Below are 72,089 nucleotides of genomic sequence, written 5' to 3' on the forward strand. Positions count from 1 at the left end.
CTTTCATCAGCAGAGACCTGCTGTCACTTCCACTATTTCCCTCAGGGCATGTCCACAGCTTCACTGGTCCTATTCAGAATGAAGACGACGGCTAACACCTGCTGGCCCCTGAAGCAGTGATAGGTTCTTCCTTGAAAGGAAGCATATCCCCTTCATGGGTTACAACTAGTTCATAACCTAAGTAATTCTATAGATGTAGAAGGGATACTTTCATTGGTTCTGCTATCACAGACTTGTCTCCAAAAGAACATGCCACCAGTTACTCCATTTTCACCCATTTAATGATATACTTAACAGGCTTCCTTCTTTAGTGCAGTTTTAGGTTTACAGAAAAATTCACAGAAATTGGAGTTCCCATATATTCCCTATGCCCTGCACACAGCTGCTCCTGCTGTCAGCATGTTACATTAGTGGATGCACTCATTCTTTTTGACATCCTTCATTCCTCCTACCCTAAAATTTAACATGCCTGATATTCACGTCTCTTGTGGCATTTACATGCGATTTACATCACTTCTCACGTTTATGTGAGGTTTACAGCACGTGCATGTTGTCTGTTTAAGCGTGGATTGGGGGCAAGTTTTCTGTGTAAAAATACGATCATTAGTGAGCCTTATGCTGCTGGGGTTTTGGGTTGTCAGGTCCTGTTGACCATTGCTTCAGTTATTGGGATCATTGTCTACAGACTCTCAGTGTTCATTGTATTTTCAGCAGAACTTCCCAAGAACCTGAATGGAAGAGACCCAATCCAGAAGTACCTGACTGTGCAGGTGGGCCACGCCCATCACTGCTTCCCTCATCAGCGTTATCATCATTGTGACCCTGAACGCCATATATGAGAAAGTGGCAATCATGGTGACTGACTCTGGTAAGCTCCTCCTGTAGCTGAGGTCATTTCTACACCAGTTTTAGAACCAGGTCAAAACAGAGACTTTATCTTTTAGGCACTTCAATTCCAGTACATTACAGTCTTTAGAAAACTTCAAGTGTAAACGTATTTTCTCTAGCCTATATGAGAAGTGAATTAGCTGCAGCTTTGCATTAGTAAAAGGGACAAAGAAGGCTTTAGAATGTCCAAGCTCTGTGTAAATATGTCAGTGCTTAATAATAATTTCAATTACAATAGATCATGTACCCTATTGTTGAAAGTAAATAGTCTCTGTATTGCAAATAAGTGGAAGAGGGTCGTGGTTCCAGTGGCAGATTTGCTTGTGCGTTACAGAGAGGACAAGTAATCACACTGTTATGTGTCCTCCCCCCATGCTGTTCCTGTTAGTGTAGCTCCATTCTCATCAGCTGTGGCTTCTATAACAAATGTTTCTTCTCTCTGGCTTGTATCCCAGCCAGCGGCTTAGCGGCCCAAGTTAAGTGCTTCCCACACGCTGCATGTGGCTGGGTCGTTCTCCCAGTTGTCTGCTCAGTGGTCATCTTCTGAAAACACTAAGACCAATTCAAATTCTGAACTAGGAGGATGTTTTATGTTCCCCAAATGCTTCTAGCAAGTTGCCCCGTGTTTTGTTTGTTTTCTTCAATAGTCCTACCTTCCTGCCGTTCATGGAGACAAGAGAATTTCATTTAGCAGGATGTTGAGAAGTAGCTTTCTTTCAACTTACACCTGACAGAGGACAGTTCTTGCCCATTGGATACTGTTGTGCTTATAAATTTTAAGGAACGGGTGATTTTTTTTTTTTTTGCCTTGTGTGATATTGCATTCATAGTGGGAGAAACTCTTACAACAGTGTGTACAGTTGGAATTAACATAGTAGCTATGTTAAGGAATTCAAAACAGCTTATATGAAAAAGTGTGAATTGTGTATATATATATATACATATTTAGCATGTTAACTTATGTGTCCGTGGCTTTGATTAGGGTCTCAAAGCCGTTCACAGTTTTACAGACTTAACTTTTTTTTATTTTCACTGCAGAGATCCCAAGGACCAGACTGAATGTGGGAACAACCTAGCCATGAAGGTGTTCTTCTTCCAGTTTGTCAACTACTACTCCTCGTGTTTCTACATCACATTCTTTAAGGGCAGATTTGTGACTTATCCTGGAGATCTGGTGTATTGGCTGTGAAAATACAGAAATGAAGACGTGTGAATACAGCTTTGTGTTCTGACAGTCTAAACTGTTTCAGGTTTTCTCTTAGTTGCCCAATGAAGAGTGTCTTTACTCTCTGTTCCTTAGATTTTTTTAGGCATAAAATAATGACTTTATTTCATGTTAGAGCTATCTAAAATTTAAATGAGATTTTCTTTCTAATATTCCAGTGTGACCCAGGTGGCAGTCTCCTTGAACTGATGACGCAGCTGACAATAATCATGGGAGGACAGTCCATCTGGAATAACATACAAGAGGTGTTATTTCCGTGAGTACTAAATCATGTGATCTTGGGGTGAGAACGACCCACCCATCCAAGTCATTTTCCTGCATGCCCATTTCTAAAACAGGGGAGACTCTCTGCTTATTAAAACTCTCCAGATAAGATGATACAGCCAACAGTGTAAACATACCTCCTGTTTAATAATTATGTTTAAATACCTTCCTTTTTATGTTTAAATTAAATCCTCAAGTGCTATAGTTTCTGCTTATTAGCCCATCACTGGGGACTGACTGATCAGAGCCCTTTGAGAGATGGCCCTTTTTGGGGCCGTGAACTAAGTTTTCCCACAACTTCCCACAACTTTCTCCTCCTTTTATACATGCATTTAAGAATCCATAACAAGAATTTGTTGAGTGCCTAGTATGTGCTAGTCACTGTATTAAATTTTGTACATATATGTGTGTGCGCATGTGTGTGTGTGTGTGTGTGTGTACAATTTAATCACCCAAACAATCCTTATACTTATCTTCCTTTTGCAAATGATGATCCTGTGGCTTAAAGAGGGTAAATGATTTGCCCAAGCTCACATTGCCAATAAGAGACCTCTGTGGGACTCAGATGTAAGACCCTATCTCACGGAATCCATGTTCTTCTAAGAACAGAGACTCTCTTGGGGTCCTAAGGCATAGGGTTACATAATGTTTTAAGAGACACTTGTCTAAAATAATAACTACAGAGGTTTTGACTTACTGTTCTCTTCCTAAAAATGAGAAAAGCAGATGTTAGCAAAGGTCACACTGTCCTTTGGATTTTCACATAAGCCCAATCCCACATCAAAGTGGACAGTCCAGTGTTATCTGCAATTTCTGAATATTTCAAGGAGCTTACTGTATTCGTTTTCTGTTGCTGTTGTAACAAGTATCCCCAAACGTCAGGGTAGTAGGAAGAAAAAAGAAAAAGTCTCCACTAAACAACACAAATTTAACCTTGTATGGTTCTTGAATGCAGAAGCCTGCTGAAGTCAAAGTATTGGCAGGGCTGTTTCTGAAGGCCTCAGGGGAACCTGTATCTTTGACTTTTCTGGCTTCCAGAGGCTACCTGCATATCTTGGCCTGTGACCTCTTTTCTCTCTCTAAAGGTCAGTGTGGTTGTGTGTCTCTGACTCTGATTCTGTGGTCACATCTCCTCTCCTCTCTCTCCTCTACTGCCTCCCTCTTCCTCCTTTTAACGACCCTGGTGATTACACTGGGTCCACCTCTATAATCCAGCTCATCTCTCTTAGAGTCAGCTGGGTGGCAACCTTAACTGCTTCTGCAACAATAGCCCCCATTTGCCAGGGAACCTGACCTCTTCATATATTCTGGGGATTAGGATATAGACATCTTGGGGGGGGGGATCATTTTTCTGCCCACCACACTAACGTTTTTAAGATAATTTCTGGTTTTGAGCTTCTGTCCTCATGAAACTGTTGATCTCTCTTCTGTCTTGCCTTCCACACCAGCATTCTGCTCCTGGCCAACCTAACTGCAGAGCTCACCCCTCTCTGTGGTGTCCCCCAAAACCAATTACACAAGCAGGTCTTACTGTTGTTTGGAGCATGGAGGAGAAACTCAAACAACATGAATTTTGAAATAAGAAACCTCCATCATTTTAAAATCTTCCATGCCACTATAAAAAATTTTTATTTTTTTAACTTTGTTTTTTAATTTTTAAACTATTTTAAACTTTGTTACTTTTTTAAACTTTACTTTTTTTCTTATCATCCTTCATTGTAGGCTCCAGAAACCTGCTATTCTGCCCACCGCATTCAAGTACCCTTTCATTGTTTCTCCTCCCTTCCCTAATCTTCCTTCTCTCTCCCTTATTACCAACTTTCTGTCCATTCTCTTTATAGGGCAGTTAAATTATTTTTTCTTTCTTTCTGTTTTTGCCGAGTGAACACCTTTGGGTGTCAGTGTGTCCTTCCACATTTCTTCAAAAGGGCTTCTTCTTTCAGCTTCAGTATGGATTACTGGGGTCTGTCTCTAAACAAAGGCATTTCCCTTGTCCCCCAGCTCACCATGCCCCTCAAAAAAAACAAGATTCTGATCTTCGCTGTGAAGTGAATCCTTTTTTTTCCCTACTATGTAGTAGACAACTCTTACCCTGAGCTCACAGTCAGATTTTTCCAGAGGAGTAAAAGTAGCTCATGTGCAAATAATACTATTATTCTCTGTGAAAAGAAATAGATCAGATAGAGGAAATACTTAACTCAGATTACTCAAAAGCATTTCCTGAAGGAAATAGGTTAATTATTTGACACTAAATTTTGTTGAATTTGGTTATCAGTGAGCTATTTTTACCAATCAAGGAGAAGGATTTATTTTCTAAATTGGTACTGAGCAATTCATGTGAAATGAAACTTGCTCACATGAAATAGTTTAAAGTAAAGGATGCATTATAGTATCTGTGGTCTGTTTATACCTTCGCTTAAGTAAGCACATTGCTGTAGGTTCCAGTGAGCTGAACTTTGCCTCCATGTATTTCTACTCTGAGCTGAAATATTTATGGAAAATGTTTTGAATTATGTTTCCCTTGTTTGAAAACCAGGAATGCTGAATGGTAGCCAAGTTCGAGGGTGACTTGCGTTTTCTTCACTGCCTCTTCCCTTTGTATAAGGTGCCAGTTTCCTTCTTAATTTTTCATAGAAAATCCTAACATACCAGAGATCTGTCAATTACTCTTGCTGCCCCAAAACTATACCCATCCTCAAAAATACATAGGAAGGGAAAAGAAAACTTATCAAAGATAGCGACTATTTTCATGCTATTTAAATATGTCTAAAGGAACATAATGGAATGAATTTCACCATAACTCACCTGCCTCCACACCCCAAATTCCATGTGGATTTCTTGGTAGGATTCTGGGAGCAAATGAAGAAGGACAGTGATGCCGTGATCCAGGCGCCCTCTGGGGTGTCCCCAGCACTTGGATCGGCAGCTGGTATAAAGTAGGTCTCAGTCCTAGCCAGCTGAGTGGGTGAGTGACTCACAGGCATCGAATGCGTGATATCAGTGAATTAACAGCATTCTTTGTAGGACTAAGAGCATAAGCTGAGAGCCCTGTGGCCTTCCGAGCCTCACATACTATTTTGATATTGGGGTCATTTCTGGGAATGTTATTCTGTACTTGAAACAAAGCTAGTACAATTCAAGGCTTAAGCAACTTTCCCTAGGGAAATTTTATGATAAAATATTTAGAAAAATAGTTAAATGCCAAAAATGACATAGCATTGTCCTTTGGTGTTTAGATAATGTATGGCTGAAATTTTCTTACTTTATATGTTTTCTGCATTTTCCACCGTGTGTATGCACTACTATATAGTAAGAAAATGCAAATGTTTAAAAGAGAAAATCTCTCTTTTCCAGATATGATTTGTTTAGAGGATGTGTCAGATACGTATAATAAGAGAATCTTAAATACATGTGTCCATAATTCTCTCTTTAATTTCAGGAACAGGAAACTCAGGAATGAAATAGATTAAGAGTATCAAAGATACTTGTATTCAAGATTAGCAAGTGGGAGTGTCCTCAACCCAAACGGTGATAATCTATAATGCAGGGATTAAATGTGATAATGAGGGTACAAAGACAACATGAAGTAGAAAATGCCACGTGGCAAGCACTGAGTAAAGGGAAATTTACCGTGATTATGCCAACATGTGTGGTCAATTCCCAAGCAAATGATTGTGTAACCCCTGCTAGAGGGAGAAAGCTTCCAGCCTTGGCTGGAGAGGGGGGCGGATCCAGTGTCTGTATTTTTTAAAATGTCTACAGGTGCTTCTCATGTGCAAATTGATATCCCTGCACAAGAAACATATCCCAACAGAAAACCCAAAAGACCGAGGACAATGATGGGTTGCCGACAGCCCAAGCTTTTCTGCCACAGAAGAGTGGCTCCACTCAGGAGGACTGAGCAAGAGGCTCAGAGCCTTAGCTAAGGACAAGCCAGCCGGGACTTCTAATACGACCTAGTGCCATTGACGGGGGAGGGCAGTTCAGCACAAGAAGGGAACGCCAGTTGAGTTAACATGAAGTTTCATCCTGTATCCAAACCGTGATGGATTTGGGTCTGGAGGGTGAAAGCCCTGCTTCCCTGGGGCATGGACCGGATTCCACAGGAGGCTGAGACAGGAAGTATGAGGCAGAGAAAAATTCCCCCAGGAGACTCCCGAGTCTGGGTGCCAGGGAGGGTGATGGACGAGTGTGGTCCCAGCTCCACCCGCACCGCAGGGCTCCGAGGGGCTGTGGAGCTGCGCGCTCCCGGCCGGACCTCAGACCTGACTGCAGCGCTCCGGGCTGCGGCCTGGGGAGCGGCGTCAGGAGCAGGCTGTCCCCGTCATTCTCGTAGGTGCTGCAGTGTCTCCCACCCCTGTGGCCACAGCGTTCCCAAGCCAAGGTTCTTAATGACTTCAACCCTATTTACAGGTGACCACAGCCGGTTAGCCTGTGCTGCTCAAAAGGAAGGTCCCACATGGGGTTTTGATGTGTTGGGGGGTTGCTAATACCTGGCCTTCTTTGAATAGTTTCATCCTGACAGCAGCCTAGGCAGTGGAAGTTTCATCTCCCAAATTTATTTCAACGTTTTTTGTTGAAAGTATAGTTGGTTTACAATATTGTGTTAATTCTTGGTGTACAGCATAATGATTCAGTTATACATTCATATATATATATATTCCTTGTCATATTCTTTTTCACTATAGGCTATTAAAAGTTACTGAATGTAGTTCCCTGTGCTATACAGTAGGACCTTGTTGTTTGACGCAAAAATTAGTAAACAAAGTATTTGCAGACTAAACCTAGCCATGTATGACAGAGTTGAGTTTATCTCAGAATTTAAATGTGGTTTTGATCTCCAGGATCTCTTTATCAACTTATCATAAGTAAAGAGCCTGTGGACCACTTCTCAGAAAAATGTTTTAAAATCATAAGATTTAGAGAATAAAGAAGAAAGATAATTATACTGAAAAGCAGATATCAAAATATAGAAATGGGCATTTGTGATACAGTAATATCTGAATTATTGGAAGGACGTGTTGAATAAGAGGATCCAGTGGTGGGTCTACTAACTGCAACATTCTGCCACAGCAGTGAGTGTAAATCATCTGAGATCCGCAAAAATTGCATTTTGAATGTAAATAAAGTTAAATAACAAATAAGCCATGAAGTGTGGATTCAGATTCAGGGGTATCTCGAGTCCATATCCCCACCACTTCCCAGATCTCCCTCCTCTTCCCCTAATGTCATTGAAAGAAAGAATTGGGGAAAGTATGTGAAGCGAAGGGCATGTTCTATTGCAAAGAAATCTTGTAGCAAAGCTGGGAGCATGGCCAGGGAAAGGTTAATGCTGAGATCAGAGGCAGTGGGAAAGCTAGAAGGGGCAGCTCTTTACAAGTCACATCATATAATCTGTGTGTGTCCACGTGTGTGTGCATACAGATGTGTGGGCCTGTATGATGTATACACCTGCATTTCGTGTGAAGCCGCCTCACTGTCCAAATTTGAAATCCATCCAAACGTGCAGTGCAGTCAGCCGAAGCTTTGCCAGATGCTAAGTTGTTTGTTGTTGCTCTGTGTCTTCTGCTGAACTCCACGAGAAAGCCACGCGCCAGCTGTTGCTTTCAGGGACAACAGCTCTGTAGGCTACAGGTCCATGCCATGTTTCACTGCCGACTCCGATTTCCTTTCAGGACAAATTGCCATTTGAAAAAGGGGGAAGCATTCAGTTGACCCACAAGTCTCTGAGTAAGGATAAAAGGTAACCTTAGAGACAGCTCTGTGGGACAGCATCCAGGAGGGGTCAGAGCACTGGGCTGCGAGTCGAGGCTGTGTTTCTTTCAAGCTCTGCACTGACTTTGAAGCGGCATGTCACTTCTTTGGCCCTTGATTTGTTCAGCTTAAATTAGGGTCTTGGACCTGTTCGATCCAACATTAGAGTATCACTTTTCTGCTTGGTGACCCTCAAAGGCTTCACAATTCCTTCAGAGGGAAAAATGCCCACATCCTCACTGCAGTCTTTTAGGCTCCACCCCCAAAACCACCACTTATTTCCTATTCACTCTGGCCCACACCAGCCTCCATGCTGTCTGTCCAGCGTGAGGGACCTCTAGGCCTGTGATCACTGTTCCCTCTGCCCCTCCTCTGCCTGGCCCTTCCCTCCATCTTTGCCTTATTCAAAGGTCACTACCCCATCCCCACTCCTCCCTACCACACATTCTTCGTCCTCCTTTATTTTCCCCACAGCATTTATCACCAGCTCACATATCCTGTATTTCTTTCTTTTACTTATTTTCTCTGACGATTTTCAGACTGGAAAGGCCACGGTGGATAATAGCAGAGAAATGGGTGGGGAAAAAGGCAAATGAGGGAAGGTATCTTCTAAAAGCTAAAATGCCCACCTGGAAAGGAGGTAGGAGATAAAGTAGTAGTCGTTAAAATTTTGATAAAGCCAAGGTAAGTAGTCAGGCTTGGTTTCCACAATATTTGGGGATAGGGAGGCAGCAATAAAAAGAAATTTATCCTGAAAACAAGAAATTAATTTCTTGGGAAGATGATGTGTTCAGCTTGAGATATCAGTAATACTTTTATGACCTTAGTCTGATAATACCCTGCCTTATAATTTGATCTGTTTGGCAGCTGGGTCATGAATCTAATGGTGCCACAGTTTCAGGAGCAGAACAGACCACCCCACGATGGGAACGGGACAACCATCTGTATCCCATGGGCAAAGTGGTTTTATTTTATGAATTCCTTGAAATGAGCAAGTCATCAGTGGAGATTTCAGTGCTGTCGGTTATACTAGTGTATGTTTTGGGTCTCAGAAGCATCGGTTACCGAGCCAAACAATGACCTAGCATACCGAAACAGAGCCCGCTTTTCTCCAATAGATGCAATTATGCAGTCAGGATTGCAAATACGGTGCCTGTGTGTATCTTTGTCAATATTTATGTTGTACAAAGCTGAAGATTTACTGTCAAGAAATGAAATGGAATACTCATTCAGGTACGTCTCCACCATTGATTCTCAGATCCTTCTGGTCATGTCTTCTAAGGATGAACTCAGAACCGTTACTAGATGTGACTCAGCTCGGGCTGTAGCCCGTGTGGCACAGCTGTTGGCTGATATCCTTCTAAACAGAGTCATGTGAGCCCGCCAGCCTGTGCAGAAAGCCCGCAAGAGCATCCTGCCTCATGGTAGCAAGGGTCACAGGGTCACCCCTTCCACATCTCACACCTGCCTTTGACATTGTTCCTATTTCTTCCGGCCGATGGTTTCTGCCTGGTTCCTTGAGTGAACTCATGGCACATCACTGGCTTGAATTCAGGATGAATTTGCTAATCTGGAGTGTCGGTTGAGCACAGATCCCCTCCTTCTCCAATGTCTTTGTCCATTTATGTATATTCGCTTGGGCTCTGTTTCTCTTTGGTTGAACTTGGTTTTGAGCTCTCAGTTGCCTTTAAATGGTTGCATCTCAAAATAGATTTCCATAGGAAACATCATCTTTTCTCTTATGCATGGTGCACTTTTATCTACTAGAAGGCTGATGATGTGCACGTTTTGTATCTGAGCCCTTTCAGCTCACCACTGCCTTGAATTACTTTTTTTTTTTTTAAGTTTAGGAGACAGGAAAGGAGTTTGGTCAATAGGCTTTGCATTTTACATGCGGGTTCATGTCTGCAAAGGCACCCCTTTGTGCTTCTTGTTTATAAGTCTACAGATAGAGGGAGTTTTCGTTTTCCTAAATTACATTCTATACATAAAATAATTGCTTTAAAAATATACATTATACATGGAAACGCATCTGGTTCCCTCGGAGAGTGAAAGGTCATCTTGTGGCATCTTCAGTCAGCTATGCTTTGTGGCCTGGTGTCTGATTTGAGTTTCACCTTTGCTTTTGTTGTGTTTCATTACCAGGTTCCATTAAGGGTGCAGCTGCAGTCCCTGGCATAGAAGTTATGTTTGTTTATTCTGCTTATTTTCAAAAGGACTACAAGCCAATTTCCTGTTATTCCAAATTGAATCATAATTGTAAATATGTCTTATTGGGGCTATTATCAGCATTAATAATAACAACAACATTCTTAGTGCAGCAGATCATTTGGTATTTTAACACATACAATAAAAGCCTTGGAAAAAAGTGAGTGTTCTAGTTAAGCCAAATAAAGGTCATTGAAAGGAAAAGTTGTACGCTTTTGGGAGAAATTGATAGGACATTTAGAACTTTATAGTCTCATTAAAATACCAATTAAATAATTTAGCCTCCCCCTACCCTACAGAACAGGATGGAGAAACAGCTATTCTAGAGAGATTCTTCAGATATATTCGTTTTCCTATTCTCTAAATAATCCCTAATGAATTAGAAAATTCAATCAATTTCTGAGAGTAGGCAGTCTGTTATTCTGTATTCAATGCTGGATTGAAATTTATTTTGTGTTCTTTTCGTTCATAGGAGATAGAATTTCCAAGTGCTTTTTGAATTATTTTGGTTCCTCTAAAATAAAATGCCTTTGGTGCTGATCTCCTGACCTCAGTTTCCTCTTCCCAGTTTTCCCCATGATCATTAATGACACCCCACCTGCCCTTTTAGTTATGCCTCTTAGCTACTGAAGGGGAACAGCTTCTGACAGATGACCCTGGAGCCCTCCACCCATGCTTTGGTAGGCCTCACACCCAGCCACCAATCCTAGTCTCCTTCGCCTGAAGTAGCTTTCTCTGCTTTTCTGCCTGGAAGGACTCTTGCCAAGCCTTGGCAGGGACCCCGCCACTTTTTAGAGATTATCTGCTCTCCTTTCTAGGCATGAATTGCACTTGATTCTTGTCTTGATGGTGCATGATCATGTCCGTGTCCATCGTGCTCCCCAGCTGGACTGATCCTGTCGGAGGCAGTAGTCAGGCTTTTCACCTTCCTGTCCATGTCTGGAGCACCACAGCCTGGACCCTGGTTCTCATACATGTTTAAGTGACTTTAGCTTGGAGTTTCAATGCACTCACATAAAACTGTTAGATGAGTTGGCGGTAATATTGCCCCCAAGATCCCCACAAGGTTCTATATGGCACATGTTTTTTTTCTGAGTGAAATTTCTCTTTTATTTGTTTTAGTGAATTCCCCACTGTCCTTTGAGATTATTAGAGTAACCCTGAGTTGTTAACCACAATAGCTCTCCTCACACCAGCGAATGATCCTGCTGTCTGAGAACTCAGACATGGGACATAAGAGAAATGATCTATCAGTCTTAAAATCTGGAAGCCATAAGATACCGATTTGTACTTAGAGCACCCACAGCACAAACACCAGTCTCTCAAGAACTTGGCACTGCCTTCCCAGAGGGCGGGTGCCGTAAGTGAAGTGCAGTGATTGATGAAGTGAGAGCTCTTCGTCTCTGGTACTGCCTTTTCCACCCTTGATGTGTTAACTTGATCTTCCCTTCATATATTATGTTCTCCATTTAATTTACTGCAGTTAATATCAGTTGTTTTTCAACATCTCCTTGCACCCGCCCCCTCCATTCCCTCTCTCTCCAGTGCTATCCCACCCACGCCTCTCCTGCGCTCTCCAGGACCAGGTCTGTCTGCCCCCACGCCCTCACCTCTGTTCTGTCTGCCCGCCACCTGCACTGACATTTCCTTAACTCCGCAGAATGAACTTTCCAAAATGGCAGCTGAGTAACTCGGGGGGATTGTAGACCTCTCATCTCTTTACTGATTCATTCGTTTATCCACCCAACAAACACTGAGCACCTGCTGTGCCAAACACTGTATCAACTGCTGGGGAGACCAAGACAGGTAAGACTTGGTGTCTGCACTCCGCAGGCCAGGTGAGGCATGGCGAGTAGTTGATGGATTGCAAAGCAGGTGAACACACATTGGACTTCCTAGAGCTGGAAATATTTGAACTGAATCTTGAAAGGTGAAAGGAAGTTAGCTCTCTAATATGTGGTAGAGGGAGTGGACAATTCATGCAGAGAGGTAGAGACATATAAGAGTACACGGCATGAAGCAGCTTGGCCAGGCTGAAGAACGACAAGTAGGGCTAGAACAAAGGATCCATAGGTGGGAATATCAGGTGCACAAGGCCTCTGTCATGATGGGCCTTGTGTGCTTAGACTTGAATGTATCCTTAAAGAAACAGGGATATATTGGAATATTTGTAAGCAAGAGAATTGCATGTTTATGTTGAAGAAGATCTGGTTATTCTGGCAGCAGAATGGAAGATACTATTTTTGGGGGGAGGCCCATATTTTGGGGTGAAAGGATGTTTTGGGGACCACCGCAGGTAGCCCAGACAACAAGTGGCACACACCTGCAGAGAGGCCCTGGGCAGAGGGAGAGAGACGTGGGTGGCAGAAGTGGTGACTGTTGCAGAGGGGACTGCAGGGCCGGGGCAGCGGGCCACAGAGCTGCTGAGGTGACTTTCCAGTGACCCATCCAGAAAGCGGATCTGCAGGGGGAGTGTAAGGGGAGGAGATGGTTTCGAGGAGATGGTTCTGTGTGTGGCATTTTGAGTGCAAATTGTCTATGGGACATCTGAGGGTTGATTGCATTGTTAAGCTGGATTTACCAGTCAGGAACTCAGAGGAGCTGTGGTTGAGGCCGTGGGCGTGATTCAGTCCTGCCAGGTGGAGGATTGAAGACGAGGCCTGGGAAAAAGGGCCATGTACATGGCACATGGGAGAAGAGAAATCCACCAAGAGAAAGAATAGCAGAGCAGTTGGGAGAAAACTAGTTGAGGCAACATAGAGAAGGCTGTAACCTGGCTTAAGAGGGATTTGAACACTTACTAAAAGGAGCATAGTGAGAAAGGGGGGTGTGCGGGGCAAAAAAGCAAGAGCTAAAGCCCACCTTTAATTGCCAAGACTGGGGAAAAGGAGGAGGAGGGCTATAATTAGGTAGCCTTTAAAAAACAGATCTGTGTGTATCTGTGTGCATATGTGCACACATATTTTATGCCTGGGCTTTTTAAATTTATTTAAGTAAAACAAAAATTAAGGGGGGAAAACATTCCACTGAGAGGAAAATATTTGTCCACGGCAAAAGCTACCTGGTAATCAAATAAACAGGAGCTGAAAATGCCCACTGGTTTGAAACACGCAGCCACCGGCAGTGCAACTGCTGTCTCAGTGCCGCGGTGAGGGCCGTGGTGGATGCAGGGCTCTGAGCCCTGGAGGAGTCTTCAGCGCAGGTACTTCTCCTAGAAACTGGACTTTAAAGGGAAGAAGAAAGTGTAGAAAGTATAAGAGAGCAATACAAGGCCGTGAGAGAGGCTTGGGCGAGGGTTAGTTTTGTTTTACAGTGGGCGATTCTGGCCTTGCTGAGTTGCTAGGCCTTTACTGTTGTTGGTCTTTGTTCCAAAAGCTTTTTATAAAGTTCTCGCTTGAATATCTGAACAGATTAAATCATGTTGGGTTATTTCTGGTGTTTTCTTCTTTAATTAAAAAATTATCTGGAATTTATTTTAATGTCGAAAGTGAGGACACTGTGCCAGGTTTTCCAATGATTTAGCTAATTACTCCAGTACTTGAATCCACTGATTTGAAGTGTCAGGTTTCTAATATTACTAAAATCTCATAAATATCCACGTCTATTCTTGAAATGTATTCTTTTTCATTCATAGTCTTAGTGCACTATTTCTATACTGTTTCCGTGTTGATAGATTAATACCTCCTAGAGTTGGTGCTATTTTATCCTTTTCCAGAATGTCCCTAATACTACAAATTCAACAATCCCTCCTCATTAATTTATTTGTAGATTTGTGTATACTTCTGGAAGAACTTTAGGATCACCCTTCAGATTTTTTTCTTAAATCCATTTGGGATTATTAACTATATTTGCATTCAGATTCTAAATTTATTTTGGAGAAAAAATGTTCTAAGTCCCCCAAATTTGAGTCTGCCCACTGAAGAGGATGGTGCATTCTACTGTTCATTCAATCATTTTTTTTCTTTTTTTAAATCATTTATCAGAATCTTCTTAATATTTTTCATTAATTTATTTCTGAATAGTCTGTGCCTTCTTTGTCATTATAAATGATACCTTTTCTGGGTTTTGATCTGGGTTGATTGCTAATAAACTCTTAATTTCTGGCTTCTCTTGAATAAGAAGGAGATCTGACACTGTGAGGCCCTATTTCCAATATGGTGATGGTGAGCATTGCATTTCCTTAGGATGTCCACTTGCCAATTTGCCAGTGGCTGCACCCACTCCACACATTTCTGCTACTTACCTGCCCCCGTAGGCAGATGAGCTCATGTAGGGTTAGGTGGGTTATGGACACAGATACTGACATCACTGCTGCCACACTGCTGACCCTGTGGCATCACTAACTCTGGTTCTTGCTCTCTGACCTCCCTGAATATGATAGCTCCTTTTGGGCTGTGGACCTACTGCATCTTTCCAGCACTGTCGGCTTTTCTGCAACACACCCCTGCCTCTCTGGTCAGAAGCAAATGTCAGCTCCTCCTACCCATCCACCCCATACACGGTCTTGCCGTTCCTGGCCAGAGTGGTCCCTACCCCTTGACTGAGCAGTAACACTAAGGGGGCTATAAACTTGCTTCTCATCCACTGTCTTAGTTACATACCTGTGCTAGTTTACTTTAAAGGTCTGCCAGTTAGGAGGGGAGGGTCTAAAAGTCTTTTAGATCTCTGACCTTATGATTTCTAACCGCTCCCCCACCCTATGGAACAGCTTACCACAGATCTCTGCTGCCCCGTCTGTAGCAATGCCCTGTAAATTACAGACAAAGAGAAAAGAACTTCTAAGCCACCACCATAACTTTCACTTCCTGTGAACACACAGACCATAGAAATATCAAGATAAAAATTCCTGAAGAAGGATATTTTGCTTAGGAAGTCACTTTAATTGCATACTTTTCTGTGACTTGTAGTAACTTCATAGACCCTCTGAATGTGCTGCTCTCATCTTCCCAGACTCAAGGGAGCTTGCTCACTTGCCTATATTCAGTGTATTTCCTCCAACAGTCTCTATGCATAGCTTTCCCAAGGGTACATTCCTTATTTCTATTTAAATTGTTAGATACATCCACAATATTCTTTTTTAATCATCAATTACAAATCATCTTCCAAGATTGTATTATTTCAACACTGAGAGTGAATAATATGCCTCAAGATTCCCAAGTTTATTACCAGCAAATAACTATGGTTGGTTGAAGGTTTTTAAGCATGTTACTCCTACTAAGGGTATATACGTGAAAGAAACAGGTTGTAATTAGTCTTATTCCCAGGGATTTTATATTTGCCTTTTGTTTGGATTCTTTCACTGTTGAACATTATTATTACCATGAATGTCTATTCTCTTTGGGAATTAGTTCATCATTTGCCCCTCTCTCTTTACAGCAGTAAAGGAATTGATGTTGTCCTTCCATCCATCCACCACTCTATGTTGTGTGTCCATTCCTTCAACAGGTATTCAGTTTGGGTTCACCACCTTATCTGTGGCCTCTTTCCAGTGGACCCTCTGTTGGCACTGGAGAACAATATATTGGAAATCAGAGTGGGTACGTGGAAACTTGACTACCCAGTATAGACGCATGGTGCCAGAAAAAGCCCAGGACATTGCAGCGTGGCAGCCCACCATGCAAGGAACAGCAATTCTGGCTGTGGTGGACCAATGTGAATAAAAAGGCTCAATGGGGTGAAGACTTAGAAAAGTCCAAAACTGCATTGGCGTTGCTTCCTATGGAATCCAGTTTTGGGTATTGTTTAATATGAGAGGGAGATGCTAACACTATCATCGTTATAAACAACATAGCTTTTGTAACTGTAATTGTTATTATTTTTAATATATATTTTTATAATTATTATTTGTGACTTACAAGAGCTCTTACAGGGGCAGTTGTTAAGAAGCATGGCTGTTATACTCTTGCTGAAGTGTTAATTCAGTACAACTGTGGTAATAACATTAATAAGTACTCACTCTTTTGATCCTCACATGACTCTAAAGGTCACCCAGCAGTGCTTGTATAATGGAGATAGAAATCTATCCATTTAAGCGTTTGTAGAATATAAAATAAGAGCAGTCATTCCACCGCATTTGACCATATATTCCAGACTATCAGTTTAAAGTAGGAACTACCTGATGAGGCCATATAAACCCTTTGTGCCTCCCCAATCATTCATTACCTTCCTGGTCCCCTGGGGCAGAGGTTCTTCCAGAAGGTGGCCCCATTTCTCCTCCCCACCAGACTCTTGGCCTTTGCTACCCATTGTTGGTCATTAGCTAAGCATCCTCATGTCCTGCATGTGTCTGAGCTGTGAGGGAACAGAACTCAGCTGTTTACAAACTGTATTGACGATGACCAGTCTGAACAGCCTCTCTCCTTCCCTGCCCACAGCCCCACAGGGCAACAGGGGGCTCACAACCACAGTGATTCCCATGCCAGCCCATCAGGGCACCTTCTTCCCTAGAAATATTCTTACAACCAGGGCTGTTTCCTCCCTTACTTCACTGCCAGTTTCACTCCCAGGTTACAGTCCCCAACAAAAGGCTATCCCAGTTTGAATTTCTTAATCAAGTCACATTGACCTGAGTACCTGGCATTTTCCTATGAGCACTCATAGAAACAGAACAGGGCCTGGCAGTGGCTGTGGGCCAGGTTCCTGGGTGAGGGGACTTGCTGGGCCCTTCAGGTTCTGTAGCCTGGCCTGAGCTCAGCTCCCAGCATGGCGTCTTCCCATCTGCATGATTTCGGGCCAGGCTTCAACAGTTCAGAGCTTCATTCTTTAATCTGCAAACATAAAAATTCCCTGCTGCATATTTTAAGACTGTTATATACCACAAAGGGTTCTTAGGGAATTCAGTGAGTCAATGCATGGAAGTCACACAACCAGGTCCTCAGGGAATGTTAGTTATCTTCATTATGCACCATCGATAAAATTGGCTCACAGACTTGGCCAGGTATCAAAGCTACAGGCACAAGAATTTGACAATGTGTCACTGGATCATAGTCACAATTTTACACAGTAAAATAAGCTACGTGGGACCACCCAGCTGTCAGCCCACCCGACTCCCCACCCCAAGAACCCTCAGTTTATCTGATTTGCTTGCTACCCCTACTTTTTGGAGAAACTTGGCAAATCACACACAGTCAATGACTGCTAGTTTATGTCCATTCCCATTCACTCAAATTGCCCCATTTTCAGTATCCACTGTGCTGCAAAACATAGACTAATATTCAGAAATATGAGAGCAAGGCCTTTCCCGTTCCACAGTCAGAGAAGTACGAATCTGTCATGTTTAATATGCCATGTGACACTAAGCAAGGCGGGAAAACAGGCTCCTGTGCTTTAAGAAAGTTTTTAACAATGACGTTTGAAACTAAAAGTGTTTTTGTTTGACCTTCAGCTAACCAGAAAATTCAATTGACTCCTATTCCCCATTACTCAGGTGTCCTGGTTTGATTGTATTAGGCACTTTTCCTCATCTCCCCAGCATGACTTGGCTCCATCAGCACAGATGGAGTGTCTCCAAGGCTGCTCTGTGTGCATGGGTGTGTGCGTTCACACATGTGCACCCACTGATTGCTGCCACTGATTCATATCCAGGAGTTGTTCTGTCTTATAACTCAAGCATTGCTTTATTATATCCTAGAAAACTGCTTTTAGATCATTGATTGAACTATAGACCATCCTCTTGCCCACATTAGGAAGTGACGTCTTCCAAGACACAGGTCCTGTGTGCTTGTATATATGTATAAGTAAGAATTAAATATGCATGTGATCCCCTCACATATTTAATTTGAGCCTTCCCAATTGAATGTGCACAGTAAAGGCTAACTTCCCATAACAGGAGAACTTTTAGGAAGAAAGAAGAAGGAATTAGCCACCAGGGAGAAGACAGGACATCAAGCAGGAGTTTGGCATAAAATCATTTATTCTAAAGCTGCTCTGGCTCAATAAATAAGTGGAATTGACATTGTTGTATCATGCCAGAGCATCTGCTATTGTAGACCGATTTTAATTTACTTTGATATAAGTGGAAAATTGTGTTGGAACAACATGGGAAATGAAGAACACTGCATCTATCTGTACTCCTGAAGTGTGTCTCAGAGCTGCTCAGTTTTGAGGAAAATTATCTTGTCTGGAGACAATAGAATTATTTTCATTGTTGGAATTTTTGTAGCTTCCAGAAGCACATCTGCAGGTGATTATGTAAAAGCCTAGAGTTGACTTAAATAGCAGGAAATTTTAGCCTATTGAAATCAGGAGAAGTGAAATATTTTTGCCTACCACCACCACCACCACCACCACCACCACCACCAGGCAAGCACGTGTACACCCAGAGAGATTTCACATCAGAGGGAATGACAAAGCTGGTTCTGTTACCGAGGCCAAACTTGTTCTGCTCACTGCAAAACAGTGATAAACAAATAAATCAGGAGACAAGGTTTTGGGGCAAGGAATAGTAACTTTATTCAGAAAGCTGGCAGACCAAGAAGATGGGGGACTAATTTCCTGGAAAATCATCTTGCCCAAGTCAGAATTCAGGCTCCTTTTAAGCTAAAAAGGAGACGGGGTGTGGTTGGTTGTGAAAACTTCTTGCTGCAGGCGTACTTTGTTCTTGCAGCCATCCACATGGGTCAGGCTATGGTGTCCCTGTATACCTCCAACAAAACAAAGGCTATTCTCTATTTTGCAACTTGCCATCTCTGCATAACTGCAGAAGTGCTAACATCCTTAAAGGTCAGAGCCCCGAGAATAGGCTTTCCTGTATGTTTTAGGCTAAAGGCAACGTTGTTTTACAAAAGGTGCAGAGCCAGCAAGATTAAGCCTGGAAAACAGGGCACAGGGCTTCAGACTGAAGGAACAGATCCAATGTGGCGTCAGATTTGTTCTCTATTACAGTTCGAGTTAGGGGAAATTTTGCAGTAGAAAATCCCCTCAGTTGTTTTCCTTTCTTTGCCTGAGATCTTGTTTGTTGGCTTGTGGTCTCATGGTGTCTAAACCGTATGTTCAGGTGAATACTATTAAAATCATATGCTGTGGAAAACGTATCTGTTCTGCTTCAAAAAATGACTGAAACATTTAGCTTTGTTTATTCCCATAGAATTTGGATTGAAACAATTCTCGACTTCTTCCTTCAAATCAGTTTTTTACTGGAGGGTTTAAACCCCAAACTAAAGAATTTTGGAGAAGATTCATGTAATTCATAAGAGCTTTACATCCGAATTTAAGACTGACCCATATTTATACTTTTAATCAATGAACACAATAAACTTTGTTAGTCGATCATTTATGGCGTTTTTAACTTTGTCCATGTAATCTTTTGGAAGTTGAGAGGCTTAGACAACTGATCTAACAAAACAGGTATCATTGCTTGACTCTGTGAATGAAAGAATCCCAGTATAGTTTCCCACAAATATATTTTATTAAAAATAATAAAGAATTCTTGCTCTCTAATAAAGCAACAGACAGAAGCACATACTGAGTGTTTAAAATAAATCAGACTATGGGTTAACTTATCTAAATAAGTCAAGATAGTATAGGGCAAAAAGTATGAACTTGAAGGAAAATACATATTGTGTAATTAATATCCTATTTTTAAGAAGTATACGATAAAAGAAAACCCAAATATTTAATCATTTATCTACAAAGGAGTTATATAAAGCCAAATTATTTTCATAAGTGTTACATAAACAAAATGGCTATCTAAATCTACATTATTAAAGATTAAATTATACCAAATAGATCTCCAAGATTGATTGACTTTCATGATATTTATAATTTTTAAAAATATAACTTACATATAACATATCCAAGCAGCTCTTCAGTTATCCACAGTACCCTAGTCTACATTATTCTTACTGTACTTAAAACAAGTAATAGGCAAGGTTCAGGTCCTTGCTTTTGAACTGCCACTGGAATTCTGGATATTCCCTTAGGTTAAAGACCAAAAGCAAAGTAACAATTCTACTTTAAAGCAGTTGCTCAAAGACTTTAAGACATTCATTATCTATATGCAGTTACAGGAAAGAATTAAGATTTCTGAACCTTAAAAAAAAGAAATCTACTGCTGAAAATGAAATTCTGTCATGTCTGCTGACCACAACTATAAAGGCTCTAAATTAGTGCTCCCTTTAATGTTTTCCTACCAGCATAGGCCATGATCATCGCTTTCACATTCCATTTATGCTAGATGAACGAACGCCTCTCCACATGCTCAATTCTGACAATTTAATGTGTGAAAGCCATCAATCACCTAGCTTGTTGGGAACACAAAGTTTCTTTTCAGTGGGAAAATACACGACATATATATATATATGGGGAGGAACTAGCTCCAACACGGTTTTACAGAGAAAACTACATGAACTTCAAACTGGCACTAAGAAACATACTGAGAAATCATATTAAGTGTTTCTATGGCTCCTCAATCCCTTTATGGTACATTAATGAACGCGTCTCCACATGCTCAATTCTGAGAGATGAATGTGCGTGTAATCGGTCAATGACATATCTAGTTGGGAACACACAGTTTCTTAAGAGTGTGGAAATAAACTACATATATATATATATTATATATATATATATGGATAGGTAGTAGCTCCAACACGGTTTTACACTGAAAACTGCATGAATTTCCAACCGGCACCAGGAAACATACTTAGAAATCACCGTAAGTGTTTCTAATGTGACAAAATCAATTTATGCTACATGAACGAACCCCTCTACACATGTTCAATTCTGAGAGTTGAATGTGTGTGAAAGCCATCAATCAAATAGTTTCTTGGGAACACACAGTTTCTTTTCAATTGGAAACTACAGTACATCTATATGGCAAGATAAAAGCACAAACCTGGTTTTACAGTGAAATCTGCATGAATTTCAAACCGGAACTAGGAAAAATAATGAGAAACTAGAGAAAGTGTATCTATTACAACCCATTGCCGTCATTCTAGATGAACGAAAGCCTCTCTCCATGCTCAGTTCAGAGATGAATGTGTGCAAAACCAATCTATTCATAAGCTTGTAGGGAACACAAAGATTCTTTTGAGGGGGAAATACACTACATAAATATATATGGGGAGGTAATATTTCCAAGTCGACTTTACAGTGAAAACTGCATGAAATTCAAACCGACACTAGGAAAGAAATTGAGAAACCAGAGTAAAAGTTTCCCCTGCAACAAGTTCCCTTTGTGTTAGATGAACAAAAGTCTCTCCACATGCTCAGGTCTGAGAGATAAGTGTGTGTGAAAGCAGTCCTTAAATTAGCTTCTTGGGAACACAAAGTAACTTTTCAGTGGCAAACTACAATCCATACATATATATGGGGAGGCACTACCTACAAATCGGTTTTACAGTGAAAACTGCAGGGAATTCAAACCGGCACTAGGAAACAGACTGAGAAACCAGAGTAAAAGTTTCTCCTGCAACCCGTTACATTTGTGCTAGTTGAATGAACGTCTATCCTCATGATCAGATCTGAGAGAAAAGTGTGTGTGAAAGACGCTTTCAACTAGCTTGTTGGGAACACAAAGTTTCTTTTCAGTTGCAATCAACACTCCATAAATATATGGGGAGGTACTAGCTCAAAAACAGCAGGAACTTCAAACCGGCATTAGGAAAAAGGCTGAGAAAGCAGAGTAAATCTTCTCCAGCAACCCGTTCTTTTTGTGCTAGATGAATGAACGTCTCTCAACATGCTCAGTTCTGAGAGATAAGTGTGTGTGAAGCAGTCCTTCAACTAGCTTGTTGGGAGCACAAAGTTCCTTTTCAGTTGAAAACTACACTCCATACATATATATGAGTAGGTAGAAGCTCCAACTCAGTTTTACACTGAAAACTGCAGGAAATTCAAACTGGCACTAACAAAAAGTTTGAGAAACGACTGTAAAAGTTTTTTTTTACAACTAGTTCTTTTTGTGCTAGTTGAACGAACGTCATTCCACATTCTCAGTTCTGAGAGAAAATTGTGTATGAAAGCCATCATTCACCAAACTTTTTGGGAACAAATAGAAACTTTTCAGGTTCAAACTGCAATCCATAAATATATATGGGGAGGTAGAAGCTCCAAATAGATTTAACAGTGAAAAATGCAGGAACTTCAAACCGGCACTAGGAAACAGGATGAAAACCAGAGTAAAATTTTTTACTGTAACCGATTCCTTTTGTGCTTGATAAACGAACGTCTCTCCACATGCTCAGTACTGAGAGATAAGAGTGTGTGAAAGCAGTCCTTCACCTAGCTTGTTCAGAATACAAAGTTTCTTTTCAGTTACAAACTATATTCCATACATATATATTGGGAGTTACAAGATCCAAATCGTTTTCCAGTGATAATTGCAGGAACTTCCAACTGGTACAAAGAAACAGGTTGAGAAAACAGAGTAAAAGTTTCTCCTGCAAAACGTTCACATTTTGCTAGATGAACGAACGACACTCCACATGCTCAGTTCTGAGAGATTAGTGTATTTGAATGCCGTCCTTCACAAAGGTTGTTGGGAACACAAAGTTCATTTTCAGTTGCAAACTACACTCCATATATTTATATGGGGAGGTGCTAGCTCCAACACGGTTTTCCAGTGAAACCTGAATGTAATTCAAACCGGCACTAGGAAACAGACTGAGAATGCAGAGTAATACTTTCCCCTGCATCAAGATCCTATTCTCCTAGATGAACGATCTTCTCTCCACATACTCAGTTCGGAGAGATAACTGTTATTGAAAGCCTTCTTCAATAAGTTTTTGGGAACACAATGTTCCTTTTCAGTTGCAATCTACACTCCATACATATATGGGGAGATAGTAGCTGCAACACAGTTTAACAGTGAAAATTGCAGGAACTTCAAACCGACACTAGGAAACAGGCACAGAAATCAGAGTAAAATATTCTCCTGCAACCCGTCCTTTTGTGCTATATAACGCACGTCTCTTCACGTGCACAGTTCTGAGAAATAAGAGTGTGTGAAAGCCATTCTTCAAATAGCTTGTTAGGAACACAAAGTTTCTTTTCACTTGTAAACTACACTTCATACATATATATGGGGAGGTATAAGCAAGAATACGGTTATACAGGGAAGACTTCAATAACTTCAACCGACACTAGGAAACATACTGAGAATGCAGAGTATAAGTATACCCTGCAGCCCGTTCCATTTGTGGTACATGAATGAAAGTCTCTCAACTTGCTCAGTTCGGAGAGAAAATTTTCTTTGAAAGCTGTCATTAATCTAGCTTCTTGGGAACACATAGTTTCTTTTCAGTTGCTAACTACATTCCATACATATATATATGGGGATGTACTACCTCCAACTCGGTTTACAGTGAATACTGAAGGAACTCCAAACCCGAAATTGGAAACAGGATAGGAAATCCGAATAAATGTTTCTCCTGCAAACCGTTCCTTTAGTGCTAGATGAACGAACGTCTCATCATTAGCTCAGTTCTGAGATATACATGTGTGTTAAAGCCATTCTTCACCTAGCATGTTTGGAACACAAAGAATCTTTTCAGTTGCAAACTACAATTAGTACATATATAAGGATAGGTACTAGCACCAACTCTCTTGTATAGTGAAATCTACAGGAACTTCAAACCGGCACTAGGAAACATACTGAGAATCAAGAGTAAAATTTTCTCCTGCAACCCGTTCACTTTGGCTAGGAGAACGTAGTTCTCTCCACATGCTCAGTTCTGAGGGATAGGTGTGTGTGAAAGCCGTTCTTCAACTAGCTAGTCTGGAACGCAAAGTAATTTTTAATGGCAAACTTCCCTCCATACATATATATGGGGTGGTACTAGCTCCAACTCGGTTTAACAATGAAAACTGCAGGAACTTCAAACAGGAACTAGGAAACAGGCATAGAAAGCAGAGTAAAATTTTCTCCTGCAACCCGTTCCCTTTGGGCTAGATGAACGAAATTCTCTCCACATTCTCAGTTCTGAGAGATAATTATGTGCTAAAGCCGTACTTCACCTAGCTTCTTGGGAACACAATGTTTCTTTTCAGGTGCAAATTACATTCCATACATATATATGGGGAGGTTCTAGCTACACCTCTGTTTTACAGTGAAAATTTCAGGAACTTCAAACCCGAACATGGAAACAGGCTGAGAAACCAGAATTATGGTTACCCTGCAACCCATTCTTTTGTGCTAGATGAACGAAAGTCCATTTGCTCAGTTATGAGAGATAAGTGTGTGTTAAAGGCATTCTTCACCTAGAATGTTGGGATCACAAAGATTCTTTTCAGTTGCAATCTACATTCCTTACATATATATGGTTAGGTACTAGCTCCAACTCTCTTTTATAGTGAAAACTACAGGATATTCAAAACGGCACTGTGAAACACCCTGAGAAACAAGAGTAAAATATGCCCATCAACCCATTCCCCTTGTGCAAGTTGAACGTACTTCTCTACACATGCTCATTTCTGAGGGATAGGTGTGTGTGAAAGCCGTTCTTCAACTAGCTTGTTTGGAACGCAAAGTAATTTTTAATGGCAAACTACCCTCCATACATATATATGGGGTGGTACAAGCTCCAACTCGGTTTTACATTTGAAACTGCAGGAACATCAAACAGGCACTAGGAAACAGGCTGTGAAACGAGTGTAATAGTTTCTCTTGCAACCCTTTCCAATTGTGCTAGTTGAAAGAACGTCACTGCACATGCTGAGTTCTGAGAGATAAGTGTATGTGAAAGCCGTCCTTCTCCTAGCTTGTTGGGAACACAAAGTTACTTTCCTGTTGCAAACAACACTCCATACATATATGGGGAGATAATAGCTCCAACTTGGTTTTCCATTCAAAACTACAGGAAATTCAAACTGGCAATAGAAAACAGGCTGAGAAACCAGAGTAACATATTCTCCTGCACACAAATCCTTTTGTGCTAGAGGAATGAACTTGTCTCCAGATGCTCAGTTCTCATAGATATATGTGTGTGAATTCCGTTGTTCAACTAGATTGTTGTGAAAAAAAGTTCCTTTTCAGCTGCAATCTACACTCCATTCATATAAGGGGAGGTACTAGCTCCAACTCTGTTTAACAGTGAAAACAGCAGGAACTTCAAACCGGCCCTCAGAAACAGCATAGAAACCAGAGTAAAATTTTCTCCTGCAACCCGTTCCTTTTGTGCTATATGAACGCAAGTCTCTCCACGTGCACAGTTCTGAGAGATAAGAGTGTGTGAAAGCCGTCCTTCAAATAGCTTGTTAGGAACACAAATTTTCTTTTACGTTGTAATCTACACTCCATACATATATAAGTGGTGGTACATGTTAGAACATTGTTTTACAGAGAAGACTTCAGGAACTTCAACAGACACTAGGAAAAATACTGGGAATGCAGAGTAAAACTTTCTCCTGCAGAACGTTCCTTTTGTGCTAGATGAACGAACGACTCTCCAAATGCTCAGTTCTGAGAGAATAATGTGTCTGAAAGCCGTCCTTTACCTAGCTTGTTCGGAATACAAAGTTTCTTTTCAGTTGAAACTATATTCCATACAAATATATTGGGAGTTACAAGCTCCAAATCAGTTATAAAGTGAAAATTGAAGGAACTTCCAACCGGTACAAAGAAACAGTGTGGGAAATCAGAGTAAACATTTCTCCTGCAAAACGTTCACATTTTGCTAGATGAATGAACGACACTACACATGCTCAGTTCTGAGAGATTATATGTTTCAAAGCCGTCCTTCACCAAGCTTGTTGGGAACACAAAGTTCATTTTCAGTTGCAAACTACACTCCATACATTTTTATAGGGAGGTACAAGCTACAGCACGGGTTTCCAGTGAAAACTGCAGGATATTCAAACTGGCACTAGGAAATAGGCTGAGAAACCACAGTAATATATTCACCTGCACACAGTTCCATTTGTGATAGATGAATGAACGTCTCTCCACATGCTAAATTCTGAGAGATAGTTGTGTGTGAATGTCGTCCTTCACATAGCTTGTTGGGAACACAAAGATTCTTTCCTGTTGCAATCTACACTCCATACATATATGGGGAGTTAATAGCTCCAACTCGGTTTTCCATCGAAATCTACAGGAAATTCAAACTGGCAATAGAAAACAGGCTGAGAAACCAGAGTAACATATTCTCCTGCACACAGTTCCTTTTGTGGTTGAGGAACGAACGTGTCTCCAGATGCTCAGTTCTCATAGATATATGTGTGTGAAATCCGTCGTACAACTAGCTTGCTGTGAAAAAAGTTCCATTTCAGTTGCAATCTACACTCCATACTTATATGGGGTGGTACTAGCTCCAACTTGGTTTAAGAATGAAAACTGCAGGAAATACAAACAGGAACTAGTAAACAGGCTTAGAAACAATTGTAAACTTTTCTCTTGCAACTTGTTCCCTTTTTGTGTAGATGAACGAAATTCTCTCCACATGCTCAGTTCTGAGAGATAATTATTTGTTAAAGCTGTACTTCACCTAGCGTCTTGGGAACACAAAGTTTCTTTACAGTTGCAATCTACATTCCATACATATAAGGGGTGTAGTAGCTCCAACTCAGTTTAACAGTGAAAACTGCAGGAACTTGAAACCGGCACTAGGAAACAGACTGAGAAACCAGAGTAAAATTTTCTCCAGCAACCCGTTCCATTTGTGCTATATGAAAGCACGTCTCTCCACATGCTTAGTTCTGAGAGATAAGATTGTGTGAAAGCCTTCCTTCAAATAGCTTGTTAGGAACACAAATTTTCTTTTCCGTTGTAAACTACAATCCATACATATATATGGGGTGGTAAAACTAGAACACGGTTTTACAGAGAAGGCTTCAGGAACTTCAACAGTCACTAGGAAACATACTGGGAATGCAGAGTAAAATTTTCTCCTGCAGAACGTGCCTTTTGTGCTAGATGAACGAACGATTCTTCAAATGCTCAGTTCTGAGAGAATATTGTGTCTGAAAGCCGAACTTTACCTAGCTTGTTCGGAACACAAATTTTCTTTTCATTTGCAAACTATATTCCATACATATATATTGGGAGTTACATGCTCCAAATTGTTTTTTCAGTGATAATTGCAGGAACTTCCATCCGGTAGAAAGGAACATGGTTAGAAATCAGAGAAAAAGTTTCTCCTGCAAAACGTTCACATTTTGCTAGATGAACGAACGACACTCCACATGCTCAGTTCTGAGAGATTAGTGTGTTTATATGCCGTCCTTCACCAAGGTTGTTGGGAAAACAAAGTTCATTTTCAGTTGCAAACTACACTCCATACATTTATATGGGGAGGTGCTAGCACCAACACAGGTTTCCAGTGAAACCTGAATGTAATTCAAACCGGCATAAGGAAACAGACTGAGAATGCAGAGTAATACATTCCCCTGCAGCCCGATCCATTTGTGCTAGATGAACGAACGTCTCTCCACATACTCAGTTCGGAGAGTTAAGTGTTCTTGAAAGCCTTCTTCAATAAATTTTTGGCAACGCAAAGTTCCTTTTCAGTTGCAATCTACACTCCATATATATATGTGGAGATAGTAGCTCCAACTCTGTGTTACAGTTGAAACGGCAGGAACATCAAACAGGCATTAGGAAACAAGCTGAGAAACGAGAGTAACATATTCTCCTGCACACAGTTCCATTTGTGCTAGAAGAACGAAGATGTCTCCAGTGGCTCAGTTCTCATAGATATGTGTGTGTGAAATCCGTCGTGCATCTAGGTTATTCGGAAAAAAAATTCCTTTTAATTTGCAATCTACACTCCATACGTATATGGGGAGGTAGTAGCTCCAACTCGGTTTAACATTGAAAACTGCAGGAACTTCAAACCCGTACTAGAAAACAGGCAGAGAATCCTGAGTAAAATTTTCTCCTACAACCCGTTCCTTTTGTGCTATATGAACGCACGTCTCTCCACGTGCAAATATCTGAAAGATAAGAGTGTGTGGAAGCCAACCTTCAAATAGCTTGTAAGGAACACAAAGTTTCTTTTCAGTTGTAAACTACATTCCATACATATATATGGGGAGGTATAAGCTAGAACATGGTTTTACAGGGAAGACTTCAATAACTTCAACCGACACTAGGAAATATACAGAGAATGCAGAGAAAAAGTATCACCTGCAGCCCGTTCCTTTGTGCTAGATGAATGAAAGTCTCTCCACTTGCTCAGATCTGAGAGAAAATTTTCTTTGAAACCCGTCCTTAACATAGCTCTTTGGGAACACAAAGTTTCTTTTCAGTGGCTAACTAAATTCCATACTTATATATATGGGGATGTACTAGCTCCAACTCGGTTTAGAGTGAATTTTGAAGGATCTCGATCCCGAAATTCGAAACAGGCTAGGAAATCAGAATAAATGTTTCTCCTGCAACCCGTTCCATTAGTGCTAGATGAACGAACGTCTCTCCACTAGCTCAGTTCTGAGATATATATGTGTGTTAAAGCCTTTCTTCACATTGCATGTTGGGAACACAAAGAATCTTTTCAGTTGCAAACTACAATCCGTACATATATATGGATATGTAATAGCACCAACTCTCTTGTATAGTGAAATCTACAGGAAATTCAAACCGGCACTAGGAAACATACTGAGAATCAAGAGTAAAATTTTCTCCTGCAACCCGTTCCCCTTGTGCTATTTGAATTAAATTCACTTCACATGCTCAGTTCTGAGGGATTGGTGTGTGTGAAAGCTTTTCTTCAAATAGCTTGTTTGGAATGCAAAGTAATTTTGAATGGCAAACTACCCTCCATACATATATATGGGGTGGTACTAGCTCCAACTCGGTTTAACAGTGAAAACTGCAGGAACTTCAAACCAGCACTAGGAAACAGGCACAGAAACCAGAGTAAAATATTCTCCTGCACCCGTCCCTTTTGTGCTATATAACGCACGTCTCTTCACTTGCACAGTTCTGAGAGATAAGAGTTTGTGGAAGCCATCTTTCAAATAGCTTGTTAGGAACACAAAGTTTCTTTTCACTTGTAAACTACACTCCATACATATATATGGGGAGGTATAAGCTAGAACACGGTTTTACAGGGAAGACTTCAATAACTTCAACCGACACTAGGAAACATACTGAGAATGCAGAGTATAAGTATCCCCTGCAGCCCGTTCCATTTGTGGTACATGAATGAATGTCTCTCAACTTGCTCAGTTCGGAGAGAAAATTTTCTTTGAAAGCCGTCATTATCCTAGCTTCTTGGGAACACAAAGATTCTTTTCTGTTTCTAACTATATTCCATGCATATATATATGGGGATGTACTACCTCCAACTCGGTTTACAGTGAATACTGAAGGATCTCCAAACCCGAAATTGGAAACAGGATAGGAAATCCGAATAAATGTTTCTCCTGCAAACCTTTCCTTTAGCGCTAGATGAACGAACGTCTCTCCATTAGCACAGTTCTGAGATATACATGTGTGTTAAAGCCATTCTTCACCTAGCATGTTTGGAACACAAAGAATCTTTTCAGTTGCAAACTACAATCCGTACATATATAAGGATAGGTACTAGCATCAACTCTCTAGTATAGTGAAATCTACAGGAACTTCAAACCGGCACTAGGAAACATACTGAGAATCAAGAGTAAAATTTTCTCCTGCAACCCGTTCACTTTGGCTAGGAGAACGTAGTTCTCTCCACATGCTCAGTTCTGAGGGATAGGTGTGTGTGAAAGCCGTTCTTCAACTAGCTTGTCTGGAACGCAAAGTAATTTTTAATGGCAAACTTCCCTCCATACATATATATGGTGTGGTACTAGCTCCAACTCGGTTTAACAATGAAAACTGCAGGAACTTCAAACAGGAACTAGGAAACAGGCATAGAAAGCAGAGTAAAATTTTCTCCTGCAACCCGTTCCCTTTGGGCTAGATGAACGAAATTCTCTCCACATTCTCAGTTCTGAGAGATAATTATGTGCTAAAGCCGTACTTCACATAGCATCTTAGTAACACAAAGTTTCTTTTCAGGTGCAAACTACATTCCATACATATATATGGGGAGGTTCTAGCTACACCTCTGTTTTACAGTGAAAATTTCAGGAACTTCAAACCCGAACATGGAAACTGGCTGAGAAACCAGAATTATACTTACCCTGCAACCCATTCTTTTGTGCTAGATGAACGAAAGTCTCTCCATTTGCTCAGGTATGAGAGATAAGTGTGTGTTAAAGGCATTCTTCACCTAGAATGTTGGGATCACAAAGATTCTTTTCAGTTGCAATCTACATTCCTTACATATATATGGTTAGGTACTAGCTCCAACTCTCTTTTATAGTGAAAACTACAGGATATTCAAAACGGCACTGTGAAACACCCTGAGAAACCAGAGTAAAATATGCCCATCAACCCGTTCCCCTTGTGCAAGATGAACGTACTTCTCTACACATGCTCATTTCTGAGGGATAGTTGTGTGTGAAAGCAGTTCTTCAACTAGCTTGTTTGGAACGCATAGAAATTTTTAATGGCAAACTACCCTCCTTACATATATATGGGGTGGTACAAGCTCCAACTTGGTTTTACAGTTGAAACTGCAGGAACATCAAACAGGCACTAGGAAACAGGCTTAGAAACGAGTGTAAAAATTTCTCTTGCAAACCGTTCCATTTGTGCTAGTTGAAAGAACGTCACTCCACATGCTGAGTTCTGAGAGATAAGTGTGTGTGAAAGCCGTCCTTCACCTAGATTTTTGGGAACACAAAGTTACTTTCCTGTTGCAATCTACACTCCATACATATATGAGGAGGTAGTAGCTCCAACGTGGTTTAACATTGAAAACAGCAGGAACTTCAAACCGGCACTAGGAAACAGCAGAGAATCCAGAGTAAAGTTATCACCTACAGCCCGTTCCTTTGTGCTAGATGAATGAAAGTCTCTCCACTTGCTCAGATCTGAGAGAAAATTTTCTTTGAAACCCGTCCTTAACCTAGCTCCTTGGGAAAACAAAGTTTCTTTCACTTGCTAACTAAATTCCATACTTATATATATGGGGATGTACTAGCTCCAACTCGGTTTAGAGTGAATTTTGAAGGATCTCGAACCCGAAATTGGAAACAGGCTAGGAAATCAGAATTAATGTTTCTCCGGCAAACCGTTCCATTAGTGCTAGATGAACGAAAGTCTCTCCACTAGCTCAGTTCTGAGATATACATGTGTGTTAAAGCCTTTCTTCACATAGCATGTTTGGGACACAAAGAATCTTTTCAGTTGCAAACTACAATCCGTACATATATATGGATATGTAATAGCACCAAATCTCTTGTATAGTGAAAACTACAGGAACTTCAAACCGGCACTAGGAAACATACTGAGAATCAAGAGTAAAATTTTCTCCTGCAACCCGTTCCCTTTGTGCTATTTGAATTAAATTCACTCCACATGCTCAGTTCTGAGGGATTGTTGTGTGTGAAAGAAGTTCTTCAAATAAGTTGTTTGGGACACAAAGTAATTTTGAATGGCAAACTACCCTCCATACATATATATGGGGTGGTACTAGCTCCAACTCGGTTTAACAGTGAAAACTGCAGGAACTTCAAACAGGAACGAGGAAACAGGCTTAGAAAGCACAGTAAAATTTTCCCCTGGAAACATTTCCCTTTATGCTAGATGAACGTATTTCTCTCCACAAGCTCAGTTCTGAGGGATAGGTGAGTGTGAAAGCCGTACTTCAAATAGCTTTCTTGGAAAGCAAAGTAATTTTGAATGGCAAACTACCCTACATACATATATATGGGGTGGTACTAGCTCCATCTCGGTTTTACAGTTCAAACTGCAGGAACATTAAACAGGCACTAGGAAACAGGCTAAGAAACGAGTGTATAAGTTTATCTTGCAACCCGTTCCTATTGTGCTAGTTGAAAGAACGTCACTCCACATGCTCAGTTCTGAGAGATAAATGTGTGTGTGAAAGCCGTCCTTCTCCTGGCTTGTTGGGAACACAAAGTTACTTTCCTGTTGCAAACTACACTCCATACATATATATGGGGAGGTACTAGATCCTACTCGATTTTACAGTGAAAACTGCAGGAACTTCAAACCGGCACTAGGAAACAGGCACAGAAACCAGAGTAAAATATTCTCCTGCAACCCGTTCCTTTTGTGCTATATAACGCACGTCTCTTCACGTGCACAGTTCTGAGAAATAAGAGTGTGTGGAAGCCATCCTTCAAATAGCTTGTTAGGAACACAAAGTTTCTTTTCACTTGTAAACTACACTCCATAAATATATATGGGGAGGTATAAGCTAGAACACGGTTTTACAGGGAAGAATTCAATAACTTCAACCGACACTAGGAAACATACTGAGAATTCAGAGTATTAGAATCCCCTGCAGCCCGTTCCATTTGTGGTAAATGAATGAAAGTCTCTCAACTTGCTCAGTTCGGAGAGAAAATTTTCTTTGAAAGCCATCATTATCCTAGCTTCTTGGGAACACAATGTTTCTTTTATGTTGCTAACTACATCCCATACTTATATATATTTGTATGTAGTACTTCCAACTCGGTTTACAGTGAATACTGAAGGAACTCCAAACACGAAATTGGAAACAGGATAGGAAATCCGAATAAATGTTTCTCCTGCAAACCTTTCCTTTAGAGCTAGATGAACGAACGTCTCTCCATTAGCACAGTAGTGAGATATACATGTGTGTTAAAGCCATTCTTCACCTAGCATGTTTGGAACACAAAGAATCTTTTCAGTTGCAAACTACAATCCGTACATATATAAGGATAAGTACTAGCACCAACTCTCTTGTATAGTGAAAACTACAGGAACTTCAAACCGGCACAAGGAAACATACTGAGAATCAAGAGTAAAATTTTCTCCTGCAACCCGTTCACTTTGGCTAGGAGAACGTAGTTCTCTCCACATGCTCAGTTCTGAGGGATAGGTGTGTGTGAAAGCCATTCTTCAACTAGCTAGTCTGGAACGCAAAGTAATTTTTAATGGCATACTACCCTCCATACATATATATGGGGTGGGACTAGCTCCAACACGTTTTAACAATAAAATCTGCAGGAAATTCAAAGAGGAACTAGGAAACAGGCATAAAAAGCAGAGTAAAATTTTCTCCTGCAAACCGTTCCCTTTGGGCTAGATGAACGAAATTCTCTCCACATTCTCAGTTCTGAGAGATAATTATGTGCTAAAGCCGTACTTCACCTAGCTTCTTGGGAACACAATGTTTGTTTTCATTTGCAAACTACATTACATACATATATATGGGGAGGTTCTAGCTACACCTCTGTTTTACAGTGAAAATTTCAGGAACTTCAATCCCGAACATGGAAACAGGCTGAGAAACCAGAATTATACTTACCCTGCAACCCATTCTTTTGTGCTAGATGAACGAAAGTCTCTCCATTTGCTCAGGTATGAGAGATAAGTGTGTGTTAAAGGCATTCTTCACCTAGAATGTTGGGATCACAAAGATTCTTTTCAGTTGCAATCTACATTCCTTACATATATATGGTTAGGTACTAGCTCCAACTCTCTTTTATAGTGAAAACTACAGGATATTCAAAACGGCACTGTGAAACACCCTGAGAAACCAGAGTAAAATATGCCCATCAACCCGTTCCCCTTGTGCAAGATGAACGTACTTCTCTACACATGCTCATTTCTGAGGGATAGTTGTGTGTGAAAGCCGTTCTTCAACTAGCTTGTTTGGAACGCAAAGTAATTTTTAATGGCAAACTACCCTCCATACATATATATGGGGTGGTACAAGCTCCAACTCGGTTTTACAGTTGAAACTGCAGGAACATCAAACAGGCACTAGGAAACAGGCTGAGAAACGAGTGTAAAAGTTTCTCTTCCAACCCGTTCCAATTGTGCTAGTTGAAAGAACGTCATTCCACATGCTGAGTTCTGAGAGAAAAGTGTGTGTGAAAGCCGTCCTTCACCTAGATTGTTGGGAACACAAAGTTACCTTCTGGTTGCAATCTACACTCCATACATATATGAGGAGGTAGTAGCTCCAACGTGGTTTAACAGTGAAAACAGCAGGAACTTCAAACCGGCACTAGGAAACAGCAGAGGATCCAGAGTATAATTTTCTCCAGCAACCCGTTCTTTTATGCTATATGAGCGCACGTCCCTCCACATGATCTTTTCTGAGACATAAGTGTGTGTGAAAGCCGTCCTTCAAATAGCTTGTTAGGAACACAAATTTTCTTTTCCGTTGTAAACTACAATCCATACATATATATGGGGTGGTACAAGCTAGAACACGGTTTTACAGAGAAGACTTCAGGAACTTCAACAGACACTAGGAAACATACTGTGAATGCAGAGTAAAACTTTCTCCTGCAGAACGTGCCTTTTGTGCTAGATGAATGAACGACTCTCCAAATGCTCAGTTCTGAGAGAATATTGTGTCTGAAAGCCGTCCTTTACCAAGCTTATTCGGAACACATAGTTTCTTTTCAGTTGCATACTATATTCCATACATATATATTGGGAGTTACCTGCTCCAAATGGTTTTTTCAGTGATAATTGCAGGAACTTCCATCCGGTAGAAAGGAACATGGTTAGAAATCAGAGAAAAAGTTTCTCCTGCAAAACGTTCACATTTTGCTAGATGAACGAACGACACTCCACATGCTCAGTTCTGAGAGATTAGTGTGTTTGAATGCCGTCCTTCACCAAGGTTGTTGGGAATACAAAGTTCATTTTCAGTTGCAAACTACACTCCATACATTTATATGGGGAGGTGCTAGCACCAACACGGGTTTCCAGTGAAACCTGAATGTAATTCAAACCGGCATTAGGAAACAGACTGAGAATGCAGAGTAATACATTCCCCTGCAGCCCGAACCATTTTTGCTAGTTGAACGAACTTCTCTCCACATACTCAGTTCGGAGAGATAAGTGTTTTTGAAAGGCTTCTTCAATAAGTTTTTGGGAACACAAAGTTCCTTTTCAGTTGCAATCTACACTCCATATATATATGTGGAGATAGTAGCTCCAACTCGGTTTAACAGTGGAAACTGCAGGAAATTCAAACTGAAACTAGGAAACAGGCACAGAAACCAGAGTAAAATATTCTCCTGCAACCCGTTCCTTTTGTGCTATATGAACGCAAGTCTCTCCACCTGCATAGTTCTGAGAGATATGAATGTGTGGAAGCCGTCCTTCAAATAGCTTGTTAGGATCACAAAGTTTCTTTTCACTTGTAAACTACACTCCATACATATATATGGGGAGGTATAAGGTATAACACGGTTTTACAGGGAAGACTTCTATAACTTCAACCGACACTTGGAAACATACTGAGAATGCAGAGTAAAAGTATCCCCTGCAGCCCATTCCTTTGTGCTAGATGAACGTTTTTCTATCCACAAGCTCATTTCTGAGGGATAGGTGTGTGTGAAAGCCATTCTTCACCTAGCTTGTTTGGAACGCAGAGTAATCTTAAATGGCAAATTTCAAACCTTTCATATATATGAGGTGGTAGTAGCTCCAACTCTGTGTTACAGTTGAAACTGCAGGAACATCAAACAGGCATTAGGAAACAAGCTGAGAAACGAGAGTAACATATACTCCTGCACACAGTTCCATTTGTGCTAGAAGAACGAAGGTGTCTCCTGTGGCTCAGTTCTCATAGATATGTGTGTGTGAACTCCGTCGTGCATCTAGGTTATTCGGAAAAAAAATTCCTTTTAATTTGCAATCTACACTCCATACGTATATGGGGAGGTAGTAGCTCCAACTCGGTTTAACAATGAAAACTGCAGGAACTTCAAACCCGTACTAGAAAACAGGCAGAGAATCCTGAGTAAAATTTTCTCCTACAACCCGTTCCTTTTGTGCTATATGAACGCACGTCTCTCCACGTGCACATTTCTGAAAGGTAAGAGTGTGTGGAAGCCATCCTTCAAATAGCTTGTAAGGAACACAAAGTTTCTTTTCAGTTGTAAACTACATTCCATACATATATATTGGGAGGTATAAGCTAGAACACGGTTTTACAGGGAAGACTTCAATAACTTCAACCGACACTAGGAAACATACTGAGAATGCAGAGTAAAATTATCACCTGCAGCCCGTTCCATTGTGCTAGATGAATGAAAGTCTCTCCACTTGCTCAGATCTGAGAGAAAATTTTCTTTGAAACCCGTCCTTAACCTAGCTCCTTGGGAACACAAAGATTCTTTTCAGTTGTTTACTAAATTCCATACATATATATATGGGGATGTACTAGCTGCAACTCGGTTTAGAGTGAATTTTGAAGGATCTCCAAAACCGAAATTGGAAACAGGCTAGGATAACAGAATAAATGTTTCTCCTGCAACACTTTCCATTAGTGCTAGATGAACGAACGTCTCTCCACTAGCTCAGTTCTGAGATATACATGTGTGTTAAAGCCTTTCATCACATAGCATGTTGGGAACACAAAGAATCTTTTCAGTTGCAAACTACAATCCGTACATATATATGGATATGAAATAGCACCAACTCTCTTGTATAGTGAAAACTACAGGAACTTCAAACCGGCACTAGGAAACATACTGAGAATCAAGAGTAAAATTTTCTCCTGCAACCAGTTCCCTTTGTGCTATTTGAATTAAATTCACTCCACATGCTCAGTTCTGAGGGATTGTTGTGTGTGAAAGCCGTTCTTCAAATAGCTTGTTTGGAACGCAAAATAATTATGAATGGCAAACAACCCTCCATACATATATATGGGGTGGTACTAGCTCCAACTCGGTTTAACAGTGAAAACTGCAGGAACTTCAAACAGGAACGAGGAAACAGTCTTAGAAAGCACAGTAAAATTTTCCCATGGAACCCGTTCCCTTTGGGCAAGATGAACGAAATTCTCTCCACATTCTCAGTTCTGAGAGATAATTATGTGCTAAAGCCGTACTTCACCTAGCTTTTTGAGAACACAAAGTTTCTATTCAGGTGCAAACAACATTCCATACATATATATGGGGAGGTTCTAGCTACACCTCTGTTTTACAGTGAAAATTTCAGGAACTTCAAACCCGAACATGGAAAAAGCCTGAGAAACCAGAATTATAGTTACCCTGCAACCCATTCTTTTCTGCTAGATGAACGAAAGTCTCTCCATTTGCTCAGGTATGAGAGATAAGTGTGTGTTAAAGGCATTCTTCACCTAGAATGTTGGGATCACAAAGAGTCTTTCCAGTTGCAATCTACATTCCTTACATATATATGATTAGGTTCTAGCTCCAACTCTCTTTTATAGTGAAAATTACAGGATATTCAAAACGGCACTGTGAAACTCCCTGAGAAACCAGAGTAAAATATGCCCATCAACCTATTCCCCTTGTGCAAGTTGAACGTACTTCTCTACACATGCTCATTTCTGAGGGATAGGTGTGTGTGAAAGCCGTTCTTCAACTAGCTTGTTTGGAACGCAAAGTAATTTTTAATGGCAAACTACCCTCCATAGATATATATGGGGTGGTACAAGCTCCAACTCGGTTTTACAGTTGAAAATGCAGGAACATCAAACAGGCACTTGGAAACAGGCTGAGAAAAGAGTGTAAAAGTTTCCCTTTAAACCAGTTCCATTTGTGATAGTTGAAAGAACGTCACTCCACATGCTGAGTTCTGAGAGATAAGTGTGTGTGAAAGCCGTCCTTCACTAGAGTGTTGGGAACACAAAGTTACTTTCCTGTTGCAATCTACATTCCATACATATATGAGGAGGTAGTAGCTCCAACGTGGTTTAACATTGAAAACAGCAGGAACTTCAAACCGGCACTAGGAAACAGCAGAGGATCCAGAGTAAAATTTTCTCCAGCAAACCCGTTCTTTTATGCTATATGAGAGCACGTCCCTCCACATGATCTTTTCTGAGAGATAAGAGTGTGTGAAAGCTGTCCTTCAAATAGCTTGTTAGGAACACAAATTTTCTTTTCCGTTGTAAACTACAATCCATACATATATATGGGGTGGTACAAGCTAGAACACGGTTTTACAGAGAAGACTTCAGGAACTTCAACAGACACTAGGAAACATACTGTGAAAGCAGAGTAAAACTTTCTCCTGCAGAACGTGCCTTTTGTGCTAGATGAACGAACGACTCTCCAAATGCTCAGTTCTGAGAGAATATTGTGTCTGAAAGCCGTCTTTACCTAGCTTATTCGGAACACAAAGTTTCTTTTCAGTTGCATACTATATTCCATACATATATATTGGGAGTTACCTGCTCCAAATGGTTTTTTCAGTGATAATTGCAGGAACTTCCATCCGGTAGAAAGGAACATGGTTAGAAATCAGAGAAAAAGTTTCTCCTGCAAAACGTTCACAGTTTGCTAGATGAACGAACGACACTTCACATGCTCAGTTCTGAGAGATAAGTGTGTTTGAATGCCGAACTTCACCAAGGTTGTTGGGAACACAAAGTTCATTTTCAGTTGCAAACTACACTCCATACATTTATATGGGGAGGTGCTAGCACCAACACGGGTTTCCAGTGAAACCTGAATGTAATTCAAACCGGCATTAGGAAACAGACTGTGAATGCAGAGTAATACATTCCCCTGCAGCCCGATCCATTTGTGCTAGATGAACGAACTTCTCTCCACATACTCAGTTCGGAGAGATAAGTGTTCTTGAAAGCCTTCTTCAATAAGTTTTTGGCAACACAATGTTCCTTTTCAGTTGCAATCTACACTCCATATATATATGTGGAGATAGTAGCTCCAACTCGGTTTAACAGTGGAAACTGCAGGAAATTCAAACTGAAACTAGGAAACAGGCACAGAAACCAGAGTAAAATATTCTCCTGCAACCCGTTCCTTTTGTGCTATATGAACGCAAGTCTCTCCACCTGCATAGTTCTGAGAGATATGAATGTGTGGAAGCCGTCCTTCAAATAGCTTGTTAGGATCACAAAGTTTCTTTTCACTTGTAAACTACACTCCATACATATATATGGGGAGGTATAAGGTATAACACGGTTTTACAGGGAAGACTTCTATAACTTCAACCGACACTTGGAAACATACTGAGAATGCAGAGTAAAAGTATCCCCTGCAGCCCATTCCTTTGTGCTAGATGAACGTTTTTCTATCCACAAGCTCATTTCTGAGGGATAGGTGTGTGTGAAAGCCATTCTTCACCTAGCTTGTTTGGAACGCAGAGTAATCTTAAATGGCAAATTTCAAACCTTTCATATATATGAGGTGGTAGTAGCTCCAACTCTGTGTTACAGTTGAAACTGCAGGAACATCAAACAGGCATTAGGAAACAAGCTGAGAAACGAGAGTAACATATACTCCTGCACACAGTTCCATTTGTGCTAGAAGAACGAAGGTGTCTCCTGTGGCTCAGTTCTCATAGATATGTGTGTGTGAACTCCGTCGTGCATCTAGGTTATTCGGAAAAAAAATTCCTTTTAATTTGCAATCTACACTCCATACGTATATGGGGAGGTAGTAGCTCCAACTCGGTTTAACAATGAAAACTGCAGGAACTTCAAACCCGTACTAGAAAACAGGCAGAGAATCCTGAGTAAAATTTTCTCCTACAACCCGTTCCTTTTGTGCTATATGAACGCACGTCTCTCCACGTGCACATTTCTGAAAGGTAAGAGTGTGTGGAAGCCATCCTTCAAATAGCTTGTAAGGAACACAAAGTTTCTTTTCAGTTGTAAACTACATTCCATACATATATATTGGGAGGTATAAGCTAGAACACGGTTTTACAGGGAAGACTTCAATAACTTCAACCGACACTAGGAAACATACTGAGAATGCAGAGTAAAATTATCACCTGCAGCCCGTTCCATTGTGCTAGATGAATGAAAGTCTCTCCACTTGCTCAGATCTGAGAGAAAATTTTCTTTGAAACCCGTCCTTAACCTAGCTCCTTGGGAACACAAAGATTCTTTTCAGTTGTTTACTAAATTCCATACATATATATATGGGGATGTACTAGCTGCAACTCGGTTTAGAGTGAATTTTGAAGGATCTCCAAAACCGAAATTGGAAACAGGCTAGGATAACAGAATAAATGTTTCTCCTGCAACACTTTCCATTAGTGCTAGATGAACGAACGTCTCTCCACTAGCTCAGTTCTGAGATATACATGTGTGTTAAAGCCTTTCATCACATAGCATGTTGGGAACACAAAGAATCTTTTCAGTTGCAAACTACAATCCGTACATATATATGGATATGAAATAGCACCAACTCTCTTGTATAGTGAAAACTACAGGAACTTCAAACCGGCACTAGGAAACATACTGAGAATCAAGAGTAAAATTTTCTCCTGCAACCAGTTCCCTTTGTGCTATTTGAATTAAATTCACTCCACATGCTCAGTTCTGAGGGATTGTTGTGTGTGAAAGCCGTTCTTCAAATAGCTTGTTTGGAACGCAAAATAATTATGAATGGCAAACAACCCTCCATACATATATATGGGGTGGTACTAGCTCCAACTCGGTTTAACAGTGAAAACTGCAGGAACTTCAAACAGGAACGAGGAAACAGTCTTAGAAAGCACAGTAAAATTTTCCCATGGAACCCGTTCCCTTTGGGCAAGATGAACGAAATTCTCTCCACATTCTCAGTTCTGAGAGATAATTATGTGCTAAAGCCGTACTTCACCTAGCTTTTTGAGAACACAAAGTTTCTATTCAGGTGCAAACAACATTCCATACATATATATGGGGAGGTTCTAGCTACACCTCTGTTTTACAGTGAAAATTTCAGGAACTTCAAACCCGAACATGGAAAAAGCCTGAGAAACCAGAATTATAGTTACCCTGCAACCCATTCTTTTCTGCTAGATGAACGAAAGTCTCTCCATTTGCTCAGGTATGAGAGATAAGTGTGTGTTAAAGGCATTCTTCACCTAGAATGTTGGGATCACAAAGAGTCTTTCCAGTTGCAATCTACATTCCTTACATATATATGATTAGGTTCTAGCTCCAACTCTCTTTTATAGTGAAAATTACAGGATATTCAAAACGGCACTGTGAAACTCCCTGAGAAACCAGAGTAAAATATGCCCATCAACCTATTCCCCTTGTGCAAGTTGAACGTACTTCTCTACACATGCTCATTTCTGAGGGATAGGTGTGTGTGAAAGCCGTTCTTCAACTAGCTTGTTTGGAACGCAAAGTAATTTTTAATGGCAAACTACCCTCCATAGATATATATGGGGTGGTACAAGCTCCAACTCGGTTTTACAGTTGAAAATGCAGGAACATCAAACAGGCACTTGGAAACAGGCTGAGAAAAGAGTGTAAAAGTTTCCCTTTAAACCAGTTCCATTTGTGATAGTTGAAAGAACGTCACTCCACATGCTGAGTTCTGAGAGATAAGTGTGTGTGAAAGCCGTCCTTCACTAGAGTGTTGGGAACACAAAGTTACTTTCCTGTTGCAATCTACATTCCATACATATATGAGGAGGTAGTAGCTCCAACGTGGTTTAACATTGAAAACAGCAGGAACTTCAAACCGGCACTAGGAAACAGCAGAGGATCCAGAGTAAAATTTTCTCCAGCAAACCCGTTCTTTTATGCTATATGAGAGCACGTCCCTCCACATGATCTTTTCTGAGAGATAAGAGTGTGTGAAAGCTGTCCTTCAAATAGCTTGTTAGGAACACAAATTTTCTTTTCCGTTGTAAACTACAATCCATACATATATATGGGGTGGTACAAGCTAGAACACGGTTTTACAGAGAAGACTTCAGGAACTTCAACAGACACTAGGAAACATACTGTGAAAGCAGAGTAAAACTTTCTCCTGCAGAACGTGCCTTTTGTGCTAGATGAACGAACGACTCTCCAAATGCTCAGTTCTGAGAGAATATTGTGTCTGAAAGCCGTCTTTACCTAGCTTATTCGGAACACAAAGTTTCTTTTCAGTTGCATACTATATTCCATACATATATATTGGGAGTTACCTGCTCCAAATGGTTTTTTCAGTGATAATTGCAGGAACTTCCATCCGGTAGAAAGGAACATGGTTAGAAATCAGAGAAAAAGTTTCTCCTGCAAAACGTTCACAGTTTGCTAGATGAACGAACGACACTTCACATGCTCAGTTCTGAGAGATAAGTGTGTTTGAATGCCGAACTTCACCAAGGTTGTTGGGAACACAAAGTTCATTTTCAGTTGCAAACTACACTCCATACATTTATATGGGGAGGTGCTAGCACCAACACGGGTTTCCAGTGAAACCTGAATGTAATTCAAACCGGCATTAGGAAACAGACTGTGAATGCAGAGTAATACATTCCCCTGCAGCCCGATCCATTTGTGCTAGATGAACGAACTTCTCTCCACATACTCAGTTCGGAGAGATAAGTGTTCTTGAAAGCCTTCTTCAATAAGTTTTTGGCAACACAATGTTCCTTTTCAGTTGCAATCTACACTCCATATATATATGTGGAGATAGTAGCTCCAAATCGGTTTAACAGTGGAAACTGCAGGAAATTCAAACAGAAACTAGGAAACAGGCACAGAAACCAGAGTAAAATATTCTCCTGCAACCCGTTCTTTTAGTGTTATATGAACGCAAGTCTCTCCACGTGCACAGTTCTGAGAGATAAGAGTGTGTGAAAGCCGTCCTTCAAATAGCTTGTTAGGAACGCAAAGTTTCTTTTCAGTTGTAAACTACAATCCATACATATATATGGGGAGGTATAAGCTAGAACACGGTTTTACAGGGAAGACTTCAGTAACTTCAACCGACACTAGGAAACATACTGAGAATGCAGAGTAAAAGTATCCCCTGCAGCCCGTTCCTTTGTGCTAGATGAACGTTTTTCTATCCACAAGCTCATTTCTGAGGGATAGGTGTGTGTGAAAGCCATTCTTCAACTAGCTTGTTTGGAACGCAGAGTAATCTTAAATGGCAATTTTCAAACCTTACATATATATGAGGTGGTACTAGCTCCAACTCTGTGTTACAGTTGAAACTGCAGGAACATCAAACAGGCATTAGGAAACAAGCTGAGAAACGAGAGTAACATATTCTCCTGCACACAGTTCCATTTGTGCTAGAAGAACGAAAGTGTCTCTAGTGGCTCAGTTCTCATAGATATGTGTGTGTGAACTCCGTCGTGCATCTAGGTTATTCGGAAAAAAAATTCCTTTTAATTTGCAATCTACACTCCATACGTATATGGGGAGGAAGTAGCTCCAACTCGGTTTAACAGTGAAAACTGCAGGAACTTCAAACCAGTACTAGAAAACAGGCAGAGAATCCTGAGTAAAATTTTCTCCTACAACACGTTCCTTTTGTGCTATATGAACGCACGTCTCTCCACGTGCACATTTCTGAAAGATAAGAGTGTGTGGAAGCCATCTTTCGAATAGCTTGTAAGGAACACAATGTTTCTTTTCAGTTGTAAACTACATTCCATACATATATATGGGGAGGTATAAGCTAGAACACGGTTTTACAGGGAAGACTTCAATAACTTCAACCGACACTAGGAAACATACTGAGAATGCAGAGTAAAATTATCACCTGCCGCCCGTTTATTTGTGGTAGATGAAAGTCTCTCCACTTGCTCAGATCTGAGAGAAAATTTTCTTTGAAACCCGTCCTTAACTTAGCTCCTTGGGAACACAAAGTTTATTTTCATTTGCGATCTAAATTCCATACTTATATATATGGGGATGTACTAGCTCCAACTCGGTTTAGAGTGAATTTTGAAGAATCTCCAAACCCGAAATTGGAAACAGGCTAGGAAACCAGAATAAATGTTTCTCCTGCAAAACGTTCCTTTAGTGCTAGATGAACGAACGTCTCTCCACTAGTTCAGTTCTGAGATATACATTTGTGTTAAAGCCTTTCTTCACATAGCATGTTGGGAACACAAAGAATCTTTTCAGTTGCAAACCACAATCCGTACTTATATATGGATATGTAATAGCACCAACTCTCTTGTATAGTGAAAACTACAGGAACTTCAAACCGGCACTAGGAAACATACTGAGAATCAAGAAAAAATTTTCTCCTGCAACCCGTTCCCTTTGTGCTAGATGAAAGTATTTCTCTCCACATGCTCTGTTCTGAGGGCTAGGTGAGTGTGAAAGCCATTCTTCATCTAGCTTTTTTGGAACGCAAAGTAATTTTGAATGGCAAACTACCTTCCATACATATATATGGGGTGGTACTAGCTCCATCTCGGTTTTACAGTTGAAACTGCAGGAACATTAAACAGGCACTAGGAAACAGGCTAAGAAACGAGTGTATAAGTTTATCTTGCAACCCGTTCCAATTGTGCTAGTTGAAAGAACGTCACTCCACATGCTCAGTTCTGAGAGATAAGTATGTGTGAAAGCCGTCCTTCTTCTAGCTTGTTGGGAACACAATTTTACTTTCCTGTTGCAAACTACACTCCATACATATATATGGGGAGGTACTATCTCCTACTCGATTTTACAGTGAAAACTGCAGGAACTTCAAACCGGCACTAGGAAACAGGCACAGAAACCAGAGTAAAATATTCTCCTGCAACCCGTTCCTTTTGTGCTATATAACGCACGTCTCTTCACGTGCACAGTTCTGAGAAATAAGAGTGTGTGAAGCCATCCTTCAAATTGCTTGATAGGAACACAAAGTTTCTTTTCACTTGTAAACTACACTCCATACATATATATGGGGAGGTATAAGCTAGAACACGGTTTTACAGGGAAGACTTCAATAACTTCAACCGACACTAGGAAACATACTGAGAATGCAGAGTATAAGTATCCCCTGCAGCCCGTTCCATTTGTGGTACATGAATGAAAGTCTCTCAACTTGCTCAGTTCGGAGAGAAAATTTTCTTTGAAAGCTGTCATTATCCTAGCTTCTTGGGAACACAAAGTTTCTTTTCAGTTGCTAACTACATTCCATACATATATATATGGGGATGTACTACCTCCAACTCGGTTTACAGTGAATACTGAAGGAACTCCAAACCCGAAATTGGAAACAGGATAGGAAATCCGAATAAATGTTTCTCCTGCAAACCTTTCCTTTAGCGCTAGATGAACGAACGTCTCTCCATTAGCACAGTTCTGAGATATACATGTGTGTTAAAGCCATTCTTCACCTAGCATGTTTGGAACACAAAGAATCTTTTCAGTTGCAAACTACAATCCGTACATATATAAGGATAGGTACTAGCATCAACTCTCTTTTATAGTGAAATCTACAGGAACTTCAAACCGGCACTAGGAAACATACTGAGAATCAAGAGTAAAATTTTCTCCTGCAACCCGTTCACTTTGGCTAGGAGAACGTAGTTCTCTCCACATGCTCAGTTCTGAGGGATAGGTGTGTGTGAAAGCCGTTCTTCAACTAGCTTGTCTGGAACGCAAAGTAATTTTTAATGGCAAACTCCCCTCCATACTTATATATGGTGTGGTACTAGCTCCAACTCGGTTTAACAATGAAAACTGCAGGAACTTCAAACAGGAACTAGGAAACAGGCATAGAAAGCAGAGTAAAATTTTCTCCTGCAACCCGTTCCCTTTGGGCTAGATGAACGAAATTCTCTCCACATTCTCAGTTCTGAGAGATAATTATGTGCTAAAGCCGTACTTCACCTAGCTTCTTGGGAACACAATGTTTCTTTTCAGTTGCAAACTACATTCCATACATATATATGGGGAGGTTCTAGCTACACATCTGTTTTACAGTGAAAATTTCAGGAACTTCAATCCCGAACATGGAAACTGGCTGAGAAACCAGAATTATAGTTATCCTGCAACCCATTCTTTTGTGCTAGATGAACGAAAGTCTCTCCATTTGCTCAGGTATGAGAAATAAGTGTGTGTTAAAGGCATTCTTCACCTAGAATGTTGGGATCACAAAGATTCTTTTCAGTTGCAATCTACATTCCTTACGTATATATGGTTAGGTACTAGCTCCAACTCTCTTTTATAGTGAAAACTACAGGATATTCAAAACGTCACTGTGAAACACCCTGAGAAACCAGAGTAAAATATGCCCATCAACCCGTTCCCCTTGTGCAAGATGAACGTACTTCTTTACACATGCAAATTTCTGAGGGATAGGTGTGTGTGAAAGCCGTTCTTCAACTAGCTTGTTTGGAACGCAAAGTAATTTTTAATGGCAAACTACCCTCCATACATATATATGGGGTGGTACAAGCTCCAAATCGGTTTTACAGTTGAAACTGCAGGAACATCAAACAGGCACTTGGAAACAGGCTGAGAAACGAGTGTAAAAGTTTCCCTTGCAACATGTTCCAATTGTGCTAGTTGAAAGAACGTCACTCCACATGCTGAGTTCTGAGAGATAAGTGTGTGTGAAAGCCGTCCTTCACCTAGATTGTTGGGAACACAAATCTACTTTCCTGTTGCAATCTACACTGCAAACTTATATGAGGAGGTAGTAGCTCCAACGTGGTTTAACAGTGAAAACAGCAGGAACTTCAAACCAGCACTAGGAAACAGCAGAGAATCCAGAGTAAAATTTTCTCCAGCAAACCCGTTCTTTTATGCTATATGAGAGCACATCTCTCCACATGATCTTTTCTGAGAGATAAGAGTGTGTGAATGCCGTCCTTCAAATAGCTTGTTAGGAACACAAATTTTCTTTTCCGTTGTAAACTACAATCCATACATATATATGGGGTGGTACAATCTAGAACACGGTTTTACAGAGAAGACTTCAGGAACTTCAACAGACACTAGGAAACATACTGTGAATGCAGAGTAAAACTTTCTCCTGCAGAATGTGCCTTTTGTGCTAGATGAACGAACGACACTCCACATGCTCAGTTCTGAGAGATAAGTGTGTTTGAATGCCGTCCTTCACCAAGGTTGTTGGGAACACAAAGTTCATTTTCAGTTGCAAACTACACTCCATACATTTATATGGGGAGGTGCTAGCACCAACACGGGTTTCCAGTGAAACCTGAATGTAATTCAAACCGGCATTAGGAAACAGACTGAGAATGCAGAGTAATACATTCCCCTGCAGCCCGATCCATTTGTGCTAGATGAACGAACTTCTCTCCACATACTCAGTTCGGAGAGATAAGTGTTCTTGAAAGCCTTCTTCAATAAGTTTTTGGCAACAAAATGTTCCTTTTCAGTTGCAATCTACACTCCATATATATATGTGGAGATAGTAGCTCCAACTCGGTTTAACAGTGGAAACTGCAGGAAATTCAAACTGAAACTAGGAAACAGGCACAGAAACCAGAGTAAAATATTCTCCTGCAACCCGTTCCTTTAGTGCTATATGAACGCACGTCTCTCCACGTGCACAGTTCTGAGAGATAAGAGTGTGTGAAAGCCGTCCTTCAAATAGCTTGTTAGGAACACAAAGTTTCTTTCAGTTGTAAACTACACTCCATACATATATATGGGGAGGTATAAGCTAGAACACGGTTTTACAGGGAAGACTTCAATAACTTCAACCGACACTAGGAAACATACTGAGAATGCAGAGTAAAATTATCACCTGCCGCCCGTTTATTTGTGGTAGATGAAAGTCTCTCCACTTGCTCAGATCTGAGAGAAAATTTTCTTTGAAACCCGTCCTTAACTTAGCTCCTTGGGAACACAAAGATTATTTTCTTTTGCGATCTAAATTCCATACTTATATATATGGGGATGTACTAGCTCCAACTCGGTTTAGAGTGAATTTTGAAGAATCTCCAAACCCGAAATTGGAAACAGGCTAGGAAACCAGAATAAATGTTTCTCCTGCAAACCGTTCCATTAGTGCTAGATGAACGAACGTCTCTCCACTAGCTCAGTTCTGAGATATACATGTGTGTTAAAGCCTTTCTTCACATAGCATGTTGGGAACACAAAGAATCTTTTCAGTTGTAAACCACAATCCGTACTTATATATGGATATGTAATAGCACCAACTCTCTTGTATAGTGAAAACTACAGGAACTTCAAACAGGCACTAGGAAACATACTGAGAATCAAGAAAAAATTTTCTCCTGCAACCCGTTCCCTTTGTGCTAGATGAAAGTATTTCTCTCCACATGCTCTGTTCTGAGGGCTAGGTGAGTGTGAAAGCCGTTCTTCATCTAGCTTTTTTGGAACGCAAAGTAATTTTGAATGGCAAACTATCTTCCATACATATATATGGGGTGGTACTAGCTCCATCACGGTTTTACAGTTGAAACTGCGGGAACATTAAACAGGCTCTAGGAAACAGGCTAAGAAACGAGTGTATAAGTTTATCTTGCAACCCGTTCCAATTGTGCTAGTTGAAAGAACGTCACTCCACATGCTCAGTTCTGAGAGATAAGTATGTGTGAAAGCCGTCCTTCTTCTAGCTTGTTGGGAACACAATTTTACTTTCCTGTTGCAAACTACACTCCATACATATATATGGGGTGGTATTAGCTCCTACTCGATTTTACAGTGAAAACTGCAGGAACTTCAAACCGGCACTAGGAAACAGGCACAGAAACCAGAGTAAAATATTCTCCTGCAACCCGTTCCTTTTGTGCTATATAACGCACGTCTCTTCACGTGCACAGTTCTGAGAAATAAGAGTGTGTGAAGCCATCCTTCAAATAGCTTGATAGGAACACAAAGTTTCTTTTCACTTGTAAACTACACTCCATACATATATATGGGGAGGTATAAGCTAGAACACGGTTTTACAGGGAAGACTTCAATAACTTCAACCGACACTAGGAAACATACTGAGAATGCAGAGTATAAGTATCCCCTGCAGCCCGTTCCATTTGTGGTACATGAATGAAAGTCTCTCAACTTGCTCAGTTCGGAGAGAAAATTTTCTTTGAAAGCCGTCATTATCCTAGCTTCTTGGGAACACAAAGTTTCTTTTCAGTTGCTAACTACATTCCATACATATATATATGGGGATGTACTACCTCCAACTCGGTTTACAGTGAATACTGAAGGAACTCCAAACCCGAAATTGGAAACAGGATAGGAAATCCGAATAAATGTTTCTCCTGCAAACCTTTCCTTTAGCGCTAGATGAACGAACGTCTCTCCATTAGCACAGTTCTGAGATATACATGTGTGTTAAAGCCATTCTTCACCTAGCATGTTTGGAACACAAAGAATCTTTTCAGTTGCAAACTACAATCCGTACATATATAAGGATAGGTACTAGCATCAACTCTCTTTTATAGTGAAATCTACAGGAACTTCAAACCGGCACTAGGAAACATACTGAGAATCAAGAGTAAAATTTTCTCCTGCAACCCGTTCACTTTGGCTAGGAGAACGTAGTTCTCTCCACATGCTCAGTTCTGAGGGATAGGTGTGTGTGAAAGCCGTTCTTCAACTAGCTTGTCTGGAACGCAAAGTAATTTTTAATGGCAAACTCCCCTCCATACTTATATATGGTGTGGTACTAGCTCCAACTCGGTTTAACAATGAAAACTGCAGGAACTTCAAACAGGAACTAGGAAACAGGCATAGAAAGCAGAGTAAAATTTTCTCCTGCAACCCGTTCCCTTTGGGCTAGATGAACGAAATTCTCTCCACATTCTCAGTTCTGAGAGATAATTATGTGCTAAAGCCGTACTTCACCTAGCTTCTTGGGAACACAATGTTTCTTTTCAGTTGCAAACTACATTCCATACATATATATGGGGAGGTTCTAGCTACACATCTGTTTTACAGTGAAAATTTCAGGAACTTCAATCACGAACATGGAAACTGGCTGAGAAACCAGAATTATAGTTATCCTGCAACCCATTCTTTTGTGCTAGATGAACGAAAGTCTCTCCATTTGCTCAGGTATGAGAGATAAGTGTGTGTTAAAGGCATTCTTCACCTAGAATGTTGGGATCACAAAGATTCTTTTCAGTTGCAATCTACATTCCTTACGTATATATGGTTAGGTACTAGCTCCAACTCTCTTTTATAGTGAAAACTACAGGATATTCAAAACGGCACTGTGAAACACCCTGAGAAACCAGAGTAAAATATGCCCATCAACCCGTTCCCCTTGTGCAAGATGAACGTACTTCTTTACACATGCACATTTCTGAGGGATAGGTGTGTGTGAAAGCCGTTCTTCAACTAGCTTGTTTGGAACACAAAGTAATTTTTAATGGCAAACTACCCTCCATACATATATATGGGGTGGTACAAGCTCCAAAACGGTTTTACAGTTGAAACTGCAGGAACATCAATCAGGCACTTGGAAACAGGCTGAGAAACGAGTGTAAAAGTTTCCCTTGCAACATGTTCCAATTGTTCTAGTTGAAAGAACGTCACTCCACATGCTGAGTTCTGAGAGATAAGTGTGTGTGAAAGCCGTCCTTCACCTAGATTGTTGGGAACACAAATCTACTTTCCTGTTGCAATCTACACTCCAAACATATATGAGGAGGTAGTAGCTCCAACGTGGTTTAACAGTGAAAACAGCAGGAACTTCAAACCGGCACTAGGAAACAGCAGAGAATCCAGAGTAAAATTTTCTCCAGCAAACCCGTTCTTTTATGCTATATGAGAGCACATCTCTCCACATGATCTTTTCTGAGAGATAAGAGTGTGTGAATGCCGTCCTTCAAATAGCTTGTTAGGAACACAAATTTTCTTTTCCGTTGTAAACTACAATCCATACATATATATGGGGTGGTACAAGCTAGAACACGGTTTTACAGAGAAGACTTCAGGAACTTCAACAGACACTAGGAAACATACTGTGAATGCAGAGTAAAACTTTCTCCTGCAGAACGTGCCTTTTGTGCTAGATGAACGAACGACTCTCCAAATGCTCAGTTCTGAGAGAATATTGTGTCTGAAAGCCGTCCTTTACCTAGCTTATTCGGAACACAAAGTTTCTTTTCAGTTGCATACTATATTCCATACATATATATTGGGAGTTACCTGCTCCAAATGGTTTTTTCAGTGATAATTGCAGGATCTTCCATCCGGTAGAAAGGAACATGGTTAGAAATCAGAGAAAAAGTTTCTCCTGCAAAACGTTCACATTTTGCTAGATGAACGAACGACACTCCACATGCTCAGTTCTGAGAGATAAGTGTGTTTGAATGCCGTCCTTCACCAAGGTTGTTGGGAACACAAAGTTCATTTTCAGTTGCAAACTACACTCCATACATTTATATGGGGAGGTGCTAGCACCAACACGGGTTTCCAGTGAAACCTGAATGTAATTCAAACCGGCATTAGGAAACAGACTGAGAATGCAGAGTAATACATTCCCCTGCCGCCCGATCCATTTGTGCTAGATGAACGAACTTCTCTCCACATACTCAGTTCGGAGAGATAAGTGTTCTTGAAAGCCTTCTTCAATAAGTTTTTGGCAACACAAAGTTCCTTTTCAGTTGCAATCTACACTCCATATATATATGTGGAGATAGTAGCTCCAACTCGGTTTAACAGTGGAAACTGCAGGAAATTCAAACTGAAACTAGGAAACAGGCACAGAAACCAGAGTAAAATATTCTCCTGCAACCCGTTCCTTTAGTGCTATATGAACGCAAGTCTCTCCACGTGCACAGTTCTGAGAGATAAGAGTGTGTGAAAGCCGTCCTTCAAGTAGCTTGTTAGGAACACAAAGTTTCTTTTCAGTTGTAAACTACACTCCATACATATATATGGGGAGGTATAAGCTAGAACACGGTTTTACAGGGAAGACTTCAATAACTTCAACCGACACTAGGAAACATACTGAGAATGCAGAGTAAAAGTATCCCCTGCAGCCCGTTCCTTTGTGCTAGATGAACGTTTTTCTATCCACAAGCTCATTTCTGAGGGATAGGTGTGTGTGAAAGCCATTCTTCATCTAGCTTGTTTGGAACGCAGAGTAATTTTAAATGGCAAATTTCAAACCTTACATATATATGAGGTGGTACAAGCTCCAACTCTGTGTTACAGTTGAAACTGCAGGAACATCAAACAGGCATTAGGAAACAAGCTGAGAAACGAGAGTAACATATTCTCCTGCACACAGTTCCATTTGTGCTAGAAGAACGAAGATGTCTCCAGTGGCTCAGTTCTCATAGATATGTGTGTGTGAACTCCGTCGTGCATCTAGGTTATTCGGAAAAACAATTCCTTTTAATTTGCAATCTACACTCCATACGTATATGGGGAGGTAGTAGCTCCAACTCGGTTTAACAGTGAAAACTGCAGGAACTTCAAACCCGTAGTAGAAAACAGGCAGAGAATCCTGAGTAAAATTTTCTCCTACAACCCGTTCCTTTTGTGCTATATGAACGCACGTCTCTCCACGTGCACATTTCTTAAAGATAAGAGTGTGTGGAAGCCATCTTTCGAATAGCTTGTAAGGAACACAATGTTTCTTTACAGTTGTAAACTACATTCCATACATATATATGGGGAGGTATAAGCTAGAACACGGTTTTACAGGGAAGACTTCAATAACTTCAACCGACACTAGGAAACATACTGAGAATTCAGAGTAAAAGTATCACCTGCAGCCCGTTCATTTGTGGTAGATGAAAGTCTCTCCACTTGCTCAGATCTGAGAGAAAATTTTCTTTGAAACCCGTCCTTAACCTAGCTCCTTGGGAACACAAAGTTTATTTTCAATTGCGAACTAAATTCCATACTTATATATATGGGGATGTACTAGCTCCAACTCGGTTTAGAGTGAATTTTGAAGAATCTCCAAAACCGAAATTGGAAACAGGCTAGGAAACCAGAATAAATGTTTCTCCTGCAAACCGTTCCATTAGTGCTAGATGAACGAAAGTCTCTCCACTAGCTCAGTTCTGAGATATAAATGTGTGTTAAATCCTTTCTTCACATATCATGTTGGGAACACAAAGAATCTTTTCAGTTGCAAACCACAATCCGTACTTATATATGGATATGTAATAGCACCAACTCTCTTGTATAGTGAAAACTACAGGAACTTCAAACCGGCACTAGGAAACATACTGAGAATCAAGAAAAAATTTTCTCCTGCAACCCGTTCCCTTTGTGCTAGATGAAAGTATTTCTCTCCACATGCTCTGTTCTGAGGGCTAGGTGAGTTTGAAAGCCGTTCTTCATCTAGCTTTTTTGGAAAGCAAAGTAATTTTGAATGGCAAACTACCTTCCATACATATATATGGGGTGGTACTAGCTCCATCTCGGTTTTACAGTTGAAACTGCAGGAACATTAAACAGGCACTAGGAAACAGGCTAAGAAACGAGTGTATAAGTTTATCTTGCAACCCGTTCCAATTGTGCTAGTTGAAAGAACGTCACTCCACATGCTCAGTTCTGAGAGATAAGTATGTGTGAAAGCCGTCCTTCTTCTAGCTTGTTGGGAACACAATTTTACTTTCCTGTTGCAAACTACACTCCATACATATATTTGGGGAGGTACTAGCTCCTACTCGATTTTACAGTGAAAACTGCAGGAACTTCAAACCGGCACTAGGAAACAGGCACAGAAACCAGAGTAAAATATTCTCCTGCAACCCATTCCTTTTGTGCTATATAACGCACGTCTCTTCACGTGCACAGTTCTGAGAAATAAGAGTGTGTGAAGCCATCCTTCAAATAGCTTGATAGGAACACAAAGTTTCTTTTCACTTGTAAACTACACTCCATACATATATATGGGGAGGTATAAGCTAGAACACGGTTTTACAGGGAAGACTTCAATAACTTCAACCGACACTAGGAAACATACTGAGAATGCAGAGTACAAGTATCCCCTGCAGCCCGTTCCATTTGTGGTACATGAATGAAAGTCTCTCAACTTGCTCAGTTCGGAGAGAAAATTTTCTTTGAAAGCCGTCATTATCCTAGCTTCTTGGGAACACAAAGTTTCTTTTCAGTTGCTAACTACATTCCATACATATATATATGGGGATGTACTACCTCCAACTCGGTTTACAGTGAATACTGAAGGAACTCCAAACCCGAAATTGGAAACAGGATAGGAAATCCGAATAAATGTTTCTCCTGCAAACCTTTCCTTTAGCGCTAGATGAACGAACGTCTCTCCATTAGCACAGTTCTGAGATATACATGTGTGTTAAAGCCATTCTTCACCTAGCATGTTTGGAACACAAAGAATCTTTTCAGTTGCAAACTACAATCCGTACATATATAAGGATAGGTACTAGCATCAACTCTCTTTTATAGTGAAATCTACAGGAACTTCAAACCGGCACTAGGAAACATACTGAGAATCAAGGGTAAAATTTTCTCCTGCAACACGTTCACTTTGGCTAGGAGAACGTAGTTCTCTCCACATGCTCAGTTCTGAGGGATAGGTGTGTGTGAAAGCCGTTCTTCAACTAGCTAGTCTGGAATGCAAAGTAATTTTTAATGGCAAACTCCCCTCCATACTTATATATGGTGTGGTACTAGCTCCAACTCGGTTTAACAATGAAAACTGCAGGAACTTCAAACAGGAACTAGGAAACAGGCATAGAAAGCAGAGTAAAATTTTCTCCTGCAACCCGTTCCCTTTGGGCTAGATGAACGAAATTCTCTCCACATTCTCAGTTCTGAGAGATAATTATGTGCTAAAGCCGTACTTCACCTAGCTTCTTGGGAACACAATGTTTCTTTTCAGTTGCAAACTACATTCCATACATATATATGGGGAGGTTCTAGCTTCACATCTGTTTTACAGTGAAAATTTCAGGAACTTCAATCACGAACATGGAAACTGGCTGAGAAACCAGAATTATAGTTATCCTGCAACCCATTCTTTTGTGCTAGATGAACGAAAGTCTCTCCATTTGCTCAGGTATGAGAGATAAGTGTGTGTTAAAGGCATTCTTCACCTAGAATGTTGGGATCACAAAGATTCTTTTCAGTTGCAATCTACATTCCTTACGTATATATGGTTAGGTACTAGCTCCAACTCTCTTTTATAGTGAAAACTACAGGATATTCAAAACGGCACTGTGAAACACCCTGAGAAACCAGAGTAAAATATGCCCATCAACCCGTTCCCCTTGTGCAAGATGAACGTACTTCTTTACACATGCACATTTCTGAGGGATAGGTGTGTGTGAAAGCCGTTCTTCAACTAGCTTGTTTGGAACGCAAAGTAATTTTTAATGGCAAACTACCCTCCATACATATATATGGGGTGGTACAAGCTCCAAAACGGTTTTACAGTTGAAACTGCGGGAACATCAAACAGGCACTTGGAAACAGGCTGAGAAACGAGTGTAAAAGATTCTCTTGCAACATGTTCCAATTGTGCTAGTTGAAAGAACGTCACTCCACATGCTGATTTCTGAGAGATAAGTGTGTGTGAAAGCCGTCCTTCACCTAGAATGTTGGGAACACAAATCTACTTTCCTGTTGCAATCTACACTCCAAACATATATGAGGAGGTAGTAGCTCCAACGTGGTTTAACAGTGAAAACAGCAGGAACTTCAAACCGGCACTAGGAAACAGCAGAGAATCCAGAGTAAAATTTTCTCCAGCAAACCCGTTCTTTTATGCTATATGAGAGCACATCTCTCCACATGATCTTTTCTGAGAGATAAGAGTGTGTGAATGCCGTCCTTCAAATAGCTTGTTAGGAACACAAATTTTCTTTTCCGTTGTAAACTACAATCCATACATATATATGGGGTGGTACAAGCTAGAACACGGTTTTACACAGAAGACTTCAGGAACTTCAACAGACACTAGGAAACATACTGTGAATGCAGAGTAAAACTTTCTCCTGCAGAACGTGCCTTTTGTGCTAGATGAACGAACGACTCTCCAAATGCTCAGTTCTGAGAGAATATTGTGTCTGAAAGCCGTCCTTTACCTAGCTTATTCGGAACACAAAGTTTCTTTTCAGTTGCATACTATATTCCATACATATATATTGGGAGTTACCTGCTCCAAATGGTTTTTTCAGTGATAATTGCAGGATCTTACATCCGGTAGAAAGGAACATGGTTAGAAATCAGAGAAAAAGTTTCTCCTGCAAAACGTTCACATTTTGCTAGATGAACGAACGACACTCCACATGCTCAGTTCTGAGAGATAAGTGTGTTTGAATGCCGTCCTTCACCAAGGTTGTTGGGAACACAAAGTTCATTTTCAGTTGCAAACTACACTCCATACATTTATATGGGGAGGTGCTAGCACCAACACGGGTTTCCAGTGAAACCTGAATGTAATTCAAACCGGCATTAGGAAACAGACTGAGAATGCAGAGTAATACATTCCCCTGCAGCCCGATCCATTTGTGCTAGATGAACGAACTTCTCTCCACATACTCAGTTCGGAGAGATAAGTGTTCTTGAAAGCCTTCTTCAATAAGTTTTTGGCAACACAATGTTCCTTTTCAGTTGCAATCTACACTCCATATATATATGTGGAGATAGTAGCTCCAACTCGGTTTAACAGTGGAAACTGCAGGAAATTCAAACTGAAACTAGGAAACAGGCACAGAAACCAGAGTAAAATATTCTCCTGCAACCCGTTCCTTTAGTGCTATATGAACGCAAGTCTCTCCACGTGCACAGTTCTGAGAGATAAGAGTGTGTGAAAGCCGTCCTTCAAATAGCTTGTTAGGAACACAAAGTTTCTTTTCAGTTGTAAACTACACTCCATACATATATATGGGGAGGTATAAGCTAGAACACGGTTTTACAGGGAAGACTTCAATAACTTCAACCGACACTAGGAAACATACTGAGAATGCAGAGTAAAAGTATCCCCTGCAGCCCGTTCCTTTGTGCTAGATGAACGTTTTTCTATCCACAAGCTCATTTCTGAGGGATAGGTGTGTGTGAAAGCCATTCTTCATCTAGCTTGTTTGGAACGCAGAGTAATTTTAAATGGCAAATTTCAAACCTTACATATATATGAGGTGGTACAAGCTCCAACTCTGTGTTACAGTTGAAACTGCAGGAACATCAAACAGGCATTAGGAAACAAGCTGAGAAACGAGAGTAACATATTCTCCTGCACACAGTTCCATTTGTGCTAGAAGAACGAAGATGTCTCCAGTGGCTCAGTTCTCATAGATATGTGTGTGTGAACTCCGTCGTGCATCTAGGTTATTCGGAAAAAAAATTCCTTTTAATTTGCAATCTACACTCCATACGTATATGGGGAAGTAGTAGCTCCAACTCGGTTTAACAGTGAAAACTGCAGGAACTTCAAACCAGTACTAGAAAACAGGCAGAGAATCCTGAGTAAAATTTTCTCCTACAACACGTTCCTTTTGTGCTATATGAACGCACGTCTCTCCACGTGCACATTTCTTAAAGATAAGAGTGTGTGGAAGCCATCTTTCGAATAGCTTCTAAGGAACACAATGTTTCTTTTCAGTTGTAAACTACATTCCATACATATATATGGGGAGGTATAAGCTAGAACACGGTTTTACAGGGAAGACTTCAATAACTTCAACCGACACTAGGAAACATACTGAGAATGCAGAGTAAAAGTATCACCTGCAGCCCGTTCATTTGTGGTAGATGAAAGTCTCTCCACTTGCTCAGATCTGAGAGAAAATTTTCTTTGAAACCCGTCCTTAACCTAGCTCCTTGGGAACACAAAGTTTATTTTCATTTGCGAACTAAATTCCATACTTATATATATGGGGATGTACTAGCTCCAACTCGGTTTAGAGTGAATTTTGAAGAATCTCCAAAACCGAAATTGGAAAGAGGCTAGGAAACCAGAATAAATGCTTCTCCTGCAAACGGTTCCATTAGTGCTAGATGAACGAACGTCTCTCCACTAGCTCAGTTCTGAGATATAAATGTGTGTTAAAGCCTTTCTTCACATATCATGTTGGGAACACAAAGAATCTTTTCAGTTGCAAACCACAATCCGTACTTATATATGGATATGTAATAGCACCAACTCTCTTGTATAGTGAAAACTACAGGAACTTCAAACCGGCACTAGGAAACATACTGAGAATCAAGAAAAAATTTTCTCCTGCAACCCGTTCCCTTTGTGCTAGATGAAAGTATTTCTCTCCACATGCTCTGTTCTGAGGGCTAGGTGAGTGTGAAAGCCATTCTTCATCAAGCTATTTTGGAAAGCAAAGTAATTTTGAATGGCAAACTACCTTCCATACATATATATGGGGTGGTACTAGCTCCATCTCGGTTTTACAGTTGAAACTGCAGGAACATTAAACAGGCACTAGGAAACAGGCTAAGAAACGAGTGTATAAGTTTATCTTGCAACCCGTTCCAATTGTGCTAGTTGAAAGAACGTCACTCCACATGCTCAGTTCTGAGAGATAAGTATGTGTGAAAGCCGTCCTTCTTCTAGCTTGTTGGGAACACAATTTTACTTTCCTGTTGCAAACTACACTCCATACATATATATGGGGAGATACTAGCTCCTACTCGATTTTACAGTGAAAACTGCAGGAACTTCAAACCGGCACTAGGAAACAGGGACAGAAACCAGAGTAAAATATTCTCCTGCAACCCATTCCTTTTTTGCTATATAACGCACGTCTCTTCACGTGCACAGTTCTGAGAAATAAGAGTGTGTGAAGCCATCCTTCAAATAGCTTGATAGGAACACAAAGTTTCTTTTCACTTGTAAACTACACTCCATACATATATATGGGGAGGTATAAGCTAGAACACGGTTTTACAGGGAAGACTTCAATAACTTCAACCGACACTAGGAAACATACTGAGAATGCAGAGTACAAGTATCCCCTGCAGCCCGTTCCATTTGTGGTACATGAATGAAAGTCTCTCAACTTGCTCAGTTCGGAGAGAAAATTTTCTTTGAAAGCCGTCATTATCCTAGCTTCTTGGGAACACAAAGTTTCTTTTCAGTTGCTAACTACATTCCATACATATATATATGGGGATGTACTACCTCCAACTCGGTTTACAGTGAATACTGAAGGAACTCCAAACCCGAAATTGGAAACAGGATAGGAAATCCGAATAAATGTTTCTCCTGCAAACCTTTCCTTTAGCGCTTGATGAACGAACGTCTCTCCATTAGCACAGTTCTGAGATATACATGTTTGTTAAAGCCATTCTTCACCTAGCATGTTTGGAACACAAAGAATCTTTTCAGTTGCAAACTACAATCCGTACATATATAAGGATAGGTACTAGCATCAACTCTCTTTTATAGTGAAATCTACAGGAATTTCAAACCGGCACTAGGAAACATACTGAGAATCAAGGGTAAAATTTTCTCCTGCAACACGTTCACTTTGGCTAGGAGAACGTAGTTCTCTCCACATGCTCAGTTCTGAGGGATAGGTGTGTGTGAAAGCCGTTCTTCAACTAGCTAGTCTGGAATGCAAAGTAATTTTTAATGGCAAACTCCCCTCCATACTTATATATGGTGTGGTACTAGCTCCAACTCGGTTTAACAATGAAAACTGCAGGAAATTCAAACAGGAACTAGGAAACAGGCATAGAAAGCAGAGTAAAATTTTCTCCTGCAACCCGTTCCCTTTGGGCTAGATGAACGAAATTCTCTCCACATTCTCAGTTCTGAGAGATAATTATGTGCTAAAGCCGTACTTCACCTAGCTTCTTGGGAACACAATGTTTCTTTTCAGGTGCAAACTACATTCCATACATATATATGGGGAGGTTCTAGCTACACCTCTGTTTTACAGTGAAAATTTCAGGAACTTCAATCCCGAACATGGAAACTGGCTGAGAAACCAGAATTATAGTTATCCTGCAACCCATTCTTTTGTGCTAGATGAACGAAAGTCTCTCCATTTGCTCAGGTATGAGAGATAAGTGTGTGTTAAAGGCATTCTTCACCTAGAATGTTGGGATCACAAAGATTCTTTTCAGTTGCTATCTACATTCCTTACGTATATATGGTTAGGTACTAGCTCCAACTCTCTTTTATAGTGAAAACTACAGGATATTCAAAATGGCACTGTAAAACACCCTGAGAAACCAGAGTAAAATATGCCCATCAACCCGTTCCCCTTGTGCAAGATGAACGTACTTCTCTACACATGCACATTTCTGAGGGATATTTGTGTGTGAAAGCCGTTCTTCAACTAGCTTGTTTGAAACGCAAAGTAATTTTTAATGGCAAACTACCCTCCATACATATATATGGGGTGGTACAAGCTCCAAATCAGTTTTACAGTTGAAACTGCAGGAACATCAAACAGGCACTTGGAAACAGGCTGAGAAACGAGTGTAAAAGTTTCTCTTGCAACCTGTTCCAATTGTGCTAGTTGAAAGAACGTCACTCCACATGCTGAGTTCTGAGAGATAAGTGTGTGTGAAAGCCGTCCTTCACCTAGATTGTTGGGAACACAAATCTACTTTCCTGTTGCAATCTACACTCCAAACATATATGAGGAGGTAGTAGCTCCAACGTAGTTTAACAGTGAAAACAGCAGGAACTTCAAACCGGCACTAGGAAACAGCAGAGAATCCAGAGTAAAATTTTCTCCAGCAAACCCGTTCTTTTATGCTATATGAGAGCACATCTCTCCACATGATCTTTTCTGAGAGATAAGAGTGTGTGAATGCCGTCCTTCAAATAGCTTGTTAGGAACACAAATTTTCTTTTCCGTTGTAAACTACAATCCATACATATATATGGGGTGGTACAAGCTAGAACACGGTTCTACAGAGAAGACTTCAGGAACTTCAACAGACACTAGGAAACATACTGTGAATGCAGAGTAAAACTTTCTCCTGCAGAACGTGCCTTTTGTGCTAGATGAACGAACGACTCTCCAAATGCTCAGTTCTGAGAGAATATTGTGTCTGAAAGCCGTCCTTTACCTAGCTTATTCGGAACACAAAGTTTCTTTTCAGTTGCATACTATATTCCATACATATATATTGGGAGTTACCTGCTCCAAATGGTTTCTTCAGTGATAATTGCAGGATCTTCCATCCGGTAGAAAGGAACATGGTTAGAAATCAGAGAAAAAGTTTCTCCTGCAAAACGTTCACAGTTTGCTAGATGAACGAACGACACTCCACATGCTCAGTTCTGAGAGTTTAGTGTGTTTGAATGCCGAAATTCACCAAGGTTGTTGGGAACACAAAGTTCATTTTCAGTTGCAAACTACACTCCATACATTTATATGGGGAGGTGCTAGCACCAACACGGGTTTCCAGTGAAACCTGAATGTAATTCAAACCGGCATTAGGAAACAGACTGAGAAAGCAGTGTAATACATTCCCCTGCAGCCCGATCCATTTGTGCTAGATGAACTTACTTCTCTCCACATACTCAGTTCGGAGAGATAAGTGTTTTTGAAAGGCTTCTTCAATAAGTTTTTGGGAACACAATGTTCCTTTTCAGTTGCAATCTACACTCCATATATATATGTGGAGATAGTAGCTCCAACTCGGTTTAACAGTTAAAACTGCAGGAAATTCAAACCGAAACTAGGAAACAGGCACAGAAAACAGAGTAAAATATTCTCCTGCAACCCGTTCCTTTTGTGCTATGTGAACGCAAGTCTCTCCACGTGCACAGTTCTGAGAGATAAGAGTGTGTGAAAGCCGTCCTTCAAATAGCTTGTTAGGAACACAAAGTTTCTTTTCAGTTGTAAACTACACTCCATACATATATATGGGGAGGTATAAGCTAGAACACGGTTTTACAGGGAAGACTTCAATAACTTCAACCGACACTAGGAAACATACTGAGAATGCAGAGTAAAAGTATCCCCTGCAGCCCGTTCCTTTGTGCTAGATGAACGTTTTTCTATCCACAAGCTCATTTCTGAGGGATAGGTGTGTGTGAAAGCCATTCTTCATCTAGCTTGTTTGGAACGCAGAGTAATTTTAAATGGCAAATTTCAAACCTTACATATATATGAGGTGGTACTAGCTCCAACTCTGTGTTACAGTTAAAACTGCAGGAACATCAAACAGGCATTAGGAAACAAGCTGAGAAACGAGAGTAACATATTCTCCTGCACACAGTTCCATTTGTGCTAGAAGAACGAAGATGTCTCCAGTGGCTCAGTTCTCATAGCTATGTGTGTGTGAAATCCGTCGTGCATCTAGGTTATTCGGAAAAAAAATTCCTTTTAATTTGCAATCTACACTCCATACGTATATGGGGAGGTAGAAGCTCCAACTCGGTTTAACAGTGAAAACTGCAGGAACTTCAAACCCGTACTAGAAAACAGGCAGAGAATCCTGAGTAAAATTTTCTCCTACAACACGTTCCTTTTGTGCTATATGAACGCAAGTCTCTCCACGTGCACATTTCTGAAAGATAAGAGTGTGTGGAAGCCATCCTTCAAATAGCTTGTAAGGAACACAAAGTTTCTTTTCAGTTGTAAACTACATTCCTTACATATATAAGGGGAGGTATAAGCTAGAACACGGTTTTACAGGGAAGACTTCAATAACTTCAACCGACACTAGGAAACATACTGAGAATGCAGAGTAAAAGAATCGCCTGCAGCCCGTTCCTTTGTGCTAGATGAATGAAAGTCTCTCCACTTGCTCAGATCTGAGAGAAAATTTTCTTTGAAACCCGTCCTTAACCTAGCTCCTTGGGAACACAAAGTTTCTTTTCAGTTGCTAACTAAATTCCATACTTATATATATGGGGATGTACAAGCTCCAACTCGGTTTAGAGTGAATTTTGAAGGATCTCCAAACCCGAAATTGGAAACAGGCTAGGGAACCAGAATAAATGTTTCTCCTGCAACCGGTTCCATTAGTGCTATTTGAACGAACTTCTCTCCACTAGCTCTGTTCTGTGATATACATGTGTATTAAAGCCTTTCTTCACATAGCATGTTGGGAACACAAAGAATCTTTTCAGTTGCAAACTACAATCCGTACATATATATGGATATGTAATAGCACCAAATCTCTTGTATAGTGAAATCTACAGGAACTTCAAACCGGCACTGGGAATCATACTGAGAATCAAGATAAAATTTTCTCCTGCAACACGTTCACTTTGTGCTATTTGAATTAAATTCACTCCACATGCTCAGTTCTGAGGGATTGTTGTGTGTGAAAGCCGTTCTTCAAATACCTTGTTTGGAACGCAAAGTAATTTAAATGGCAAACTACCTTCCATACATATATATGGGGCGGTACTAGCTCCAACTCGGTTTAACAGTGAAAACTGCAGGAACTTCAAACAGGAACTAGGAAACAGGCTTTGAAAGCACAGTAAAATTTTCCCCTGGAACCCGTTCCCTTTGGGCAAGATGAACGAAATTCTCTCCACATTCTCAGTTCTGAGAGATAATTATGTGCTAAAGCCGTACTTCACCTAGCTTCTTGGGAACACAATGTTTCTTTTCAGGTGCAAACTACATTCCATACATATATATGGGGAGGTTCTAGCTACACCTCTGTTTTACAGTGAAAATTTCAGGAACTTCAAACCCGAACATGGAAACAGGCTGAGAAACCAGAATTATTGTTACCCTGCAACCCATCTTTTGTGCTAGATGAACGAAAGTCTCTCCATTTGCTCAGGTATGAGAGATAAGTGTGTGTTAAAGGCATTCTTCACCTAGAATGTTGGGATCACAAAGAGTCTTTTCAGTTGCAATCTACATTCCTTACATATAAATGGTTAGGTTCTAGCTCCAACTCTCTTTTATAGTGAAAACTACAGGATATTCAAAACGGCACTGTGAAACTCCCTGAGAAACCAGAGTAAAATATGCCCATCAACCCGTTCCCCTTGTGCAAGATGAACGTACTTCTCTACACATGCTCATTTCTGAGGGATAGGTGTGTGTGAAAGCCGTTCTTCAACTAGCTTGTTTGGAACGCAAAGTAATTTTTAATGGCAAACTACCCTCCATACATATATATGGGGTGGTACTAGCTCAACCTCGGTTTTACAGTTGAAACTGCAGGAACATTAAACAGGCAGTAGGAAACAGGCTAAGAAACGAGTGTATAAGTTTCTCTTGCAACCCGTTCCAATTGTGCTATTTGAAAGAACGTCACTCCACATGCTGAGTTCTGAGAGATAAGTGTGTGTGAAAGCCGTCCTTCTCCTAGCTTGTTGGGAACACAAAGTTAGTTACCTGTTGCAAACTAAACTCCATACATATATGAGGAGTTAATAGCTCCAAATTGGTTTTCCATTCAAATCTACAGGAAATTCAAACTGGCAATAGAAATCAGGCTGAGAAACCAGAGTAACATATTCTGCTGCACACACATCCTTTTGTGCTAGAGGAACCAACGTGTCTCCAGATGCTCAGTTCTCATAGATATATGTGTGTGAAATCCGTCGTACAACTTGCTTGTTGTGAAAAAAAAGTTCCTTTTCAGTTGCAATCTACAATCCATTCATATAAGGGGAGGTAGTAGCTCCAACTCGGTTTAAAAGTGAAAACAGTAGGAACTTCAAACCGGCACTCGGAAACAGCATAGAAACCAGAGAAAAATTTTCTCCTGCATCCCGTTCCTTTTTTGCTATATGAACGCACTTCCCTCCACATGCTCAGTTCTGAGAGATAAGAGTGTGTGAAAGCCGTCCTTCAAATAGCTTGTTAGGAACACAAATTTTCTTTTCCGTTGTAAATAACACTCCATACATATATATGGGGTGGTAAAAGATTGAACACTGTTTTACAGAGAAGACTTCAGGAGCTTCAACGGACACTAGGAAACAAACTGAGAATGCAGAGCAAAACTTTCTCCTGCAACCTCTTCCCTTTGTGCTAGATGAATGAATGTCTCTCCACCTGCTCAGTTGTGAGAGAAAATTGTGTGTGAAAGCCGTCCTTCACCTAGCTTGTTCAGAACACAAAGTTTCTTTTCAGTTGCAAACTATATTCCATACATATATATTGGGAGTTACTAGCTCCAGATCGTTTTTTCAGTGATAATTGCAGGAAATTCCATCCAGTACAAAGAAACAGAGTTAGAAAAGAGAGTAAATGTTTCACCTGCAAAACGTTCACATTTTGCTAGATGAACGAACGACACTCCACATGCTCAGTTCTGAGAGATTAGTGTGTTTGAATGCCGTCCTTCACCAAGGTTGTTGGGAACACAAAGTTCATTTTCAGTTGCACACTAAACTCCATACATTTATATGGGGAGGTGCTAGCTCCAACACTGTTTTCCAGTGAAACCTGAATGTAATTCATACCGACACTAAGAAACAGACTGAGAATGCAGAGTAATACTTTCCCCTGCAGCCCGATCCCTTTGTGCTAGATGAACGAACTTCTCTGCACATACTCAGTTCAGAGAGATAAGTGTTTTTGAAATCCTTCTTCAATAAGTTTTTGGGATCAAAATGTTACTTTACAGTTGCAATTTACACTTCACTCATATATGGGTAGAGAGTAGCTCCAACTCGGTTTAACAGTGAAAACTGCAGGAAATTCAAACCGACAGTAGGAAACAGGCACAGAAACCAGAGTAAAATATTCTCCTGCAACCCGTCCATTTTGTGCTATATAACGCACGTCTCTCCACGTGCACAGTTCTGAGAGATAAGAGTGTGTGAAAACCGTCTTTCAAATAGCTTGTTAGGAACACAAAGTTTTTTCTGTTGTAAACTACACTCCATACATATATATGGGGAGGTATAAGCTAGAACACGGTTTTACAGGGAAGACTTCAATAACTTCAACCGACACTAGGAAACATAATGAGAATGCAGAGAAAAAGTATCCCCTGCAACCCGTTCCATTTGTGGTACATGAATGAAAGTCTCTCCACTTGCTCAGTTCGGAGAGAAAATTTTCTTTGAAAGCCGTCCTTAACCTAGCTCCTTGGGAACACAAAGTTTATTTTCAGTTGTAACTATACTCCATACTTATGTATATGGGGATATACTAGATCCAACTCGGTTTACAGTGATTACTGAAGGATCTCCAAACCCGAAATTGGAAACAGGATAGAAACCAGAATAAATGTTTCTCCTGCAACCCATTCCATTAACGCTAGATGAACGAAAGTCTCTCCATTAGCTCAGTTCTGAGATATACATGTGTGTTAAAGCCTTTCTTCACACAGCATGTTGGGAACACAAAGAATCTTTTCAGTTGCAAATTACAATCCGTACATATATATGGTTATGTAATAGCACCAACTATCTTGCATAGTGAAAACTACAGGAATTTCAACCCGGCACTAGGAAACATATTGAGAATCAAGAGTAAAATTTTCTCCAGCAACCCGTTCCCTTTGTGCTAGATGAAAGAAATTCTCTCCACATGCTCAGTTCTGAGAGATAATTATGTGCTAAAGCCGTACTTCACCAAGCTTCTTGGGAACACAAATTTTCTTTTCAGGTGCAAAGTACACTCCATAAATATATATGGGGAGGTAGTAGCTCCAACTCGTTGTTACAATGAAAATTTCAGAGACTTCAAACCCGAACATGGAAACAGGCTGAGAAACCAGAATTATAGTTACCCTGCAACCCATTCTTTTGTGCTAGATGAGCGAAAGTCTCTCCATTTGCTCAGGTATGAGAGACAAGTGGGTGTTAAAGGCATTCTTCACCTAGAAAGTTGGGATCACAAAGATTCTTTTCAGTTGCAATCTACATTCCTTACATATATATGGTTAGGTACTAGCTCCAACTCTCTTTTATAGTGAAAACTACAGGATATTCAAAACGGCACTGTGAAACACCCTAAGAAACCAGAGTAAAATATGCCCATCAACCCGTTCCCCTTGTGCAAGATGAACGTACTTCTCTACACATGCTCATTTCTGAGGGATAGGTGTGTGTGAAAGCCGTTCTTCAACTAGCTTGTTTGGAACGCAAAGTAATTTTTAATGGCAAACTACCCTCCATACATATATATGGGGTGGTACAAGCTCTAAATCTGTTTTACAGTTGAAACTGCAGGAACATCAAACAGGCACTTGGAAACAGGCTGAGAAACGAGTGTAAAAGTTTCTCTTGTAACCTGTTCCAATTGTGCTAGTTGAAAAAACGTCACTCCACATGCAGAGTTCTGAGAGATAAGTGTGTGTGAAAGCCGTCCTTCACCTAGATTGTTGGGAACACAAATCTACTTTCCTGTTGCAATCTACACTCCAAACATATATGAGGAGGTAGTAGCTCCAACGTGGTTTAACAGTGAAAACAGCAGGAACTTCAAACCGGCACTAGGAAACAGCAGATGATCCAGAGTAAAATTTTCTCCAGCATACCCGTTCTTTTATGCTATATGAGAGCACGTCCCTCCACATGATCTTTTCTGAGAGATAAGAGTGTGTGAAAGCTGTCCTTCAAATAGCTTGTTAGGAACACAAATTTTCTTTTCCGTTGTAAACTACAATCCATACATATATATGGGGTGGTACAAGCTAGAACACGGTTCTACAGAGAAGACTTCAGGAACTTCAACAGACACTAGGAAACATACTGTGAATGCAGAGTAAAACTTTCTCCTGCAGAACGTGCCTTTTGTGCTAGATGAACGAACGACTCTCCAAATGCTCAGTTCTGAGAGAATATTGTGTCTGAAAGCCGTCCTTTACCTAGCTTATTCGGAACACAAAGTTTCTTTTCAGTTGCATACTATATTCCATACATATATATTGGGAGTTACCTGCTCCAAATGGTTTTTTCAGTGATAATTGCAGGAACTTCCATCCGGTAGAAAGGAACATGGTTAGAAATCAGAGAAAAAGTTTCTCCTGCAAAACGTTCACAGTTTGCTAGATGAACGAACGACACTCCACATGCTCAGTTCTGAGAGATTAGTGTGTTTGAATGCCGTCCTTCACCAAGGTTGTTGGGAACACAAAGTTCATTTTCAGTTGCAAACTACACTCCATACATTTATATGGGGAGGTGCTAGCACCAACACGGGTTTCCAGTGAAACCTGAATGTAATTCAAACCGGCATTAGGAAACAGACTGGGAATGCAGAGTAATACATTCCCCTGCAGCCCGATCCATTTGTGCTAGATGAACGAACTACTCTCCACATTCTCAGTTCAGAGAGATAAGTGTTTTTGAAAGGCTTTTTCAATTAGTTTTTGGGAACACAAAGTTCCTTTTCAGTTGCAATCTCCACTCCATATATGTATGTGGAGATAGTAGCTCCAACTCGGTTTAACAGTGGAAACTGCAGGAAATTCAAACCGAAACTAGGAAACAGGCACAGAAATCAGAGTAAAATATTCTCCTGCAACCCGTTCCTTTTGTGCTATGTGAACGCAAGTCTCTCCACGTGCACAGTTCTGAGAGATAAGAGTGTGTGAAAGCCGTCCTTCAAATAGCTTGTTAGGAACACAAAGTTTCTTTTCAGTTGTAAACTACACTCCATACATATATATGGGGAGGTATAAGCTAGAACACGGTTTTACAGGGAAGACTTCAATAACTTCAACCGACACTAGGAAACATACTGAGAATGCAGAGTAAAATTATCCCCTGCAGCCCGTTCCTTTGTGCTAGATGAACGTTTTTCTATCCACAAGCTCATTTCTGAGGGATAGGTGTGTGTGAAAGCCATTCTTCATCTAGCTTGTTTGGAACGCAGAGTAATTTTAAATGGCAAATTTCAAACCTTACATATATATGAGGTGGTACTAGCTCCAACTCTGTGTTACAGTTGAAACTGCAGGAACATCAAACAGGCATTAGGAAACAAGCTGAGAAACGAGAGTAACATATTCTCCTGCACACAGTTCCATTTGTGCTAGAAGAACGAAGGTGTCTCCAGTGGCTCAGTTCTCATAGCTATGTGTGTGTGAAATCCGTCATGCATCTAGGTTATTCGGAAAAAAAATTCCTTTTAATTTGCAATCTACACTCCATACGTATATGGGGAGGTAGTAGCTCCAACTCGGTTTAACAGTGAAAACTGCAGGAACTTCAAACCCGTACTAGAAAACAGGCAGAGAATCCTGAGTAAAATTTTCTCCTACAACACGTTCCTTTTGTGCTATATGAACGCACGTCTCTCCACGTGCACATTTCTGAAAGATAAGAGTTTGTGGAAGCCATCTTTCAAATAGCTTGTAAGGAACACAATGTTTCTTTTCAGTTGTAAACTGCATTCCATACATATATATGGGGAGGTATAAGCTAGAACACGGTTTTACAGGGAAGACTTCAATAACTTCAACCGACACTAGGAATCTTACTGAGAATGCAGAGTAAAAGTATCACCTGCAGCCCTTTCATTTGTGGTAGATGAAAGTCTCTCCACTTGCTCAGATCTGAGAGAAAATTTTCTTTGAAACCCGTCCATAACCTAGCTCCTTGGGAACACAAAGTTTATTTTCATTTGCGAACTAAATTCCATACTTATATATATGGGGATGTACTAGCTCCAACTCGGTTTAGAGTGAATTTTGAAGAATCTCCAAACCCGAAATTGGAAAGAGGCTAGGAAACCAGAATAAATGTTTCTCCTGCAAACGGTTCCATTTGTGCTAGATGAACGAACGTCTCTCCACTAGCTCAGTTCTGAGATATACATGTGTGTTAAAGCCTTTCTTCACATAGCATGTTGGGAACACAAAGAATCTTTTCAGTTGCAAACCACAATCCGTACTTATATATGGATATGTAATAGCACCAACTCTCTTGTATAGTGAAACCTACAGGAACTTCAAACCGGCACTAGGAAACATACTGAGATTCAAGAAAAAATTTTCTCCTGCAACCCGTTCCCTTTGTGCTAGATGAACGTATTTCTCTCCACATGCTCTGTTCTGAGGGCTAGGTGAGTGTGAAAGCCGTTCTTCATTTAGCTTTTTTCGAACGCAAAGTATTTTTGAATGGCAAACTACCTTCCATACATATATATGGGGTGGTACTAGCTCCATCTCGGTTTTACAGTTGAAACTGCAGGAACATTAAACAGGCACTAGGAAACAGGCTAAGAAACGAGTGTATAAGTTTATCTTGCAACCCGTTCCAATTGTGCTAGTTGAAAGAACGTCACTCCACATGCTCAGTTCTGAGAGATAAGTATGTGTGAAAGCCGTCCTTCTTCTAGCTTGTTGGGAACACAATTTTACTTTCCTGTTGCAAACTACACTCCATACATATATATGGGGAGGTACTAGCTCCTACTCGATTTTACAGTGAAAACTGCAGGAACTTCAAACCGGCACTAGGAAACAGGCACAGAAACCAGAGTAAAATATTCTCCTGCAACCCGTTCTTTTGTGCTATATAACGCACGTCTCTTCACGTGCACTGTTCTGAGAAATAAGAGTGTGTAATAAGAGTGTGTGAAGCCATCCTTCAAATAGCTTGATAGGAACACAAAGTTTCTTTTCACTTGTAAACTACACTCCATACATATATATGGGGAGGTATAAGCTAGAACACGGTTTTACAGGGAAGACTTCAATAACTTCAACCGACACTAGGAAACATACTGAGAATGCAGAGTATAAGTATCCCCTGCAGCCCGTTCCATTTGTGGTACATGAATGAAAGTCTCTCAACTTGCTCAGTTCGGAGAGAAAATTTTCTTTGAAAGCCGTCATTATCCTAGCTTCTTGGGAACACAAAGTTTCTTTTCAGTTGCTAACTACATTCCATACATATATATATGGGGATGTACTACCTCCAACTCGGTTTACAGTGAATGCTGAAGGAACTCCAAACCCGAAATTGGAAACAGGATAGGAAATCCGAATAAATGTTTGTCCTGCATACCTTTCCTTTAGCGCTAGATGAACGAACGTCTCTCCATTAGCACAGTTCTGAGATATACATGTGTGTTAAAGCCATTCTTCACCTAGCATGTTTGGAACACAAAGAATCTTTTCAGTTGCAAACTACAATCCGTACATATATAAGGATAGGTACTAGCATCAACTCTCTTTTATAGTGAAATCTACAGGAACTTCAAACCGGCACTAGGAAACATACTGAGAATCAAGAGTAAAATTTTCTCCTGCAACACGTTCACTTTGGCTAGGAGAACGTAGTTCTCTCCACATGCTCAGTTCTGAGGGATAGGTGTGTGTGAAAGCCGTTCTTCAACTAGCTAGTCTGGAACGCAAAGTAATTTTTAATGGCAAACTCCCCTCCATACTTATATATGGTGTGGTACTAGCTCCAACTCGGTTTAACAATGAAAACTGCAGGAACTTCAAACAGGAACTAGGAAACAGGCATAGAAAGCAGAGTAAAATTTTCTCCTGCAACCCGTTCCCTTTGGGCTAGATGAACGAAATTCTCTCCACATTCTCAGTTCTGAGAGATAATTATGTGCTAAAGCCGTACTTCACCTAGCTTCTTGGGAACACAATGTTTCTTTTCAGTTGCAAACTACATTCCATACATATATATGGGGAGGTTCTAGCTACACCTCTGTTTTACAGTGAAAATTTCAGGAACTTCAAACCCGAACATGGAAACTGGCTGAGAAACCAGAATTATAGTTATCCTGCAACCCATTCTTTTGTGCTAGATGAACGAAAGTCTCTCCATTTGCTCAGGTATGAGAGATAAGTGTGTGTTAAAGGCATTCTTCACCTAGAATGTTGGGATCACAAAGATTCTTTTCAGTTGCAATCTACATTCCTTACATATATATGGTTAGGTACTAGCTCCAACTCTCTTTTATAGTGAAAACTACAGGATATTCAAAACGGCACTGTGAAACACCCTGAGAAACCAGAGTAAAATATGCCCAACAACCCGTTCCCCTTGTGCAAGATGAACGTACTTCTCTACACATGCACATTTCTGAGGGATAGGTGTGTGTGAAAGCCGTTCTTCAACTAGCTTGTTTGGAACGCAAAGTAATTTTTAATGGCAAACTACCCTCCATACATATATATGGGGTGGTACAAGCTCCAAATCGGTTTTACAGTTGAAACTGCAGGAACATCAAACAGGCACTTGGAAACAGGCTGAGAAACGAGTGTAAAAGTTTCTCTTGCAACCCGTTCCAATTGTGCTAGTTGAAAGAACGTCACTCCACATGCAGAGTTCTGAGAGATAAGTGTGTGTGAAAGCCGTCCTTCACCTAGATTGTTGG

This window comes from Camelus bactrianus, chromosome 29 (genome assembly GCF_048773025.1).
Source record: "Camelus bactrianus isolate YW-2024 breed Bactrian camel chromosome 29, ASM4877302v1, whole genome shotgun sequence".
In the NCBI taxonomy this organism is placed as follows: Eukaryota; Metazoa; Chordata; class Mammalia; order Artiodactyla; family Camelidae; genus Camelus; species Camelus bactrianus.